This window comes from Xenopus laevis, chromosome 1S (genome assembly GCF_017654675.1).
Source record: "Xenopus laevis strain J_2021 chromosome 1S, Xenopus_laevis_v10.1, whole genome shotgun sequence".
Lineage (NCBI taxonomy): Eukaryota > Metazoa > Chordata > Amphibia > Anura > Pipidae > Xenopus > Xenopus laevis.
In genome coordinates, this window is record NC_054372.1 from 62200790 (window position 1) to 62272878 (window position 72089).

General features: G+C 39.8%; 2 protein-coding genes across 3 annotated transcripts in view; one reads left to right on the forward strand and one right to left on the reverse strand.

Moving 5' to 3' along the window:
* Positions 1-5832: 5832 nt before the first annotated feature.
* slc9b2.S (solute carrier family 9 member B2 S homeolog) lies at positions 5833-50119 on the forward strand. Of its 2 annotated transcripts, XM_041579670.1 has the most exons (13): positions 5833-6035; positions 23287-23501; positions 28977-29103; positions 29527-29707; positions 30645-30815; positions 31796-31938; positions 33270-33397; positions 36008-36183; positions 37384-37490; positions 41665-41814; positions 42572-42680; positions 48106-48242; positions 49643-50119. In XM_041579670.1, the coding sequence occupies exons 3-13, from the start codon at positions 28987-28989 to the stop codon at positions 49844-49846; spliced, it is 1623 nt and encodes a 540-aa protein (XP_041435604.1). In that variant the 5' UTR covers positions 5833-6035; positions 23287-23501; positions 28977-28986; the 3' UTR covers positions 49847-50119. The 2 variants fall into 2 exon arrangements, with proteins under 2 accessions (XP_041435604.1, XP_018098878.1); XM_018243389.2 differs by lacking the exon at positions 5833-6035 and having other exon boundaries at positions 23189-23501.
* Positions 50120-64773: 14654 nt separating this feature from the next.
* The window catches only part of cisd2.S (CDGSH iron sulfur domain 2 S homeolog), an 8821-nt gene continuing 1505 nt past the window's right edge, over positions 64774-72089 (reverse strand). The window contains 2 exon segments of the mRNA NM_001093664.1: positions 64774-67301; positions 67947-68161. Coding sequence (NP_001087133.1) covers positions 67212-67301; positions 67947-68161 — 305 coding nt within the window. The 3' untranslated portion in view covers positions 64774-67211.

Genomic DNA, 72089 nt, shown 5'->3' on the forward strand with positions numbered 1-72089 from the left:
AAACGTTTAGATGGATAAAAAGAGTACGAAGGAGAGGAGGAGAGAGTAAATTCAAAGGAGAATATATCATGTGACATTTCACTAAAAACTCAAACAAAAATATAGTTCACTTGTAATTAATGTTCACTGACTTGTATTACCCAATTTCAGGCTGTGTAGAGGTATATAAACCAGAATAAGGATACTAAAAACAAGAAAAAGCAGTAAAATCCCACACTACCTTACTGAAATTAATTGAGATCTAATTATATAAGTGCTTAGTGCTATTATAATCATATGCTTAGTTCTCAATCAATTTAGCACCAACATACAATTAATGGTATTTCAATCGATTGTGTTATATACAAGTAATTAAAATGATTAAAGTGCTTAACTGCTATAAATTAGGTGCTGTGACTTTCAATAAAATGTATCTACACACAATTGATGAATAATCTAAAAGTTTATGGTTCTTATATGGATTAAATAAGGTGCTAGTGCTGTAGTTCTAATTTTAAAGTGAGTTCATGGTATCAAACAATTAAAAATAAAGCGTCAGCAATTTATGAATATAACTTTGCTATAAAACCAACAAATCCTCAGTGCCTTAGAAATAAAAGAGAGTAAAAAGAGTGAATGCTGCGCTAGTAGCACTACAATTCTATAAAATTTCTCTGGATCCGAGATTAAATTTAAGTTTAAAAAAGGTAAGATTTCAATAAGTTTTTAAAAAAAAAAAAAAAAAAAAGGTTTGAAGGCTCGCCATCAAACGTTTTCATACGCTTTATCAAGGCAAATCCCATTTGTTGGTTTTATAGCAACGTTAGCTCTCCTTACAAGACAGTTAAATGTAGTAACGAGACCACAGTCCTCAGTGTTCTGCCTTTCTCCCACGTCTGGTGTCCCAGGGCTTAGAACAACGCAGCCAGTTTCTTCGGGACAACTCCAATTCTATAGTATTTTCTAATTTTTATTCATGAATTGCTGACGCTTTATTTTTAATTGTTTGATACCATGAACTCATTTCAAAATTATAACTACAGCACTCAGAAACGGAACTAGAGGGGGCGGGCCCTGGCGCAGGACGCGCAGCCGGCCCCCGCCCAAAACTGGCCGGGAATATGCGGCGCGCGGACTGCCGGGGGGCCCTGAGGCCCTGAGGCGTCAGCAATTCATGAATAAAAATTAGAAAATACTATAGAATTGGAGTTGTCCCGAAGAAACTGGCTGCGTTGTTCTAAGCCCTGGGACACCAGACGTGGGAGAAAGGCAGAACACTGAGGACTGTGGTCTCGTTACTACATTTAACTGTCTTGTAAGGAGAGCTAACGTTGCTATAAAACCAACAAATGGGATTTGCCTTGATAAAGCGTATGAAAACGTTTGATGGCGAGCCTTCAAACCTTTTTTTTTTTTTTTTTAAAAACTTATTGAAATCTTACCTTTTTTAAACTTAAATTTAATCTCGGATCCAGAGAAATTTTATAGAATTGTAGTGCTACTAGCGCAGCATTCACTCTTTTTACTCTCTTTTATTTCTAAGGCACTGAGAATTTGTTGGTTTTATAGCAAAGTTATATTCATAAATTGCTGACGCTTTATTTTTAATTGTTTGATACCATGAACTCACTTTAAAATTAGAACTACAGCACTAGCACCTTATTTAATCCATATAAGAACCATAAACTTTTAGATTATTCATCAATTGTGTGTAGATACATTTTATTGAAAGTCACAGCACCTAATTTATAGCAGTTAAGCACTTTAATCATTTTAATTACTTGTATATAACACAATCGATTGAAATACCATTAATTGTATGTTGGTGCTAAATTGATTGAGAACTAAGCATATGATTATAATAGCACTAAGCACTTATATAATTAGATCTCAATTAATTTCAATAAGGTAGTGTGGGGTTTTACTGCTTTTTCTTGTTTTTAATATCACTAAAAACTATTTCTTATGTAATGAAACTGTCTTGATTTACATACATGAATAAATAAGTGATGATACAACATCAATTTAATACATAATAAAACGTGCCATTTCAATTTTCTCTAAGTCATCTTGGGGGACACAGGGACAGTGGGGTATAGCTGGTACATCCAGGAGGGCAGGACACAACAGTAGGAAAAACTTAGCCCCTCCTCTACTGGCTATACCCCCAGCAGGCGGAGCTTAGATCAGTTTTTGTTGTGTCCTTTTTCAGAAACGAATTGCTCTCCTACCTGACGTCAAGACTTTTATGCAGGGAGTATCACATTTGGCTCCTCCAGTTCGAGCACCAGCTCCTCTATGGGATCTCACCCTAGTTCTACGAGCTCTCCAGGACCCTCCTTTCGAGCCATTAGGATCCGTACCGCTTCTCTGGCTTACCTGGAAAACTACCTTCCTTCTGGCCATTGCCACTGCAAGACGTGTTTCTGAGCTTGGCGCACTGTCATGCAAACCACCTTTCCTTGTTTTTCACCATGATAGGGCGGTTCTACGCACCATTCCATCTTTTTTGCCTAAAGTTGTATCTGATTTTCACTTAAACCAAGAGATTACTATACCGACCTTTTGTCCCTCACCTTCCAATCCTAAGGAGAGGGCTCTACATACCCTGGATCCTGTCAGAGCCCTAAAGTTTTACCTGCACAGAGTACAGGACTTTCGCAAAGTGGACTCCTTACTTGTCATTCCTTCAGGCCCCCACCAAGGAGGCGCGGCCACAAAATCATCCATTTCACGCTGGATCAAGCAAGCGATTCAACGAGCCTACGTGGCACGTGGAAGAACGCCACCATCTAGACTCACAGCCCACTCTACTAGGGGAATGAGTACGTCCTGGGCGTTCAGGAACCAAGCATCAGCAGAACAGCTGTGCAAGGCAGCTACGTGGACCTCTGTCCACTCCTTTTCAAAGTTTTACCATTTCGATACCAAGCCGCTGTGGTTACTTCCACCTAGGCCTCACTCTCCCTCCCGGAGATTTAAGGGGACAGCTTTGGTACGTCCCCACTGTCCCTGTGTCCCCCAAGATGACTTAGAGAAAAGAGGATTTTGTGTACTCACCGTTAAATCTTTTTCTCTTGGTCACTTGGGGGACACAGGGCTTCCCTCCCTGGACTGAGGCCCTCATTTTTCCGTTAGACATGTTTAATAGTAGGTTTTACGGTTAATTCAATTTTTCCTGTTGACTTTGGAACAAACTGATCTAAGCTCCGCCTGCTGGGGGTATAGCCAGTAGAGGAGGGGCTAAATTTTTCCTACTGTTGTGTCCTGCCCTCCTGGATGTACCAGCTATACCCCACTGTCCCTGTGTCCCCCAAGTGACCAAGAGAAAAAGATTTAACGGTGAGTACACAAAATCCCCTTTTTGTCCATAGGAAGTCGGCTCATAATAGAGTGTCCTTTAAAATCCAATCTTTAAAAAATTCTATAAAGAAAACGTGTAATTATTTTGCATCCACAAAATGTGTACAAGCTAACTACACTGTAAAAACCACAAGAATATTAACACTTATTTATTATAATATATAAACAGAGAAGGTTTTAAGATTAAAACTAAACATACATAATTCTCTGCACTCAATCCATTAACAATATATTTAAGACATCGAAACGTGCCTTCAGCTACTAAAAATACCTTAACCTTTAAACAAAACAGGGATTGTTTGTTCATATATTGCAATATATTTTTAAGCTGGCCAACACCCAAATAATATAAGAAAAAATTAGACCTTGCAGTATAGTATATTATATATGCATGGTTCTCAAGCTGTGTCAAGCATTCCCTATTTTGAACACTAAGGTGTCTTCACAATAACCAAGAATAGTGGAGAGCACAATGCCCAAGCATTATAGATCTGAATGGAGATCTACATGTACTTATTTAATTAAATGCAACTTAAGACAGATGTCTGTCTTAACATAGTATTTATTTTTACCTTTCTGTGCATGTTTTTTTACCTTTCTCTGCATATTTATTTTAACATATCTCTGCTCGGCAGTTGACCACACACACCAGAGGGGATTGGGGCAGATATTTTATTAAAGCTAAATGCTAATAAAAGTCAAGCAAACCATAGTATGTTACTGTTACAGCCCCTGTCTGTAAGTGGGAGTTGTATGTAAGTTGGGTGTATGTAACTCAATGACGCCCAGTACTGTTAAAATATGGACATCTATTAGTTCAGCATTCCATGGATGATTCCGACGCGCTGTACAAAAACGCAGGCGCCACGTCAGATGCGACGGAAATAAGGTAAGTAATGCTATTGTTGGATCGTGTTTCATTGTTGATGCGGCACAACTGTCAGATGCAGACGCAGCGTCTGCATCAGACAGTCATGTCGCGTTGCATCATCCCTGCAACACGATACAACAATAGCATTACTTATTGCATCCGACGTGACGCCTGTGTTTTTGAGTCCTGCCCTAAGAAGGGGATAATTAACAATAGAAGAGCTTTTAAATTTTCTGACAGTGAATGCAGACAGCAGGCCTACCCATAAGTCTTTGTAGGGAAACCTAATGCATTGTTTCTTATAAATCCACTCACAGTCTGCACCTGGTATATTAGGTTTTTAAAAGAGGCCAAAAATGGGCAAAATAAGTTTGTATTGTTGATTACACTTGAATACCTTGATTTGCCTTGTACCCTAGAGATGTTTAGGGTGGAATAGTGTGACTAGTCACGAGGCATGAGAGTTCCAACTTCACTAGACTAAGAATTATACACATGGTTGATACAGTATAAAAAACTGAGATCCGCCTTAAAGGAAAACTATACCCCCAAAATGAACACTTAAGCAACAGATAGTTCATATATTAAGTGGCATATTAAAGAATCTTACCAAACTGGTATATATATTTAAGTAAATATTGCCCTTTTATATCTCTTGCCTTGAGCCACCATTTTGTGATGGTCTCTGTGCTGTCTCAGAGATCACCTGACCAGAAACACTACCTAACTGTAACAGGAAGAAGTGTGGAAGCAAAAGACACAACTCTGTCTGTTAATTGGCTCATGTGACCTTACATGTATGGTTTGTTGGTATGTTTGTGAGTACAGTGAATCCTACGATCCCAGGGGGCGGCCCTTATTTTTTAAAATGGCAATTTTCTATTTATGATTAGCCAATGGCACATACTACTAGATAAGTATATTATTATGAAAATGGTTTATTTACATGAAGCAGGGTTTTACATATTAGCTGTTTTATGCAATATCTTTTTATAGAGACCTACATTGTTTGGGGGGTATAGTTTTCCTTTAAGCTGCAATGTTTTACTGGCTTGTTCCAGAGTATCCTTGGTAACTGATTATAAAAAGATAGAGATTCATGCTCCGCTTGTTCTTCAGGTGGGAACCATGGGACGCTTGAATGGAAAAGTGATTGTTCTGTCAGCTGCAGCACAAGGAATTGGAAGGGCACATTGTAAGTCTGTTGTGGAAACATTTTTGCTGCTGGATTGTTTATAGTTTCATATTAATGTTAGCATAAAGGTTCCTATGACTGAGAGATGCTTTGTACAGGCTTGGTAAAGCTAGTCTAGCGGCAAAAAAAAAGATCACACACTCAGGGATATGTAAAATATTTTTTTTTATTGCATGTAAAACTGCCTAATTTTGAGATTGCATAAATGAAACTATTTTCTAAATCTCTTGCACACAGCTCATTGATCTATGTTGCTATGTAACTGATGCAGCCTGTACTCTGCAGGGAAGTGCTAATTAAATGCACTGAGGAAACATGTTGCACATGGAATAATCACTTCACAACAGACAGGGTTCTGTTCCTGCCTACATTCAGTATCTATCCAGACAAGCATTCTACCATTTCTTGGATAATTTGGTTTCTCAATTAGACAGTTTTAGTGTAGGGTGACCAGTAAAACCAGAAAGCTTTAGATTGAATGTCCGTGTCTATCGGGGAAAAAAAGAGCGATAAAGATACTAAAAAAAGACATCCTTGTTTGATTTTTAAGGCATTTGCCAAGGAAGGAGCTCAGGTAATTGCGACAGACGTCAATGAAACAGCTGAAAGAACTGGAAGCTTACTAAGGTATGATTTCTGATAAAGAAATGTATCCAGTGGTCCAAATTACCATAGCAACCATACATTGATTTGAAAAAGGGACTGGAATATGAATAGCAGAGGCCAGAATAGAAAGATAAGTAATAAAAAGTAGCAATAACAATAAATGTGTAGCCTTACAGAACATGTGTTTCTCCATTTTATCTAAAGAATCCAAATTTTTAAAAATGATTTCCTTTTTCTCTGTAATGTAATAATAAAACAGTGCTTTGTACTTGATCCAAACTAAGATATAATTAATCCTTGCTAGAAGCAAAACCAGCCTATTGGGTTTATTTAATGTTTAAATGGTTTTCTAGTATTTTCAAGTATGAAGATCCAAATTACAGAAAGATCCCTTATCCGGAAAACCCCAGGTCCCGAGAATTCTGGATAACAGGTCCCATACCTGTATAAGCCAATGTTCTTTATGATACAGGTATTTTCTTAATTTACTTATAAAACCTTGACATCTGTACTTCTCCAGTATATGTGAGAGGAGTTTTACACCCTCGACCATCGTTCCCTTGCGGGTTCCTGGCCACTCCCACTCGGCAAAAGTGTTTTCCAGCATTTACATTCTACTCACAGCCATGGATGAATCACAATCATGGTGAACAACTACAATCTTTATTTCCTTCCATTTTAAAGACCATAACAATATGGCATAGGGTGCAGAGTAAGAGTAGAATGTAAAAACCTTGACATCTGCCTTAATTTTTTTTATCTGCTGCTGGTGGCAAAACTTTTGCCAATCGGTTTTACTTTTTCCAGCTATTGGGGAATAGTGTCCCAAACACAGTCTTAGGATTGACCAGGTATACATTTGCTTAGGGACAGTAACCAGCAATGGGATATAGTTTAGCCTTTCACTGGAGAGGATAAAAATGTACAGACATATAATAAGCAGATGCCACAAGTGTAAAGTAAAAAAAATCTCCATTTATTCGTTTACGTTAAAAAGGAATATGTGTTTCAGCCATTATGAGATGTTAATTTTTTAATGTAAACGGATAAATGGAGATTTTTTTACTTTACACTTGTGGCTCCGTAGATTTTCTAATGTGCCTGAAGCCCCCTTCTATGGTATTGCTGTTGGTTTATTCTGGGGCTGGTGCACCATTGGACCACCATTGAGTGTATCCAGTGTCGGCCTGGGACACCAGGGGCCCACTCTCAGTACTATTATAATTCCTCTCCTCACTCAACCTCTATTCTGCTAGTCGATTTTCTTTACATATTATAATCTATTATTAGTGATGGGCGAAATTCACGAAACGGCGAAAAATTCACGAAACGGCGCCGGCGTCTCGTTTTTGACACCGGCACCCGTTTTTGACCGCAAATTTTTGCCTCGAATTTTCGCGGGTGTTTCGTGAATTTATTCGCTGGCGGCGAATCACGCAAATTCGCGCCTGCCGAATAAATTCGCCCATCACTATCTATTATTCAATCTATTTAGATTGAAATAGGCCAAATGTTTTGAAGCAGGAGGGCCCACTTACACCTGGGCCCACCGGGAGTTTTCCTGGTATCCCCGTGGGTCAGTCCAATACTGAGTGTATCAACATTAGTTACTTGTGGCACCCTGAGCTACTCTGTATGTATGTGTATATATATATCTTTTTTTTTAGGGATGCACCGAATCCACTATTTTGGATTCAGAGTCCTTATTAAAAGATTTGGGCGAAAACCGAACCGAATCCGAACAAATTAGGGGTGGGAAGGGGAAAACATTTTTTACTTCCTTGTTTTGTGCAAATTTGGATTTGGTTCCTGCTGAAAAAGGCGTGGCCGTATCCCGAACCGAATCCTGGATTCGGTGTATCCCAAGTTCTTTTACTTCTGGCTTGTTCACAATATTTTCCGGAAATCCGAAAATATTATCAACACATCTTCCGTGGTATCAAAGGTATTTGTTTATTTGCCAATACAAACACACCATATATATTAATGAAGTGATTGTTAAGTGAGAAGAAGTTTCAGAAAGACAGTAAAAAAGAGGAAGGGAGAGAGAGAGAGATAAAGGGGCAGATTTATCAATGGTCGAAGTGAAAATTTGAATGAAAAAAAATTACAATTTCGAGCAATTTTTGGTGTACTAGGGAATAGTCCAAATTCGATTTGAATTTGAAAAAAAAATTGAAAATTCAAATATCAGAATTTATCGACCATTCGCCATCTAAAACCTGCAGAGTTGGTGGACTTTGAAAAGTCAAAGTTTTTTTTAGAAAAAACTTTGAATCAAATACAATGTTATTTCGATTTGTATGATTTGAATTCGAACGAAAACGGGCAATTTACCCGCACTTTTTTTTAAAAATAGATTTCAGTTGGTCTTTTTTTATTCTAATTTCAAAGTTAAAGAAATGATGGAAACGTCTTCTGAAAGTTTTAAAAAAGCAAAAAGAGTGCCTGAAGGTTTTACCTCAGGCAGAGTCAAATCTGAAACAGAAATAGGAGAATTATCTTCCTCTTCGGAACAATCTTCTTCTTCTGCAGTTAAACAGAAGGTAGAGGTTTTCTTATTTCCTATTGAGAAAATGCCTAGATTGCTCAAGGAAGTCAGAAAATTAGTATGTAAAAAAACTACTACTCCAGAGACTACAGACAAGACAAGTCTCCCTTTTTTTTTACGGAAAGAAAGAAGCAGGGGTGATCCTGGCCCCTCCGCCGCCTGAGGCAGCAGCAGTTGCTGCCCCCCCTTCCCCCGGAAATTCGCTCTTAAAGTACCAGGAGCAGCATTCTTGCTGCCCCTGGTAACTAGTGGGGCGCTGCCGCCTGAGGCAACAGCCTCAACTCGCCTCATTGGCGAAGCAACCCTGGAAAGAAGTTATGTTTTCCCATTCATGAATCTCTAAAACAGTTTTTCCTAACAGAGTGTGAAAACCCGGGAAATGAGATGAGGAAAAAACTTAAACAAATGTTCCCTTATGAACGGGCCGATGTAGCTGAATGGTAAGATCCTCCAAAGGTGGATACCTCTGTGTCCAGGTTGTCCAGACGAACGACTATTCCAGTGGAGGAGTCAGCATTAAAAGATTCCCTAGACAAAAGAGCAGAGTGTGCTCTGAGGAGATCTTATGTGGCGGGGGCAAATGTCTGTAAACCCTCTCTAGCAGCCATTTCAAGATCTCTAAAATACTGGTTGAATGCATTGATGCAGGGACCTCAAGAGATGATCTGTTGGATATGATGTATCCAATTAAACTAGACACGGATTATCTATGTGATGTGGCAGTAGAGTCATTTAAACTGGGAGCCAGAACCATGTCACTTTCAACATCTGGAAGGAGAGCGTTGTGGCTAAAAGCTTGGTCGGCAAATTTAGCGTCCAAGAATAAACTGATATCTATGCCATTTGAACCAGGCAAGCTGTTTGGTTCAGCATTAGACAAATTAATTGAGATTCTGGCAACTGGGAAAGGGAAGTCACTTCCGCAAGATAGACCAAAGACTCAAAGAAAACCATTTTTTCGTCCATTTACATGACGGAATTCACCACAAGCTTCAAGATCAAGAAGCTCTTTCAGACCAGGAAACAGAAGAGACTCTTTCCATAACAGACCATTCAATCCCAGATACAGCTCCAAGGAGGCAAGTCAGAAGAAAGACTCAGAGAAAAAGAAATCTCCAAATTTCTGACGCCAGAAGTCAGGAGGAAGTCGGAGGAAGACTGACTATCTTTCAGCACGTTTGGCAGAAGACGACCACAGATTTATGGGTTTTAAAAGTGATCCGAGAAGGTTACTCTATAAGATTTTAGAGAACCCCAGTGCAGAGGTTTTGTGTGAACAGAGATTATTCAGACAACGAAAAACAAAAAACACAGATCTCAGCAGTTTCTGGCTATGAAGGTGTTAGAACCAGTACCTCAGAAAGAGGACATGAGAGGGATTTACTTGACAATATTTTTAGTGCCCAAGCCAAACGGGACTTTCAGACTGGTGGTAAATCTAAGATTCTTAAATCTCTAAAACAGTTTTTCCTAACAGAGTGGGAAAACCCGGTAAATGAGATGAGGAAAAAATTCAAACAAATGTTCCCTTTTGAACGGGCCGATGTAGCTGAATGGTAAGATCCTCCAAAGGTGGATACCTCTGTGGCCAGGTTGTCCAGACGAACGACTATTCCAGTGGAGGAGTCAGCATTAAAAGATTCCCTAGACAAAAGAGCAGAGTGTGCTCTGAGGAGATCTTATGTGGCGGGGGCAAATGTCTGTAAACCCTCTCTAGCAGCCATTTCAAGATCTCTAAAATACTGGTTGAATGCATTGATGCAGGGACCTCAAGAGATGATCTGTTGGATATGATGTATCCAATTAAACTAGACACGGATTATCTATGTGATGTGGCAGTAGAGTCATTTAAACTGGGTGCCAGAACCATGTCACTTTCAACATCTGGGAGAGCTTTGTGGCTAAAAGCTTGTTCGGCAAATTTAGCGTCCAAGAATAAACTGATATCTATGCCATTTGAACCAGGCAAGCTGTTTGGTTCAGCATTAGACAAATTAATTGAGATTCTGGCAACTGGGAAAGGGAAGTCACTTCCACAAGATAGACCAGAGACTCAAAGAAAACCATTTTTTCGTCCATTTACATGACGGAATTCACCACAGGCTTCAAGATCAAGAAGCTCTTTCAGACCCGGAAACAGAAGAGACTCTTTCCATAACAGACCATTCAATCCCAGATACAACTCCAAGGAGGCAAGTCAGAAGAAAGACTTAGAAAAAAAAAAATCTCCAAATTTCTGACGCCAGAAGTGAGGAGGAAGTCGGAGGAAGACTGACTTTCTTTCAGCATGTTTGGCAGAAGACGACCACAGATTTATGGGTTTTAAAAGTGATCCGAGAAGGTTACTCTATAAGATTTTAGAGAACCCCAGTGCAGAGGTTTTGTGTGAACAGAGATTATTCAGACAACGAAAAACAAAAAACACAGATCTCAGCAGTTTCTGGCTATGAAGGTGTTAGAACCAGTACCTCAGAAAGAGGAGATGAGAGGGATTTACTCGACAATATTTTTAGTGCCCAAGCCAAACGGGACTTTCAGACTGGTGGTAAATCTAAGATTCTTAAATCAGTTCATAAGAAAAGAAAAGTTCCGGATGGAATCCATCAGATCGGCATTAAGCATTCTAAAAAAGGAGACTTAAAATGGTCACGATAGATGCCTATTTGCACGTTCATATTCATCCAGCCAGTCAGAAATATCTACGCATTGCAGTGTCTCAAAAGGGGATTATTCATCATTTCCAGTTCAAGGCACTTCCGTTCAGCATAACTTCAGCCCCTAGAGTATTTACAAAAGTAATTGTGGTGATGGCAGCAGCTCTGAGAGAGAAAGGCATTTTTGTCGTCCCATATTTGGACGATTGGCTACTAAAAGCAAAGTCAATAGAGCAAATGTCAAAACATTCAAATCTGCTAAGAGACCATGGTTGGATCATCAACTTAGAGAAATCTATGTTACAACCAAAAACATCTGTAAAATTCTTGGGCCTGCAGTTAGACACATTACAAATGAAGGTTTTTCTTCCACAGGAGAAGAGAGCATCTTTGATGACAGCAGTGAAGAATCTTATCAAAGTTCAGAAGCTGCCTATTCGGCAAACGATGAAGGTGCTTGGTCTGATGTCAGCCACATAGAAGCAGTTCCGTACATACGTCCCTTAAAAATGAAGATTTTACACAACTGGGATTGCTTACCTCAATCACTAGACAGAAGCACGAGAGTGTCAGTACAATTGAAGAAGTCTCTAAAATGGTGGATTAATTCCAGAAATCTCAGGAAAGGGATGCCCTTTCATCCCCCGGACTTTCAATTAATAACGACGGATGTGTCCGCATCAGGTTGGGGTGCTCACCTTTGAAACAAAATAGTCCAAGGAAAGTGGTCATTGTGGGAAAAGACTCTGTCCTCAAATTTCAAAGAACTAAGAGCAGTTCATCTAGCATTGAAGAAATTCAAGCATCTGGTGAAAAACCAAGAATTTTTTATTCAGTCAGACAATACGACATCGGTATTATTAATGGCGTGCAGACTCAAAAAGAAAGTGGAGAAGTTTTGCTCTCTGTCAAAAGCAGAAAACCCAAATTTCCTCGATACAATGTAAATTCCTTGGAGATTCAGAGTAGCATACCTGTTTCCACCGATAGCGATGATCCAGAGAGTTATAAGGAAGATCGAGGGGCACATTTACAAAGCTCGAGTGAAGGATTCGAATTAAAAAAACTTCGAATTTCGAAGTGTTTTTTTGGCTACTTCGACCATCAAATGGGCTACTTCGACCTTCGACTACGACTTCGACTACGAATTGAACGATTTCGAACTAAAAATCGTTCGACTATTCGACCATTCGATAATCGAAGTACTGTCTCTTTAAGAAAAACTTCGACCCCCTAGTTCGGCAGCTAAAAGCTACCGAACTCAATGTTAGCCTATGGCGAAGGTCCCCATAGGCTTGCCTGTGTTTTTTTGATCGAAGGATATTCCTTCGATCGTTGGATTAAAATCCTTCGAATCGTTCGATTCGAAGGATTTAATCGTTCGATCGAACAAATAATCCTTCGATCGTTGATCGTAGGATTAGCGCTAAATCGTTCGACTTCGATATTCGAAGTCGAACGATTTTAGTTCCTAGTCGAATATCGAGGGTTAATTAACCCTCGATATTCGACCCTTAGTAAATCTGCCCCCAAGTGTCAGTCATTCTAATAGCCCCCTTTTGGCAGAGGAGGGTATGGTTCACGGATCTAGTGATTCTGTCCAAAGGGAGGTAATGAATTTCCACAGAGACCAGATCTGCTAGTGCAGGGACAGGTGAATCTTCCAGATCCTTTCAGGTGGAATTTGGCAGCATGGAATTTGACAAGGAGATTTTGACAGAAAAAAGTGTAATAAAAACTCTGCTACATTCAAGAAAACAATCTACATCTAAAGTTTATAATAAAGTTTGGAAGAAATTTCTTCAGTGGTGTGCAGCAAAAAACATCCAGTACAAAGACTGTCCTGTTTCTGATATCCTGCAATTCCTACAAGATGGGTTTGAACAGGGGCTTAAACCAGAAACTTTAATGCTGGCCATAGATGTTGAGATTTTTAAAAGATCCGATCGTCATCGTGAGACCACGATTATCTCGGAATGATCGTACGAATTGTCCATCAACTAAGGACCAATTTGCCAGGAAAACAAAGGGTAGCTGCCTGCTTGGCCCTGCAAACATAGATAGATTGCACTGGGGCCAATAAAGATTTTTTAATCTGGCCGATCAATTTCCTGACAGATGTCGGCTGAAAAATCATAAGATGTACAATTGTTTGAATCCCACTAACTTCACAATAATTTTGAAGGTTTGGTCGGACTTCAGTAAAATCGGTCGTTCGGCAAGAAAAATCTTTGCGTCTGTGGGGAGCTTAAAAGTTAATCGTTCTGCTCTCTCAGCAATTTCATCTAGAGATTTGAACCTCTGCAAACAATCAGTCAAAAATATTTGGCATGGTCTTTCTAGTGGCCACTCTTCGGCTAGAAGAGTAGGAGACTTACAAGCTCTGGCAGCAACTCATCCATACACAATATTCTTCCCAGAGAAGGTGGTGCTTAGAACTTACCTTTCTTTAGGCCAAAAATTGAAGCCACAGAAAACATAAATGCTCAAATTGTACCATCTTTTTTTCCCCTCTCCGGCAGATGAAAAAGAGGAAGAGCTAAATAAACTGGATGTAAAAAGGTGCCTACAAATTTATAATGAGAGAACAAAATACAGTGGTGTGAAAAACTATTTGCCCCCTTCCTGATTTCTTATTCTTTTGCATGTTTGTCACACTTAAATGTTTCTGCTCATCAAAAACCGTTAACTATTAGTCAAAGATAACATAATTGAACACAAAATGCAGTTTTTAAATGAAGGTTTACGTTATTATGGGAGAGAAAAAACTCCAAATCTACATGGGCCTGTGTGAAAAAGTGATTGCCCCCCTTGTTAAAAAATAACTTAACTGTGGTTTATCACACCTGAGTTCAATTTCAAAGGTTATAAAGCCATTTCTAAAGCTTTGGGACTCCAGCGAACCACAGTGAGAACCATTATCCACAAATGGCAAAAACATGGAACAGTGGTGAACCTTCCCAGGAGTGGCCGGCCGACCAAAATTACCCCAAGAGCGCAGAGACAACTCATCCGAGAGGCCACAAAAGACCCCAGGACAACATCTAAAGAACTGCAGGCCTCACTTGCCTCAATTAAGGTCAGTGTTCACGACTCCACCATAAGAAAGAGACTGGTGCAAAAACGGCCTGCGTGGCAGATTTCCAAGGCGCAAACCACTTTTAAGCAAAAAGAACATTAAGGCTCGTCTCAATTTTGCTAAAAAACATCTCAATGATTGCCAAGACTTTTGGGAAAATACCTTGTGGACCGACGAGACAAAAGTTGAACTTTTTGGAAGGTGCGCGTCCCGTTACATCTGGCGTAAAAGTAACACAGCATTTCAGAAAAAGAACATCATACCAACAGTAAAATATGGTGGTGGTAGTGTGATGGTCTGGGCTTGTTTTGCTGCTTCAGGACCTGGAAGACTTGCTGTGATAGATGGAACCATGAATTCTACTGTCTACCAAAAAATCCTGAAGGAGAATGTCCGGCCATCTGTTCGTCAACTCAAGCTGAAGCGATCTTGGGTGCTGCAGCAGGACAATGACCCAAAACACACCAGCAAATCCACCTCTGAATGGCTGAAGAAAAACAAAATGAAGACTTTGGAGTGGCCTAGTCAAAGTCCTGACCTGAATCCTATTGAGATGTTGTGGCATGACCTTAAAAAGGCGGTTCATGCTAGAAAACCCTCAAATAAAGCTGAATTACAACAATTCTGCAAAGATGAGTGGGCCAAAATTCCTCCAGAGCGCTGTAAAAGACTCGTTGCAAGTTATTGCAAACGCTTGATTGCAGTTATTGCTGCTAAGGGTGGCCCAACCAGTTATTAGGTTCAGGGGGCAATTACTTTTTCACACAGGTTTGGATTTCTTTTCTCCCTAAATAATAAAAACCCATTTAAAACACTCATTTAAAAACTGCATTTTGTGTTTACTTGTGTTATCTTTGACTAATAGTTAAATGTGTTTGATGATCAGAAACATTTTGTGTGACAAACATGCAAAAGAATAAGAAATCAGGAAGGGGGCAAATAGTTTTTCACACCACTGTATTTCAGAAAATCTGAACATCTGTTTGTAATGTTTGCAGGAAAGTCTAAGGGAAAAAAAGCGGCAAAATCTACCATTTCATCTTGGGTGAAAGGTGCTATTTCCTTGGCATATACTTAATCGGGAAAAGATCCTTCTACTCAATTAAGAGCTCATTCAACTAGAGCTGTGGCAACATCGTGGGCTGAGAAGACATCTTTAAATATAGATGAGATTTGTAAGGCTGCCACATGGAGTAACGTTTCTACGTTCGCAAGATTCTGCCGATTGGCAGGGGCGCTCCACCATTGAGGCGAGTTGATCCACTCGCCTCAGGCGGCAGCGCCACCCTGGTTACCAGGGGAGGCAAAAATGCCGCTCCTGGTAACTAAGAGCCGAATTTCCGTTTTTCAACCTGGAAATTTGGCTCTTCTAGTGCGGAGAGCGCAATTGCGCTCTCTGCACTACCGTCGTGCAGCGCCCCGACAGAAGGCCGCCTCAGGCGGGTGATGTTGTGATGGCTGATTCAGTTAATGCCTTTAAGAATGGCTTGGATGATTTTTTGGACAGACATAATATCAAAGGCTATTGTGATACTAAGCTCTATAGTTAGTATAGGTATGGGTATATAGAATTTAATTGAAAGTAGGGATGGGTGTATGTATGGATGCTGGGTTTTCATTTGGAGGGGTTGAACTTGATGGACTTTGTTTTTTTTCAACCCAATTTAACTATGTAACTATGTAAAGGCGCCGATCGTCGCTACCGATTGGACTTAGCAGCCTTAAATGATGCAGCCTTTGGTAGCCAAGTTCTGGACGCAGTGCTAAAGAGTCCTAAAAATCCCATCCCTTAACTCTAGCTTGCTAAATCCCATTAAGTATGTGCTGCCTGAGGACTAAGGAAAGATAAAATTATACTTACCGAAATTTTCTTTTTTTGTAGTCCGAAAGGCAGCACAAGTGTTTCCTCCCAAAAATAAAGAGTGTTTAGCATGAGTTGTTGTGTGATTCTTGGGGACAGCTTGTATATAACACTAGGGAAGGGGTGGAGATGGAGGGCATATGTAGCAAAGAGTATTAATCAGATTGGTTGTCTTTTTCCTGTGCTAAAGGGATGGAGCGGGGCTTAACCCATTAAGTATGTGCTGCCTTTCAGACTACAGAAAAAGAAAATTTCGGTAAGTATAATTTTATCTATTTTATCTACAGGACATTAGTGCAGACTTTTTACAGACACTAATGTCTATAATATTTTAAAGCATTTTTATTTCCCGTTGAATTAATGCACTAGTCAAAATTGTCAATGACTGCTCATGTCTTGGATAAAAAATAGACCTGTATTACTGACTTTTTGGTTGTATGGTTGAAGCAGATTACAATTCAGAAGTTCTTTTTATTATCTTGTAAAGCCACTCTAAGTGCCAGTAATTTAAAAAACAATCTTGGAAATTGCACACAATTACAGGAAGCAAATATGAGATATGAAACTGCATTCAAGAGCATCCATTACAGGTTACTCATGACTCTTACCTATTATATAGTGAATTATGTACCCACTACTGTAAAAGATGAGGATATTATTAGTCACCAACTAGTTCCATGACCTGTAAAGCCTATAAAGGGGGTACATTATTTTTTATAATACACAAGTTTCAGTGAGACATGTAACAGAAATGACATCAGTAAACACCAATTTTAATTAATCACATTATAAAGCACTGTTTATAAGGATATCATTTACAGGATATTCATGGCTCCTTGGCTGTGCCTCGTCCTACTCCAGCTCTGCTCCTGCTCCCTCTTTGCTCTGGTCCTCAGGAGACTGTTCACTGACTGAAGGCTCTCTTTCCCAATTAATTCCTAAAGATAAACATTTTGTTTCTCCTGCAGAAAAGAACAAAGAAAAACAATATTTCCCATACATTTTACGACATTGTTATGGGTCTTTTATTTAACTATGTTAACACTTTTTCTTTCTGCTATTTAGGCTGTTTGTACAAAATTTGCATTTGTGTGTAGAATATGTAATATATTTTCAACTGATGTTTAGGTATGGAAACCGTTATCCTGAAACCTGTTATCCAGAAAGCTCTGAATTAAAGAGACCTGTCACCCAGACGTAAAAAGCTGTATAATAAAAGCCCTTTTCAAATTAAACACGAAACCCATATTCTTTTTTATTAAAACTTCCATACCTGTTATAAAAGGTAATTAACAATCTAAGCTGTCAATCATATATTGCCTGTCCCACCATTATAGGGGCGGGGCAGGTAATTACTTTCTCTTTCCATTCCGCACTCCCTATATGTCCCTGCTCTCCCCACATTCCCCTTCCCTCCTCACCATCGAATTGTGTAGCCAGTGCATGGACATGTCCATTTAGTCCCCTATTCTGGCAAAAAAACCAAGATTTTGTCATGATGCAAAGCTTTTCTTAATACCAGTGTTCACAAAATGGTGGATGCCTGCTTGCTGTGATTTTGTAATTACAAGACTGAAGGAATCAAATAATTCATGTATTGTAAGTAAAGTTTATTTTGCCTGACATATACAATAGAAATGGATTTGGCATCTCCCATAGACTCAATTTTAATATAATAATTCAAGTTTTTACAAATGATATCCTTTTTCTCTGTAATAATAAAACCTTGTACTTGATCCTAAATAAAATTTATCTTTATTAAGGGATCCTATTGGGTTTGTTTAATTTTAAATCGTTTTTTAGTAGATCTAACATAAGGAGATCCAAATTACGGAAAACCCCATCTGGAAAAGCCCATGCCCTATGCATTCCTGATAGCATTTCCTATACCTGTATATCAAGTTATTTGTAGTGTTTTTGCTACAACTTTTAGCTATATGTTCTAAAAGGGAAGGTCAGCATAACAGAATCTTTTGGGATCAATTCAGCACATAACATGTAACCAAAACAAGCATGTTAAATGATAAAATGCTCAATGCAGTACATTGTTTGGTAGCTAAATGCACAAAATGTCTTAAAATGGATCTATTGTAAAAATGAAAATTTAATATACAGGCATATGAAAAAATTTGGGAACAGAGATATTACATCAATACTTAGTTGAGCCTCCTTTTGCAAATGTAACAGCCTCTAGATGCCTCCTATAGCATTTGATGAGTGTCTGGATTCTGGATGGTGGTATTTGTGACCATTCATCCATACAAAATCTCTCCAGTTCAGTTAAATTTGATGGCTGCTGAGTATGGACAGCCTGCTTCAAATCATCCCATAGATTTTCCATGATATTCAAGTAGGGGGACTGTGACGGCCATTCCGTAACTTCAACTTTATGACTGATGCTTGAACATTATACTGAAGAATTTGTTGATATTGGGTTGAATTCATTCAACCCTTGACTTTAACATGGGCCCCAGTCCCTGATTTAGCCCCACAGCATGATGGAACCTCCAGAAAATTTGACAGTAGGTAGCAGGTGTTTTTCTTGGATCGAATATTACCCTAAAACTCGAATCAAATTTGACTAAACTTGAATCAAGTTTTTTCTCCTAAAAGACTTGAATGTCAGCATTAGGCTATTAACACTTTTAAATGGGTGACTCTACCATTGACTTTTTTTTTTTTTTTTTCCGGCATGGTTTTCGGTTGTGAATAGTCGAATTTCAGTTGTTTCCAGGGTCAAGGTGAAAAAATACAAAATTTTTTGGATTTTCCACCCGAAAATGCAGATTTTTTTCCGATTTTTGCCTGAAAAACTTTAGATTATTGCATGAAACCCAGCGCAGATCAGGATATCTTCAGGACTTATCCCATTTACTTATATACAACCTCAGCAGGTCTGAGATGCCAGATTTTCTGATTCTGACTTTTCATCCTCAAGGTATAACAAATCCCAAGGTATAACAAATCCCAAAAAATTATTTTTTTTCCCCCCCACTAAAAATTGAGATTTTATAGGAATTTTTCTAGTTTTTGGCATTTGGACTTTAATAAATAACCCCCTAAGTGCACTGTACACCTTCTACCAGATAAAGAATACAGTGCAAAGTGCACAGTACAGTGTTAGTGGCCAGCCCTGTTCTCATTTCCATTGTGAGTCCTCTGCCATTCTCCAACATGTGCATATGAATGGCACACGAGTTAGGGGATGGGTTGGCGGATAACTGCAGTTTTGGAGTACAGACACCTGCAGCAATTCAGCAACAGCGGAAGATGGCTATAGAGGTCATGTACAAATATAAGTTCAGTGCGTAAAACAAATGGCAATTTTTTTCCCCAAAATGCAAAATTTTTTTTTCTGTAAGTATGACTGGAGTAATTGCAGTTGAATGTGAAGAGTGTCCATCTACATTGTGTCAAAACACAAGTACATTGCAATGATTTTGACACAACTGGGGTGCAAGTTGTAGGGGTTGAATCACTTCCGGAATACTCATTCAAAGTGGCCGTAACTCTGTAGCTCCATTTCAGGCAACATACTGTGGAACCCTAGTTTTACCACCAACTGCAAGGTGGCAGTAGCTCCAGAGTTCCCCACCATCAATAGACACATTTGTGCTCCATTCATCAGACTGTGTCAACATGCATTCTCTGATTCCTCTGGTCTGTTCACAGAATCCTTCAATCGTAAATACTCTAATGGGGGAATGTAATATGTTTAGTTAGAGCTAAAAACATTTGCAAACACCTTTACGAACGTTAGTGGCCATGTCCAATTACTGACAAATTCCTTGCAATGCTTGTGAACGAATGGCTTTTGTTAAAGGGATACTGTGATGGGAAAAAAAAAAATTTCAAAATGAATCAGTTAATAGTTCTGCTCCAGCAGAATTCTGCACTGAAATCCATTTCTCAAAAGAGCAAACAGATTTTTTTATATTCAATTTTGAAATCTGACATTTTGTCAGTTTCCCAGCTGCCCCTGGTCATGTGACTTGTGCCTGCACTTTAGGAGAGAAATGCTTTTTGGCAGGCTGCTGTTTTTCCTTCTCAATGTAACTGAATGTGTCTCAGTGGGACATGGGTTTTTACTATTGAGTGCTGTTCTTAGATCTACCAGGTAGCTGTTATCTTGTGTTAGGGAGCTGTTATCTGGTTACCTTCCCATTGTTCTTTTGTTTGGCTGCTGGGGGGGGAAGGGAGAGGGTGATATCACTCCAACTTGCAGTACAGCAGTAAAGAGTGATTGAAGTTTATCAGAGCACAAGTCACATGACTTGGGGCAGCTGGGAAATTGACAAAATGTCTAGCCCCATGTCAGATTTCAAAATTGAATATAAAAAAATCTGTTTGCTCTTTTGAGAAATGGATTTCAGTGCAGAATTCTGCTGGAGCAACACTATTAACTGGTTCATTTTGAAAAAAAAATGTTTTTCCCATGACAGTATCCCTTTAAGTTCATTATAACTTAATTACTTTAAAGGAACAGTTCAGTGTAGAAATAAAAACTGGGTAATTAGATAGTAAAATAAAAAATGTTTCTGATATACAGTGGTGTGAAAAACTATTTGCCCCCTTCCTGATTTCTTATTCTTTTGCATGTTTGTCACACTTAAATGTTTCTGCTCATCAAAAACCGTTAACTATTAGTCAAAGATAACATAATTGAACACAAAATGCAGTTTTTAAATGAAGGTTTACGTTATTATGGGAGAGAAAAAACTCCAAATCTACATGGGCCTGTGTGAAAAAGTGATTGCCCCCCTTGTTAAAAAATAACTTAACTGTGGTTTATCACACCTGAGTTCAATTTCAAAGGTTATAAAGCCATTTCTAAAGCTTTGGGACTCCAGCGAACCACAGTGAGAACCATTATCCACAAATGGCAAAAACATGGAACAGTGGTGAACCTTCCCAGGAGTGGCCGGCCGACCAAAATTACCCCAAGAGCGCAGAGACAACTCATCCGAGAGGCCACAAAAGACCCCAGGACAACATCTAAAGAACTGCAGGCCTCACTTGCCTCAATTAAGGTCAGTGTTCACGACTCCACCATAAGAAAGAGACTGGTGCAAAAACGGCCTGCGTGGCAGATTTCCAAGGCGCAAACCACTTTTAAGCAAAAAGAACATTAAGGCTCGTCTCAATTTTGCTAAAAAACATCTCAATGATTGCCAAGACTTTTGGGAAAATACCTTGTGGACCGACGAGACAAAAGTTGAACTTTTTGGAAGGTGCGCGACCCGTTACATCTGGCGTAAAAGTAACACAGCATTTCAGAAAAAGAACATCATACCAACAGTAAAATATGGTGGTGGTAGTGTGATGGTCTGGGCTTGTTTTGCTGCTTCAGGACCTGGAAGACTTGCTGTGATAGATGGAACCATGAATTCTACTGTCTACCAAAAAATCCTGAAGGAGAATGTCCGGCCATCTGTTCGTCAACTCAAGCTGAAGCGATCTTGGGTGCTGCAGCAGGACAATGACCCAAAACACACCAGCAAATCCACCTCTGAATGGCTGAAGAAAAACAAAATGAAGACTTTGGAGTGGCCTAGTCAAAGTCCTGACCTGAATCCTATTGAGATGTTGTGGCATGACCTTAAAAAGGCGGTTCATGCTAGAAAACCCTCAAATAAAGCTGAATTACAACAATTCTGCAAAGATGAGTGGGCCAAAATTCCTCCAGAGCGCTGTAAAAGACTCGTTGCAAGTTATTGCAAACGCTTGATTGCAGTTATTGCTGCTAAGGGTGGCCCAACCAGTTATTAGGTTCAGGGGGCAATTACTTTTTCACACAGGTTTGGATTTCTTTTCTCCCTAAATAATAAAAACCCATTTAAAACACTCATTTAAAAACTGCATTTTGTGTTTACTTGTGTTATCTTTGACTAATAGTTAAATGTGTTTGATGATCAGAAACATTTTGTGTGACAAACATGCAAAAGAATAAGAAATCAGGAAGGGGGCAAATAGTTTTTCACACCACTGTAGTTACTTAGCAAAAAATGTAATGTATAAATGCTGGAGTGATTGTATGTGTAACAGAACAGAACACTACTTCCTCCTTTTCAGCTCTCTAACCATACCTCCCAACATTTTGGAAATAAAAAGAGGGACAAAAAAATTTTTTCCGCATGTAGCGCAGCAATTTTTTGGCCACACCCCTTTATGTGGCTACACCCCCTAATTACCATGTTTGTTTTACAAAATTTGGCAGGTTATGAAAGTTTGAAAATATTTCTCCTTATCTAAACTGTGTTTTTGTGTCTCAAAATTGTTTCTTTTTCTGGCTGTTCAGTGCAGAGAAAAGAGGGACTTTCCAGTACAAATGAGGGACTGCGGGTTGAGCTGTAAAAAGAGGGACTGTCCCTCCGAAAAAGGGACAGTTGGGAAGTATGCTCTAACTCTGAGTTAGTCAGCGACTTTAAGGGAGGCCACATGGGACGTAACTGTTCAGTGAGTTTGCAATTGATCCTTACAATGCAGCTTAGATTCAAAAGCATCAGTTTTGACCCATGTGGCCCCCCATCGATAAGGAAACCTTAGGCACCCATAAAGTCAAATGCTAAGTTCATTAGAGTGCTCCTTTTCAGAGAAAAAAATATTACCTTTGCAAAGTGCTAGACTTGAGTAAAATATTACCATTCACTGGGTGTCGTCTCTATTAACAGTAAAGATTGATTAAAATAACGTACATGAAAATGACTGATGGGAAATTGTGGTGACTTCAAGGGCAGTCATTGAGGGAAGTGACACTTAGAACAGCAGAAGGAAGTGGTGTAACTAGATGTTACTGGGCCCCGCAGCAAATACATTTTAGGCCCTAACATATCCAGAGATTGTGCTTTTTAACCAATATATGTTAAGATTGCTCACTTATTAGAGTCTTATGTGGCCCCATCAACCTCCTAGCTCCACCCCCGCAGCCGCAGGGTCTGCTTCCTCTGTAGTAACGCCCCTGCAGAGTGGTACCTTCCCCATTTTTTCCTCTAGGTTTTCCTCCCCCCTGGCTTATTGCTTCACTCCAGCCCCGCTCTCCGATCATTTATAAGCTATGGATAATAAGTGGGCGGTATTTGTGCTTTAGTAAACACGCCTCTCCTCTCTCCATTGGATACCGCTGACAGGCTCTTTCCCGGAGCTGGTCCCCGTGATATACGTAATGATGGTTCTGTGATGAAGCGTCTAATTGTGCGAGTGGAGACTCGGCCGCTCCTACTGGTCAGAGAGGAAACTGAGGCGGTAGGGGAAAAGCTGCGGCAGCGTTGGGGCTCGCCGGTTGTGTAAGGGATGATCTTCTTCCAGTCTGAGTGTCTTGCCGGCTGCTGAACTGATATCTATGGTAAGTAAGTGGGATGTGCCTGTGATGCACCCAGGGCGCTCGTGCTTTTGTTACTATGTTATAGTCAGGTCAGCAGCAGGCATGCTTATTATTATTATTGCAACACTTGCCTCTCTCTTTCATGTCGAGTAGATGGAGTCAGGGTTTATCTGCCTGTCTCACTATTTTATCTCTCTCACATTCTACATGAATGTTGATACACTACAACTCCCAGCAGCCCCATTGAAGAGGCTGCAGTTCTGGATCCGCTACCACATGCAAGGCCGCCATTAGAAATCACTGGGCCTACAACCTTGGGCCCCCCTGCAACTTAGGGATGCACCAAATCCACTATTTTGGATTTGGCCAAACCGCCGAATACTTCGCGAAACATTCGGCCGAATGCAGAACTGAATCCGAATCCTAATTTGCATATGCAAATTAGGGGGACATGAAAACATTTTTTACTATGAAAATTAGGATTCGGATTTGGTTCGGCCAGGCAGAAGGATTCGGCCGAATCCCGAACCAAATCCTGGATTCGGTGCATCCCTACTGCAACTTCAGGTTGTGCTTCCTCTGTAGTGACTCCCCCTGATTCAGATTTCAAAATAAATGTCTCATCTATTGTCACATCTATTTTGGTAGATGCTGTGTAGCCTGCTGATACAAATGGCATATTTATCAAAGAGGGAATCTGGAGTGCGCCAGAGTGAAATTTTGCCACTGTTCATTTCTGTGGGATTTTTCAACGGTTAAACTCTTTCACCCTTTGTTAAATATGCCCCCATGTAATGTACAGAGAGTGAGGCGGAATTTCTTGACTGTGGGCAAATTTCTTTTCACACTTCCATATTCAGTATATGTATATACATAAATGCCTCATGTATTCAAATGATAATCAATCTCCCATGTGTTTTAGGTAGTATTGTAAGAGTCATGGCACACAAGGGCATATCCATAGGCTTTAGGTGTTTTCAGTTCACATGCAACTTGAATTTGGCGGGGGGAATAAATGGGATGTAGTAAATATTTTGCAACTGAGGGACATTATAGTGAGTCACATGCAGGTCCAATACAACTGTAGTCTGATTACCATGTGAATTGGCTGCACAGTTCTTATGTTCCTGGTATGTCCACCCTCCAGCTTGGTACATAGCCCAAGTCTTCAATTGTGGCTGTTTATCGTGTACCTTTGTTTGTCAAGTTTAGCAATGCTTAAAGGGGTAATATAGACGTTTTTTTTGAGCAAAATAAATAGGGCATGCTGAAAATACATTCTACCCACGCTTTTCAATGTTTTTTTTTAAAAGGGAATTACCGGTATCACTAAAATGAAAATTTAATATAAGCTTGATCATATTAAAATATACTTTCTACATATAATCCATTAAATATTCGGTACTATTTCTGAAATAATCAAGTTTATCTTCACTATTCCTCTCTCAGCATCTGTTTCTCTTCATTCTTTCTTCAGGCAGATCTAATATATCTAATAGGGGGCTCCTTTTGCCTAGAAGATATATTAGGGCTCTATTAAAATCACCAGACATCATGTCTCTCTACATGCAGGATTTGTGCAGTTGTTTTGTTAGAGTTTGTTTGTACTGGAATTGGTTATTTGAGTGAGCTCTAATACATCTGCTAGGAAAAGAACCCCCCCATAAGATATATTGGATCTAACTGTCAATGAATATCTGACACCCAACTCCTGCATGAAGACAGAATGAAGAGAAACAGATGCTGAGAGAGGGATAGTGAAGATAAACTTGGATTATTTTAGAAACAATATAGAATTTTCAATTTATTGTATTTAGAAAGCTTCTTATTTCAGTATCCTGAAGCTTATATTAGATTTTAGAAAAGTTCCCCTTTAATTATAAATGTAATGTAACTTCTCCCCTGTAAACTGCTGACACGCCAGCGTCTGATTTGGCCCACTCCACTCCATATGTTTGTGCATGGATAGGACTGTAATTCTCCTGTCAGTGGGCATACACAACATACTTCAGGCAGAATATGCTCAAATGTACAATGACCGGCAGGCTGACGGGAGATGGCACTTGATGTGGTTGATGGTGGTGGATCAGAGAGGAACTGAGGAGACAACCACAAACACATTTTGAGATAGGATTTTAGGATATGGCTAGTGTCAAATATGCTTGAAAAATCCAATTCTTTTTCAGATGTAGCATTTTCTTTGTTGGGGACTACAATGCTGGCTATTTACAAAGTGGTGTAACTTTGTAAATGAGGAAGGTGGTTGTCCCCAAAATCCAGGGCTCTCAATTTCAGCTTTTCAAATAAATGTTGTAGGACAATAGCTCACCAGGAACTCTGAAACACATACTTATTTGTATCGTTAATATTGTACCTTGTTGTAGATAATGTATTAGCTAAAGGTGTGGTGTATTGTGTAAATACACACACAGATTTGCATGTAGTATTTATACAAGGGTTTTAGTATAACTAAGCACACATTGCCTTGAAAATACACAAATTGTATGCTAAGGTACTGTAGCTACTATTGCCTAATCTGATATCTCTTTTATCGGAAAAACACACACAGGTGGTGTGTTGGAAGCTGTGGTGCGTGGCAGACAGAGTTCTAATGGAACACTTATCAGGGGTGTAACTACTGGGCCCAGGAGGTATAGGGGGCCCCAGGAGGCCGTAATTAATGAGCGGTTTCCACATATATATTGTTAAAAAAGGACATTTTGATGGGGAATTGGACGGCTCTAAATCTAATTTGCTGTGGGGCCCAGTGACAACTAGTTGTGCCACTGAACACTATATACATAGGGGCACATTTGCTTTTTCTCGTAATGGAATGATTGATTCCAGTTGATCCAAAAAAGATCAGAAGTTTTGACTGGAAGGATTAATCCATATAAAATCATTGGATCAAATGTATACAAGTGTCATTATCAGTATGACGTAAAAAACTTGCACAGTTTCAAGAGTGGGCCCGGGTGCACACGCCCCAGACCAGAAAAGGGAGCAAACACCAGGAGACATCAAAAGAGGCTGCCACAAGCCTGGACCAACAAAGTAGTAGAGCCGAAGTCAGATTGTAAAAGGTTAAAAGCTTACATAGCCTATGATTCAGTGTCCTTGGTAGACACGAAACGCGTCAGGCCTTGGTTCTTAATTATGGAGAATAAAATGTAAGCTTTTAACCTTTTACAATCTGATTTTGGCTCTACTACTTTGTGGGTCCAGGCTTGTGCCAACCTCTTTGGATGTCTCCTGGTGTGGGCTACCTTTCCTAGCAGATTTATTATCATTAGAAGTAGAAGTAGTAGTATCATGTATTTGTAAAGATCCAAAATATTTTGCATTGGTGGCCCCATAGAATATTTAAAAAAAACAAAACATTGGTGGCCAGGGGTTCAATAAAATTGAAAAAAAAAACACATTGGTGTTCAGTGGAACTGACCTTAGGTTCTTCTTCAGCTTCTTCTGTTTCCTTCGGCTTCGGGTCTTTCCACGGCTTTGGGGATTCAGCTTTAGCTCCTTTCATAGCTTCAGATCTTTTTGCGGCTTTAGGACTTCAGCTCAGGGTCTTTGGCGTGGCTTCCGGTCTTTAGTGTGGCTTCGACAGTTCGTGGGGCATGATCTGCGCCGCTGTTAAAGGGGAACGAAACCTCCTTGGCGCTAACCCCCCACCCCCCTCCCGTGTATTCCCCCCCCTCCCTCCTCCCCCCTGGCCTACCCCTCCCGCTGGGCAAATGCCCCTAACTTGTTACTTACCCTTCTGCGCAGGTCCAGTCCAGGGAGTTCACAGACGACATCTTCTTCCACGCGATCTTCTTCCTGCTTTGACCGGTGCATGCGCAGTAGGATCGTTTCGCCGGTACGATCTACTGCGCATGCGCGTGACTTTTGGCGCATGCGCAGTAGATCCGTACCGGCGAAATGCTCCTACTGCGCATGCGCCAAAACGCCCGGTCAAAGGAGGAAGAAGATCGCGTGGAAGAAGATGTCGCCTGTGAACTCCCTGGACTGGACCTGCGCAGAAGGGTAAGTAACAAGTTAGGGGCATTTGCCCAGCGGGAGGGGTAGGCCAGGGGGGAGGAGGGAGGGGGGCAATACACGGGAGGGGGGGAGGGGGGTTGGCGCCGACGAGGTTTCCTTCCCCTTTAAAGGGGGCCCGGTTAATTTGAAAAGTGCAATACTGCTGGGTCCTCTTTAGTCCTGAGCCTGGTACAGCTGTCTCCCCTGTGCGGCCCTGTACATACATATAGACAGATAAAGTACAAGAGTTGAAGAGATCCCTGACCAAAAGAGCTAACAATCTAAAATAAGAATTTACAGTTTTAAAAGTGTGAGCTCTAACACATCTTCTATGCAAAGGGAGCACTCCTAAAGGTTATATTACATTCAATTTTCATTTTTAAATCAGACTCCTGACTCCTGCAAGAAGAGGAACAAGATGTTGAAAGGGGGAGAGTGAATAGCCTGATTATTTATTAAAATTTGTAATTGATTATATTTCAAATATTTCTGATTTCAGTATTACAAAGCTTATATTACATTTTTTTGATAGTTCCCCTTTAATGGTGTGCTTTTAGATTATGGTAGGCTAGACCAGGTGTCACATCTGTTACAGAACTTTATGTCCCAACAAATTTGTGCTGGGGGTAATAGAAGCAGTAGTTCTGTAGCATAACTTGAGTTACTTGTTCAAGTCTTAAACTAAAAACATGTTAAAAAAAGAAGCATGTCTGTCAGTAGAGTAACTTGGGCTTGTCGGGCTCCCCCGCAAAAAAACAAATTTGCAACTGATCCTCAGCATGCAGGTCAGATTCAAAAGCAAACAGTTATGAACCATGTGGCCCTCCCTCAAATCACTGATTGGTTACTGCCTGGTAACCAATCAGTGGAAACCAAGAGTGCTGAAAAGCAGGAAGTAGTTTTCTGGCTATTATGTTAGACATTCAGCCACTCCAGCCTTTATACATTACATTTGTGGCTAACTAACCATATTAGAAACATTTTTTATTTTGCACAGCCTCAGGGCCGGAACTAGGGGTAGGCAGAGTAGGCACGTGCCTAGGGCGCAAAGCTGAGGGGGCGCCAGGCACGTACCTGCTCTGTCGCCTACCCCGTGTCCGGTCCCGTCTGCTGCTGGTGGCGTGCGCATAAATGCTCTTCTGCGCATGCGCGCCAGCGTGAAATTTTGCGCATGCGCAGTCAAGCGCGCACAGAGCCGGCGCCGTGGCCCGCCAGGTTGCCTAGGGCGCCTGGCCGGGTTGGCCCGGCTCTGCACAGCCTATCTATTTACACAGTTTTTATTTTTATACTGAACAATTCCTTTAAAGGTACGAGAGGGGCTGGGAAGGGGGGACTACAATGGGATCACCAGTTCTGTTGTATAGGTAGTTACACCATTGATGTTTATCCTGTCTATTGTAAGTCATGTATGAGTGCTTTGGCAAGTCATTTGTCTCTAAAAGGGTTTGTGGTCATGAATAATGTGTTGCTCTGCAGATCGACGAGGATGGAAGAATCTGTATTTAGTATGGACAAAGCTGGACAAGGCAAAGATAATCCCATGGAGAATGCTGATTATATCAATATGGTAACTGAGAATGGGTTCAAAACAGAGCAAAATAAGGTAACTATGGAACTGCCCCTAGTTACATAGCTACAGAGGAATATATGAACGTTATAGTTTAGTATATAGTTTAAAGGGGTTCTAAACCCAACTAAAACTAAATCCCACTGCACCCCCTAGTTTTCTATAGAAGTTGCAGAAAAACACAATTATAGATGCAAGAAAAGAGAATTCTGCTGACCAAAAATGTTTTGCCCTTAAAAGGGTTGTTCACCCTTGAGTTAACTTTTTGATGTAGAGAGTGATATTCTGAGACAATATGCAGTTGGTTTTCATTTTGTATTCTTGCAATAGTAAAAAAAACCTTGTTATTCAGCAATAATCAAGAATATACTCGGCTATAAAATTCGATAGATGGGATTTTTATCACAATATGAAGTATGTCGTTAACATTGAGTAACATGTTTTATGTTTACTTTCTAGGAAATCCCTTTAGTGGCCTTGGAAGTACCAGATGGACTTGCCCCCATAGATGATTGTGCACTGCTGAACAGTGATGAACAACTGCCTAAAGTATCCCAAACTCAGTCCAACACCTGCATGAAGATCAGACGAGTATTTGCCTGTCCTCCACAAGGATGTTTCTCGTTGGCAATTACAAATGGTACTTCTACAATTAGAATTTATGTGAAAAATGAAATACTTCTTTGTGATTAATGAATGGAATAGCAGCTGTGACCTGGCTTTATATTAGAAACTGATAAAAAGAGTGGCCTTTTGAGATCCATAACATGGACTGGCTGCTAACTGGTAGTTAGTGTATGAACTTGTGTTTTTCAATATCTGATTACTTGAATATTGGTCTTAGTACAATTGCCACTTTGTTATTATAGTACACTTTTTTTTGGTGACATTATCAGTTCAGTTAATATATTTCTATAAAGAATAATGTCCCACTTCTGTAATATATAAAGATATTGGAGAATATTGAGGACTTCTGTGACCATATACACAAACCATTGAACTCCAAGATGACTTCTGTGGGTATTATAATAAAAGGCTTAACTTTTTTTATATGTCTAGTAAGCCCTAGCAGCCAATCAACCTGGTTTCAGAAAACCATACAGGTATAGGACCTGTTATCCGGATTGCTCAGCATCTGGAGTTTTCCGGATAATGGATATTTCTGTAATTTGGATCTTAATACCTAAAGTCTATTAACATTAAATAATTCCAGTAGGCTGGTGTTGCTTCCAATAAGGATTAATTACATCTTAGTTTGGATCGAGTACAAGCCAGTGTTTTATTATTACCAAGATAAAGGAAATCATTTTTAAAAATGTGAATTAATTGATTATAATGGAGTCTATGGGAGACAGCCTTTCTGTAATTCTGAGCTTTCTGGATAACAGGTCCCATACCTGTACATGACACTATATATTTTTAGGTGTGATACAGGACATCTGTTTTGCACTAAGGAAATAAAATATACACAAGTATAATATAATTAACTTCCTCAGTGCAAGCACAAAAAGGTCTATAAAAACATTGTTTTCCAAAACTAAACATTATGATGGCACTTTTTTTTGTCTTTTTAACAGCTATCATGGTGATACTAGTTTGGGCAGTTGTCTGGTCTGTAACTGGCCCCGAATGTCTGCCTGGAGGAAACCTTTTTGGAATTTTAGCTATTCTCTTCAGTGCTGTCCTTGGGGGCAAACTCATTAGTCTCATCAAGATACCAAGCCTTCCTCCTCTGCCTGCTCTCCTTGGTAAAAAAAAAAAAAAAAAGTCTCACTTTGTTTTAAGGTTCTTAAAGGTGGTAGTTAAGGTGGTAGTTAAGTGTCAAAACATCTGGAGAAATTTGGTTTCTTAAAGGACTAATAAATCAACCAATTTTCATGAGTACATTGGGATGGCGTCTGAATATTTATACATTTTAATGGTGTTTGAATATAATTCCATATTTTTCAATCTTTGAAATTCAAGGAATATATAGAACATAGCAAGCTGCTCCAGATATTTGTAATTAAAGGAAAACTATACCCCCCAAACAATGTAGGCCTCTATTAAAAGATACTGAGTAAAACAGCTCATGTGTAAAACCCTGCTTCATGTAAATGAACTATTATCATAATAATATACTTTTTTAGTAGTATGTGCCATTGGGTAATCATAAATACAAAAATTGCCATTTTAAAAAATAAGGGCCGCCCCCTGAGATCGTAAGATTCACTGTGCACATATACAAACCACATGTAAGGTCACATGAGCCAATTAACAGACAGAGTTCTGCCTTTTGCTTCCTCACTTCTTCCTGTTACAGTTAGTGTTGTAGTATTTCTGGTCAGGTGATCTCTGAGGCAACACAGATAGAGTCACGAAATGGTGGTTCAAGGCAAGAGATGTAAAAGGGCAATATTTATGTAAATATATATTCCAGTTTGGTACGATTCTTTAATATGTCATTCAATTTGATATAAACTATCTGTTGCTTAAGTATTCATTTTGAGGGTATAGTTTTCCTATAAATTATTGCAGATGATTGTTTGCAAGCACACCATTATGATGAATGTAACTGCCATTTAAAAAAAAGAAAATGATTGCATATTGGATTCTTCTCAGACTCACTGATTTCTCAGTATTTCTTAAACTTTAGTGGCATCAGGAATGCATCAAGGGTCTGTTTATGGATATCTCTTTCCAATAATTACAACTGACGTAAAATAGGTGTTAACTCTTTCCTATTTAGGGATGCTGCTAGCTGGTTTTCTTATACGAAATATCCCTGTCATCACTGACCAAGTCCAAATTCATCATAAGTGGTCTGCAGCTTTGAGAAATATGGCGTTAGCCATTATCTTGGTACGAGCTGGCCTTGGACTGGACTCAAAGGTATTACATAGTTAAACTTTTGTTAATGATTTCCAAACTTGATAAGGGATATGTACTTTTAATTTTGATTTCAAATAAAGATTTAGAGCAGGGAAAATAAGTATTGAACAAGTCAATGTTTTTCTCAGTAAATATATTTCTAATTGGGCTATTGACATGAAATGTACACCAGATGTCGGTAACAACCTAAGTAATCCACACATACAAAGAACTCAAAACAAATAAGTCAATAAATTAAGTTATGTGTAGTAAAGTGGAATGACGCAGGGAATACGTTTTGAACAAGCTTACTGACATTTATTTAATAATTCGTAGAAAAGCCTTTGTTGGTAATGCAAGCTTCAAGGTGCATCCTGTATGGAGAAACTAGTCGCATGCATTGCTCAGGTGCGATTTTGGCCCATTCTTCCACGCAAATTGTCTTCAAATGGTCATGGTTCCGGGTGCCTCTTCTATGAACTGTGATCTTCAATTCTTTCCATAGATTTTCAATTGTATTCGAGTTGGGTGATTGACTAGGTCATTCTATCAGCTATATTTTCTTTGAAACCAATTGAGAGTTTCTTTGGGATCTTGTCTTTTTGAAATGTCCACCCTCCTTTCATCTTTAGAATCCTGATAGATGGCACATCCAAAGAGTTCAATTTTGGTCTCATCTAACCAGACTGTATTCTTCCAGAATTTAATTGGCTTGTCTAAATGTTGTGCAGCAAACTTTAAACGTGCTTCAACATACTTTTTCTTCAGCAGTGGAGTCTTGTGTGGAGGTCTTTCTGAAGCTCTTCATAAATGATCCTTGGCTCTTGGACAACTCTTCTGATTATTCTTTTGACTCCTTGTCAGAAATTATGGCCCCAGTGGTGCTCAATGGAACATCCAGAAGCTCAGAAATACAACTGTAACCAATGCCATTAGTATGTTTTGCAACAATAAGGCTGCAAAGGTCTTAAGAGAGCTCTTTGCTTTTACCCATCATGAGATCATCATGTGTGATACCTTGGTATTGAGAAACCTTTTTATAGGCCATCAATTAGGACTAAACCAGCTGATTATTAGTATTTGTAACCAATAGGGGGCAGGATTTTAGGAGGTTTCTTGAGTTTCCGTGCCTTATTACACATAACTTAATTTAACTTGTTTTGAATTCTTTGTATGTGTTGATTACTTGGGTTGTTACTGACATCTGTTGTAAATTTCATGTCAGTAGCCCTATTAGAAATATAATTACTGAGAAAAATGTTGAAGTGTTCTGTACTTATTTTCACTGCTGTATCTTTAATGTAAAGCTTTCATTTTAATTGTACTAACATTTTGTCCCTTCTGTATTGCAGGCATTAAGAAAACTGAAAGCCGTCTGTTTGCGTCTTTCCTTTGGTCCCTGTGCTGTAGAAACTTGCACAGCAGCTGTTGTCTCCCATTTTATAATGGGTCTCCCCCTGATTTGGGGATTTATGCTTGGGTAACACATTTCATCAAACTTCATTCACTGTACCCTACAAGGTTCCGTGCTTACATAAATAATAAGCTTTTTCAAAAGCATAAACTTCTAATCTTTCAGTTTGGGATCCTATATATATAGTAGTACGAAGAATCGGCACTCACGATACTGAGGTCATCTATGCTTGGGTGCAGTCCTCGATAAGTAGAATCAGTGGAGATGTTAGAGATCGCACTCGCAGGTCTTAAGAGTAGTAAATAGATTTTTTTTTGTGGACAATCGCTGTCCACAAATAAAAATCTATTTATTACTCTTAAGACCTGCGAGTGCGATCTCTAACATCTCCAATATATTTGTATATCCTTACAAATGAAGGATCACCCACAGTAAATTGGGAGCCCAGATCATCCTGTAGTAATTTCAATATTTCCATTGTGTTTATTTATTAAAGGTGTTGTTCACCTTCAAACACTTTTTTCAGTTCAGTTGGTTTCAGATTGTTCACCAGAATTACTCTCTATTTGTGAAATTTTTATAGGTAAAGTTTAATTTTTTTTACCTTCTAAAGCAGCTCTGGGGAGAGGGGTTGCCGACTCTTTAAAGGGGATGTAAAGTAAAATTACTTTAACAGGTTTATTTTTAGGCAGTGGACCTATCTTCAATTTGTTTTTATTAAAAAAATCTGTATAGTTTTTATAAAAACCATGATCTTCTGTGCTCCAGCTCCCTTTCTCTCCACTGCATGAATTCCTCATGCTGGTGGCTACTTTACTTCAAAATGATAAGCGATACTTAGGGATAATTTATCTGTTCGTTCCTGACTAAAGCTAACTGCCATGACAATTCCACACGCTGCTTCCCTGGCACTTCAAAACTCTGATGGGGAGATTGTTGTGAAGTAAAGCAGCCGTCAGCTGGCCTGCGGAGCCAAGTAATTTATGCTGGCTGATGTCTGTGCGATTGGAGAGAAGGGTGAACTGGAGCGCAGAAAATAGCGATTTTTATGAAAAGGGTACAGAATTTTTTTTTATTGAAGATAGGTTTATTTTATAGTTCTGGATCACTAAGCTGCCAGACTGAAAAAGACTGGAACTTTAGACTTAGACTTTAAAATAGACTTTGTGAACAATCTTAAAACAACTGAACTGAAAAAAGTGTTTGGAAGGTGAACAACCCATTTACGTATTTGCTTTCCACTGTAAATGTATGAGTATAGCTAAAGAATCAATGCATTGTTGTAATAGTGCTTCTTAAAGAAACTTTTGATGTTCTATTGAACCAGGTTGCATACCTGTACTTTCCATCAAACAGCTCTAATCTGAGCACCTCTCCAGTATTAGTTTTATTAAACTTTATGAAAAGTAGTAACAGACAGCAATCATTACTACTTGGTAGCATTGATGGACACCTAATAAACTGGACCTTTAAGGAAGACTATAACGCTGTAAATGTATATTGCATAAAACAGCTCATGTAAAACCAAGGGCACACATAAGGTCACATGAGCCAATTAATGGACAAAGTTCTGTCCGTTACTCCCACTCTTCTTCCTTTTACAGTTAGAGATGCAGTATTTCTGTTCAAGTGATCTCTGAGGCAGCACACAAACCATCACAAAATGGTGGCTGAAGAGAAAATATGTAACTGGCGATATTTACATATTATATATATCCTATTATGTGGAATATTAAAGAATCTTACCAAACTGGAATAAACTATCTATTGATTACGTTTATATTCTGGGGGTTATCGTTTTCCTTTAAGTGCATGACTGATGCTACTACTACACTTAATACATGACTGTTGCTACTATTACACTTAGGGGCCCATTTACTAAGGGTCAAAGTGAATTTTCCAATTCAAAGACTTCGAATTTCGAAGTAATTTTTGTGTACTTCGACCATCGAATAGGCCAAAATTCGATTTGAATTAAAAATACTTCACAAATTCGACCATTCGAAAATTGAAGTACTGTCTCTTTAAAACTTCGACACTTCACCATCTTAAACCTCCTGAATTGCTCTTTAGCCTATGGGGAACCTCCTATAACCTATATGAGCCGTTGGCTAAGTTTTGAGAAGTCAAAGGTTTTTTTTTGTAAAATCATACGATCGTTTAGAAGGATTTCATAGTACGATCGTACGATTTAAATTTAGCGGAAAAACCTTCGACTATAGTACTACACCTATTCGATGGTTGAATTTTGAAGTTTTTTCACTTCGAAAATCGACCCTTGATAAATCTGCCCCTTAGTAAAAAATTAAAATGATATTAACTTTGGAAAACAGTACCAAAGTATGGCAAGATAACAGTTAAGGATGACAGGAGCATCAAACCTTATAAAGGTAAATAAATTTACCATAGTGTTAATATAAAAATGCATATTACTACTTTTTAGTCCCAACTTGGTAGCTATGCTTTATTTGTGTATATTGTTAATCATCCTTTATATATTAGTAATATACTGTGCAGCACTTTAATTACTGATGTTAGTTGACAGAGTGGTGTATAAAGCAGGTGGAAAAACATCATATGTGTCATTGGCCCTAGATTTCTTTATCGGAAAATTTTGCATTTTTAGTGATGTGTTTGATGAATTTTAACTATTCTAAATTTTCCTTTGATATTTAGTTTTGTCTTGGGAGCGGTATCCCCTGCTGTTGTTGTCCCTTCTATGTTAATATTACAAAAACAAGGATTTGGGGTAGATAAAGGTGTCCCAACCCTGCTCATGGCAGCCGGAAGCTTTGATGATGTCCTAGCAATCACTGGCTTCAATACTTGTTTGGGCATGGCTTTCTCCTCAGGTAAGTTCCTCACAATGGCTACTATTAGCACAAGCCCACTGCTTCCTAGCAGAATAAAATGGTCAATTGCATTATTTTCTGTGTTGGGCCTCTTTCATTAATTATTTTAAAGTTATAACCAAAAAGGTAAATGGCTAGAAAGGCTGTATTTTTATATTGAACTTACTATACCAACATGTTTTCAAATGTCCATAATATGGAGCTTTCTGGATAACTGGTTTCTGGATAAAGTATCCCATACATATATTGCATTTTCTTTCTACTTTGAGTATTTCAGTTTTTTTTGCATACAAACCCACAGATAGGATTGAGATCAAGTAAACTTTTGTAGAGGAATATATAAAACTGCCTATTGGTGCAATATTTTTCACAGTTGATGCGTTTCTTAACTTTGTCCTTGAGTTTCATTAAAGATTGATACATTGTTGCTAACATTTAAAAGATACTACTGAGAAATGTATCAACTCATGTAGCCACTAAATTTATCCAATTGTAACAGTTCAGAATGTTCCTGAATCACTGAGCTGCCAGACCGAAACACCAGACAAGAACTTTAAACTTAAATTTTGGAAAAAACAATAAAAAAATGGAAAACAATTGAAAAAAGCATTTATTTCTGATGAGTAATTTGAAAGCAACTGAACTGAAAAAAAAAAGTGTTTGGAAGGTGAACGACCCCTTTAATTTGGATCTCGATACCTTAAATTTGCTAAAAATCCTGTAAACATTAAACAATCCCAATAGGATTGTTTTGCCACCAATATGAATTCTTGCATCTTAGTTACCATAAAGTTCATAGTATTGTTTCATGATTTATGGAGAAATCTGTTTTATAAATCCTAATTATTTGCTTAAAATTTACTTTATGGGCTTTCCCATAAGATGGAGCTTTCTGGATAACTGGTTTCTGGATAAAGTATCCCATACATATATTGCATTTTCTTTCTACTTTGAGCATTTCAATTTTTTGCATATAAAACCACAGATAGGATTGAGATCAAGTAAACTTTTGTAGAGGAATATATAAAACTGCCTATTGGTACAACAGTTGGTAGAGGGTCCATTGCACAGTGAGGAAAAAAAAGGTGCTACTTATCTCTGCACAACACAGTGTTAAAGCCTTCTGTACTTGTAATATAATTTGTGTTAATGCATTACAAAGCTATTTAACTGATCTTTGTTCTCACTTTCTATGCTTAGGCTCCACCATTAACACCATTGTGAGGGGTGTATTGGAAGTGGTGGTTGGCATAGCAGCTGGGCTTCTTTTTGGATTTTTTCTTCATTATTTCCCAAGCAAGGACCAGGTAAGAAGCAATTACTATAGATAGATTCTACATGGCTGCACAAGAGGCAACCATAGTAGCAGTCTGTGAAACTTTTTACTTGGGTTTTTATTTTTGGGGTGTGTGTTTTATTTAATTAGTTCCTTTCTGCCTCATCCTCACTGTAATAGAAAATGTGTACAGTATTGATAACTGGGTTTTTTTTTTCTAAATGATTTTGCTAGCGTAACAACAAGATAGCAGTTAATTTAAAAAAAAAAACGAAAAAACTCCAGACTAGTAATTTGTCGGTCGGAAATATTCCAACCCAAACCTATCTCTTCTCTACCCAAGGTCTGACCTGGCCTTAGGTTGAAAAGGGAATTTTCTGCATGAACCTGACCTGAGCCCATCCCCGCCTCTTAGGGTCCGGCCACACTGGCAGATTCGGAGAGATTAGTCGCCAGGCAACAAGTCTCCTCTTCTTTGCCTTCCGCCAGCCAAAATGTAAATTGCCTGGGGGCAGGCACACGGAGCGATTCATTTTCTGAAGTCAGCCGAAGTTTCCTCGTGAGACAATTTCAGGCGGCTTCAGAAAACAAATTGTTCAGTGTGCTTGCCCCCAGGCGATTTACATTTTAGCCGGCGGAAGGCAGATCGGGGAGATAACTCACCGCGAAGAAGAGGAGATTTGTCGCCTGGCGACTAATCTCCCAGAATCTGCTCGTGTGGCCAAAACCTTAGTTGACATGAAAGATTATTTCACAAGGACAACAGTTTTACCACTAACAAGGAAGGAGTCCAGGCCCAGCACACAAAGTCATGTGAGCTGTGGCTGTGAAGTTTAACCTGCACTTTGTGCAGGACAGTTTTTGGCCAGAACCCTCAGGTTTCAGACCAGGCCGCACATCTTGACTACAGACTAATAGCAATGTTACTACTGGTTGCAACACCTAATTTATAAAAAATTAAAAAGTAAATGCAAGATGACATACATTCTAGGTTTTCCATATTTATTATTATTCAGGGTCTCAAGGTTTAATATGATTTACTGGAGACTGCACGTTGCTAGGCAAAGCATTGCTGCACCTGCTGAGGAAAGGAGAGAACCTTGCAGCAGGCAACACTTTACAAGGTGGAGCAAAAAGCCAAAATTCCTTTTTATTTTTAACTGAAATGTTTTCTCTTCTAGTGCAGTGAGTGCTATTTTGGTCTCTGCACCAGGGATGTGAGCACGGAAAAGTAAACACAAGGGTTGGCTGCCACAGACAATATAGCATTAGAAATGTCCCTGAGGCAATGCATGATTACATTTGTACCACATTTTTACAAATCCTCTCCTAGCATTAAACAGTGCCTAGGGTGGCAGTAGTAGAGCAGGGTGGTCATGGGAGGTAGGTATTTCTGAAGCAGCGGAATGTACTAATGTAGTGGTGCTTGAAACTTTGTGAACCCTTTAAAGTTTTCTGTATTTTTATATTAATGCAGGGCTGCCATCTGAAATCACAGGGCCCCTGTACAACACATTTTTCTGGGTCCCCCAGGCTCCAAACCAGACCCCTCCTACCCCATAGTAAAAAAGCCACACAGACATGAACATTTTTGGCAAAAGGATTATAAAGCCTGCCACCACTTCATGGTAGACTCTTTAAGCAGGTACCTACTGTAACCTAAATTGCACTTCATTTTATAATTTGCCTGCATTTCTAATGTGCAAATAGGAGTAAGTTGGTTTAATTAATCGTCAAATACACTAGTGGTCTTAGTCCCCTACACAAATAATAAATAAAAAAACATTGGTGGCCAGTCCCCATAACAGTTTAAAAAACAATAATTGGTGGCCAGCCCACCCCCCACAAGTTCAACCTTTTAGTTGAAGCCTCTCCAATTTGCCTCAGTTAAAAAAAAAAAAAGTTAATTGGTGGCCAAGACTCCTCCTACAAGTTAAAAAAAAAAACATTGGTGGCCAGCCCCCCCCCCTGCCCGCAAGTTAAAAAAAAAAAAAAAAACAATGGTGGCCTGGGTTCCCCCAGTGCTGTCAGGAAAATACAGACTTCGAAGGGCGTGTGAGAGCTTAGGTGCCTCTTTAAGTACTGCCAATTGAAAAGGTCCTAAGGAAGTCAAAGTCCTGGTACAGCTGCACAGGGTTTGGATGGGTCAAGTTTGAACTTCTCCTCCAGCCTATCCAATTCCCATGCAGCTTTACCAGCACTTAGACTTCAGTGACTTCAGTAAAGAAAAGCTGCTAGCATGAAGATGATGCCGGCGTGTGAGCGCCTGTCCTCCTTTCCTTCAGCTCTCTGACAGCAGGGTGGCATTGCTGAACAAGTTAATGTGGAACGGCCAGGCCTCCCTAACCCACAAAAACCCACAGGGCCCGGGACAACTGTCCCCCCCCTGTATGAATGTGACCTAAAACTTCATCTGATTTTCAAATAAGTCCTAAAAGTACATAAAGAAAACCTAGGTAAATAAATGAAACAAAAATGATTATATTTGGTTGTGTATTTATTGAAAAAAAATATCCAATAACATTTCTAGATGTGGCAAAAGTAAGTGAAGCCTTGGGAAAATCGGTCTGGTGTTTTCAGTCAATAACATGGCAATCAGGTGTAAGTGAGAGACCCTGTTTTATTTAAAGAACGGGGATCCAGCAAAGCCTGATCACACATAATACACATTTGTGGATAAGTATCATGGCTCGAGCAAAGGAGGTGTCTGAGGACCTCCTAAAAAGCGTTTTTGATGCCCGTAAAGCTGGAAAAGATTACAAGACTATCTCTAAAGAGTTTGGACTCCACCAATCAATAGTCAGACAGATTGTGTACATATAAAGGAAATTCAAGTCCCGTTGTTAACCTACCCAGTAGTGGTCGAACATCAAAGATAACTCCCAACTGCAAGACGTCTAATAGTCAGAGAGGTTACAAAGCAACCCAGTGTTCACCATCAGGAGAACACTGATCAGCAATGGTGTGTATGGCAGGGTAGCAAGGAGAAAGCTACTGCTCTCCCTGAGAAATATTGCGGACTGTCTACAGTTTGCTAAAGATCATGTGGACAAACCAGAAGGATACTGGAAGAATGTTTTATGGACTGGTGAAGCCAAAATATAACTTTTTGGCATAAATGAGGAGCATTACGCTTGGAGGGGAACAAAATACCGCATTCCAACATAAGAACCTTATCCCATATGTGAAACATGGCGGTGGGTGTGTTCTGGTTTGGGACTGTTTTGCTGCATCTGGGTTCCATCATTGATGGAACAGTAAATTTTGAACTATACCACAGAATACCAAAGGAAAATATCAAGACATCTCTCTGTGAACTGAATCTCGAGACAATGGGTCATACAGCAAGAAAACAATCCTAAACACACAAGTTGTTCTACCAAATAATTGTTAAGGAAGATTATCGTGAATGTTCTGGAATGATCAAAGTCCTGACCTTAATCCAATTGAAATGTTGTGGAAAGAACTAAAGTGAGCGGTTCATGTGAGGAAACCCACATCCAAGAGCTGAAGCTGTTCTGTATTGAGGAATGGGCTAAAATTCTTCCAAATCGATGTGCAGGACTGACCAACAGTTACTGCAAAGTTCAGTTGCAGTTATAGCTGCACAAGGGGGTCACACCAAATACTGAGCGAAAGTAAGTGAATCTACTTTTAGGACTTGTTTGAACATCAGAAGATGTTTTAGGTCACATAATTTTATATAAATATAGAATATTGTAAAGGGTGCACAAACATTCAAGCACCACTTTATATCCACGGCAGTGACTATTCACTTTATAAACAATATTTTACACAGTAATATGAACTGCAGAGAGCTAACTTTATTATTGCATTACTTTTTTTGCAGCAGGAGTATATAGTATCAGTGTGGAATTCTAAATATTCATGTGATAAGAGGACATGTCATATTTACATTTCCATTGTCAAGATAATTTATTGGAAAATGATTTCCTACTACAGAAGAGTTTCATGACCATATAAAAACACGAGGCCGACAGAAATGACATCAGAACTCACCGTTTATAACTGATGACATCAGAACTCTCCGTTTATAAGGATATAATTTACAAGATCTTCATGGCTTTTGTGTATTATAATATAATAATAGATAATACAATGGGGGCCTATGGAGACCTGTTGGGAGAATTGCATCAGTGCGGATGAATCTGTTATTTTGTTGTTTTGATTTTTTTTTCTCCTAGGAAAATCTAAAAAGCAAGAGATCTTATCTTGTTTTGGCGCTGTCAGTATTTGCTGTCTTTGGCAGCTTGTATTTTGGCTTCCCAGGGTCAGGAGGACTGTGCACACTTGTTATGGCTTTTCTTGCTGGAATTGGGTGGTCGACTGATAAGGTAAATGGAAACAGAAATGTTGTAATATGAAAATGGTTGTTGAGGACAAGGGACATTGCATGTATCCAGCCTAACTAGACAATACACTGGCTACTCATAGAATCTGCAATAAATCCTTTGTATGTCTTTGACTTGTGTGGAATTCTAGAAATTAAGGTGTTGTAAATAAAATTACAAAAATAAAAACCCTGCACATCTTTAGTGCAATAAATCATTAGGTGGCTGCCACAGCCACCTGTACCCCTAAGATCCCAAGTAGCCACTGAGTCTGCTCATTATTGGTTCACCCTGAGTTACTTGCATGGCTTATTGATGGGTAGTTATTACATTTTAAAACCCCATTCTTTAAGTATGTGACAGAGAGCAGGTCCGGACTGAGATTTAAAATAGGCCCTGGCAATTTAGGTACACAGAGGCCCAATCAGCCCACATAGAGGCCCAAACAGCCCCCACCAGCTCACTAAATACTGACGTTCTATGGGACCTTATAGCAGCTCCTCTGGCTTTTGCCAGAACCCACAGATTGCCAGTCTGGGCCTGGTAGAGAGGTATATCTATACATGCAACAGATGCTATACCCGCACATTGTAATGACTACATACAAACAAACCCTGCAGTGTAGGGCCTGCAGTGGCTGGAGGAAGGTACAGTAGATAATGGTATTATGAATCATGTATTTTCTTGTATCAAGCTCAGAACAGCAATTCTAAGCTACTCAAAAAATATATGGAAATCTCACGGTTTGCTTTATTTGCAGACTGTGGTTGAAGACGTTATATCTGTCTTTTGGGATATCTTCCAGCCATTGCTTTTTGGTTTGATTGGAGCAGAAATATCTGTTGCATCACTGAAACCTGCGACTGTTGGTAAGTCAAAGTCAGGAGGCATATTGCACTGAAGTAATGTTCTTTGAAGTTCCATAACCTAAGAAACCATGCATGCCAATCCACATTGGAGATCGCATTATTACATAACTGTAAGAAACCTGAGTTTAAGGCTGTCACCTTTAAAGGAACAGTAACCACATAAAATGAAAGTGCACTCTTAAAACTTTTAGAACCACTACTATAGTTTTTTATAAATAAGCTGCTGTGTAGCCACAGCAGATAAATTATGAAGAATACAATGGGCAATAATACAATACATTACATTTTAAACTCTCCATTGGTCAGCAGTTTTTGTCCTTTACAGTTTTAGATTGTTTCAGCATTCCTATAATGTCTCTTTCGGATTCTGATGTTCAGGGACCCAGAAAACAAAAAAAAATCAATTTTTAAGCTGCAATTTTATTATGTTCATTGAGGGTTATGTAAATGTCATGGTAAGGCACTATATTGTCTTAGCTACGTGGGGGGATGTTCACATAATGTTATATGAAAATATTACATAGTGCAAGCTTATTTCTTTTACTATTCCATCCTTAAAGGAAAACTAAAGCCTAACAAAAGTAGGATAAAAATGTTGTACGTGATGTTTTGGGCTTCTGTATCAGCCCAAGGAAACGACAGCCCTTTAGCAGTAAAGATCTGTCTCTCCAAAGATGCCCCAGTATCTCCCCATCTTCTTTTCTGCTGATTCACTGCACATGCTCTGTGCTGCTGTCACTCACTGAGCTTAGGTTCCGACTCACAATATACAGTACACATAGAATATAAATGTCACAATATATGGATGATTAGTACGCAATATGGATAATTACTACATGTCAGCATAGAAACCAGCAACTAGCATCAGAATGTAATAATCAGCCCTGTAGCATCAGTTTATATTACAGACCAACCATTTTCTGCTGGATAATTTGCCACAACCCCTAAGCTTAGCTTCTCAACAGCTGCTCAGAGCCCACTGAGCATGTGAGTGTCGCAGACGTTTTCCAAGATGGTGACCCCCCTGTGAAGTTTGAAATTGTGTATCATTGCTGCTATTCAGAGGCTAAAACTTTAGTCTTGTGCAATAAGTTAAATATGTAAAATATACAATTTTAACCATATTGATTTTTAGGGTTTAGTTCTCCTTTAACCATGCCCATTTATGGTCTTTGCACAGTGGCAACTTCCTGTTTTAAGCCCTCTAGAACATATAGCATATATATGATAAAAAGCAGAAGCTCCATGTTTAATGTATTCATTAATTCAGATTAAGAACAGGATTGTAAATGCTGGACACGGATGGTTAATAAAACTTAAAAAGGGAACACTTCTAAATGAACACAATGTTCAGCTCTACAGAAATAAATCAGTTCAGCTCTGTCATCCCTTGCCATGTTCTTCTATTGCTTGGCTGCATTAAAAAGTGCCTTATGGCATAAAACACATAAAACACAGGAATTTTGTGGACATTTGTATGGTAAACTTTTTTTCACTTTTTATACTTAAACCAGTACTTTGAAGGTTTTTGCAAATCCCATTCCAATTTATATTTTCTATAGTTACATTACATAAATTGCACCCAGCCAATTCCCTTTTGTCCCCACCTTTCCATACTTGACTGCTTCCTCCATTATTTCTGTACAAATGCTTTTATTCTTCTTAAAGGGATTCTGTCATGATTTTTATGGTGTAGTATTTATTTCTAAATTACACTGTTTACACTGCAAATAATTCACTCTACCATATAACATTTCATTCCTAACCCAACAAGTGTATTTTATGTTTAGTTGTAATATTGGTGTGTAGGCAGCCATCTCAGGTAATCTTGCCTGGTCGTGTGCTTTCAGAAAGAGCCAACACTTCAGGATGGAACTGCTTTCTCACTGGCTATTGTTTCTCCTACTCTGAAGGTGTCTCAGTGGGACATGGATTTTTACTATTGAGTACTGTAACAGGGAGCTGGTATATGGTTACCTTCCCATTGTTCTGCTGAAGGGCTGCTGAGGGGGGGGGAGAAGGGAGGGGGTGATTTCTGTCCAATTTGCAGTGCAGCAGTAAAGAGTGACTGAAGTTTATCAGAGCACAAGTCGCATGACTGGGGGCAACTGGGAAACTGATACAGTATATGTCTAGCCCCATGTCCGATTCCAAAATTAAATATAAAAAACACTGTTTGCTCTTTTGAAAAACAGATTTCAGTGTAGAAGTCTGCTCGAGCAGCATTATTACTGATGCCATTTGAAAAAAAAAAAAAACATGTTTTCCCATGACAGTATCCCTTTAAAGTGGACCTGTCACCCACACATAAAAAGCTGTATAATGAAGTCCTTTGCAAATTAAACATGAATCCCACTTTCTTTTTTTCATTGAAACATCTGTACCTGTTATAAAGGTGTATTAATATCTAAGCCAGGAGTGCCCACACTTTACTAATGCAGGGTCTACTTTTAGTGATTATGATCTGCATCCATAAAAACATTGTTAGCATTCTGTTTCATGGAAAATATTACTTAGATACTGATTCATGGGAAAACAGGAGAGTAACTTTGACTTGAGATCTACTGATCACCAGCTAAAGGTCTAATGGTAGATCCCAATCTACCTTTGGGCACCCCTGATCTAAGCTGTCAATCATAAATTGCCTGCCCTTCCTCTATGCCTGAGGCATTGAGCAGGGCAGTCAATTACTTTCACTTTCCATTCTGCACTCCTTTGATGTCACTGCCCTCCTCACTTTTTATTGCCCCCTTTACAATTAATAAATCAACTGAATAAATATTAAAATTTGTTCGGCCAAATTAAGCACAAAAATGAATCCAAATCAAATAGAAGCACTCGTATCGATAACAAAATTCATTGATATTATTAAATCAGTGTATAGTCCATCCCAATTCGTCAAGCAGACAGATGATCTTAAACTCCAATCAGTCTTAAAAAATGACTGTTTTGGTATTTTCCTTAATTAAACAGTTTTGTGCAAGTAGTGCTCAAAATAGTTTATATTCCCAGGTGCCTTAGTGATAATGGAGTCACTTGTGAGACTGGGTCCTTTAGTAAACAGTCTAGGTTAGGTATCGACTCGGGGGATCCCCCACTTCTGGAATGTGCTCTCACCAAAGTCAATATGGATTGTGTAGTAGCAGATCTCCAGCGAACACATCCCTGGTCTCTCTCACCGTCTGCTCCTCATTTCTTTCGGCCAGGGCCGGCGTTAGGCCTATTGGACCAATTGGGCCCAATAGGGCCCCGCACCTCTGGGGGCCCCGCACCACAGGGCAGCACAGATAATATTTCCCTCAGCACATGATGCTGCCTGGTCTGCCCCCAACTTTGAGAGCCCACCCCCAACTCTGATAAGCCAGCCTATCCCCCAACTCTCATAGGCCCAGCTTTCCTCCAACCTTGATAGGCCCTGCCTGCCCCCAATCCAACCAAGCCTGCTCCCAAGCTGAATCGGCCCAGCCTGCCCAAAACTTATTGGCCCAGTCCACTCTCCTATTTCCTCCCTCTCTCTCTTACCCTGTGTGCCCCTATTATGTACCCCTATTTCATACCTTGTCTGCCCCTTTCCTTTCTATTTTGTGCCTGTATGCCCTTATGTATGCCCAGTCTTATGGAAGGTTTGAATTACTTCAAACGTTCACTTGCTAGAATAAAATGAGTGCTCTATAATGACCACTGGGACATGTTTGGCTTTTGGGCTTGATCAAGCAGATATTAACAGGAAGTCACATTCCTAACTTTCCTGTATACCCCCCATGCTTACAGGCGAGGTTCACCTTTTGGACAATAGTGCTAATTCAACACTGCTTCATTTGCATATCTTTGATCCAATTGGCTGAATTTTGCCAGCCAACGGATTTGAAGATAAGCAAATGAAGCAGGAGAGAGAAGTCATGCGCAGTGCAGATTCGCTCCTGAACTTCCTTATTTGGCAGCCTGTATCTCACAGAGTGGTGCCGATCCCATAACAGAGGAGAGAGTTGAGATTGTTTTAAAGAATTAAATCTCTCAGAATTAAAACTCTCATTTTTGTATTTAGGCAGTGCTATGTGTATGACATGAGACAAGTAAATACCTTCTGATTTGCAAAGGCTTCACGTTGCTTGTAATTGCTCATTGGCTCCTCTTAGCCCATCTCACCCTATATATATTTTTCAATGCTCACCAGTTCTAGTTTATAAAAGGCATACAGTTTTCCCTATGTATTGCAATTTACATGTACATTAGATCAAATAAATAACGTGTTGACTGACAATTGCATAATATTTTTAAAATATTTCTTAGAATCCATAGTATTTACATTTAGTAACCAGATCACATCTTGAAACAGCGACCACAAGGGAACATACTTTTAAATTAGAAAATTTTTTGTACTTTTCCTCTTCACTTTTCATTTGACTTGGAGCTATCATATCTTTCAGCGTAGGAGCTTTCTTAAAAATAATATTTGGTTTCTTATCTAAAACTTTATCTTCCAGAAGAATGTGCCAGTGTTTCTTAATGATATTAAACATTTTCCAACATGCCCCACTATATATTTAGTTACAACACAAGGGCCTCTATTACACCTAGTAGTTCTTTTCTTAGGAACTAATAGAGCTTTCTTGTTTAGGATTCTCTCCTTCTCTTATGGGCAGATTCCCTAAAGGGCGAAGTGACTAACGATAGCAAAAAATTTTCTATGTCCCAAAAATCGCTGGCGTCTTTTCCTTTTTTCAGGGTGATAGCCTGCGAAGACAGTAAAAATGTTTTTGGGTACCCGGCTTCCCCCCTACATTTCCTAACATAAGGCACATAAACTATACACTGTGCTCATGTGTAGGGCAATATAACAACTTTATTTTATTAAGGTTCCCTGGCCTTGTGTAATGTAATGTATTTGCTGCAACATATACGTCCATTCAACTTTCACCTCCCGCTGTATGCAAATCAGCCAACGCTAGCGCAACTTCGCTTTGCTTGGCAAAGTAACACTAGCACAAGTTCGGGGCGCTCGACGCAACTTCGCATTTGAGCGAATTAGTGTTGTCATGGCGAATTTACGCCTGGCGAAGTGTTGCAAAGTGGGCGAAACGGTCGCTGCTTAGGGAATTTGCCCCATTATCGGTTTCCAGTTTTTCCTGCACACAAGGAGGAGCTCAGTTTTTTTCTGAATAGGACACGTATTGTTCCCAATTTTTATCACGTCCCAAAAGACCCTGTAAATCCCCCTTGTCATCCCATTACCTTCCATAAGACTGATGAGTTTGCAGTGATCAGGTGGGCTATTATAGTGATGGCAAACTGGTGTGGTATGGGAGCGGGGTCTCTTCAGGGGCACTGTCTTTCATATAAGCTTTTGTAACGCTCCAATTGTATCTTCATATTGTGTTGTTCACACTGTATTACTTACTAACTGTCCTCTCTAAATAATTTTCAGGGTTGTGTATCGCCACTCTGCTCATTGCCTTGATAATCCGAATATGCATCTCATTCTTAATGGTTTGCTTTGGTGGTTTTAACCTGAAGGAGAAGATCTTTATTTCTTTGGCATGGATGCCCAAAGCCACAGTACAGGTAATGTTTAGCTAAAATTACAACACGAAAGATACAATGCATAAACGATGTCCACTAGGAGATACTAACATAGTTGTTAGACACTATTTTTTCAAATACAAAAAAGGCCTATTTGAATGAATGCAGCCTTCTCTCCCGTCCTATTAAACTATTACGTTTTTGTAGAATACTGTAGGGCTGGGTGGTTCTGCAAATAAAACATGGTGTCCTATTGTCTTCTAAAAGGAGCATTTTAATACAGCGTGTAATGTGGGGGGAGTGCCAGGCAATGCATCTAGCAAAAACATCCTGGGAGAACACTGGCATGTATGCATGTTGGTACAAAAACAAATTTGTGTGGTACAGTTAAAAACAAAAGTTTGGCCACCCCTTTCCAAAGTATACATTTAGCTAATTAGTAAAATTAGCTAATTAGTAAAAATGCTAGAAGCATTCTGCAAGCTTTTTATAACATTCATTTGTTTTGTTGGCATCAGTGAGCTTCAGTTTTTCGTTCTTACTTGGTTTTCAATTGACCCCCAAAGTTTGGGGTGTCGGAAATCTTTTTAAACTCCGCAATGGACTCCTAATAGCAATTGAAGCCTAATGAGGGTATTTACTACTTTTCACAAACTTAACTAAAGAACTATTTCACTTTATGCTGTAGTTGTAGTTATAAAAGTTTCCATCATTTCTATGGTGGGCCGTTATGGGCAATTCAAGGTTCGGCCAGGGTCTAAATGTAAGGGGTGGATGCTTAAAGGAACCGTTCAGTGTAAAAATAAAAACTGGTTAAATAGGCTGTGCAAAATAAAAAATGTTTCTAATATAGTTAGTTAGCCAAAAATGTAATCTATGAAGGCTGGAGTGACTGGGTGTCCAACATAATAGCCAGAACACTACTTCCTGCCTTTAAGAGGGGCCACATGGGACATAACGGATCAGTGAGTCTGCAATTGATCCTCAGCATTCAGCTCAGATTCAAAAGCAACAGTTATGACCCATGTGCCCCCACCCTCAAGTCTCTGATTGGTTACTGCCTGGTAATCATTAACTGGAAACCAGCTGAAAAGCAGGAAGTAGTGTTCTGGCTATTATGTTTGACATCCAGTCACTCCAGCCTTTATACATTACATTTTTGTCTAACTAACTATATTAGAAACATTTTTATTCTGCAGTCTATTTACCCAGTTTTTATTTTTATCCTGAATAATTCCTTTAACTCCTTTAGGAGCATGGCTTTGTCCATTTAACAGCACTTATTTCACTTTGCATACTAGCAGAGAGACAAAAAAGGAGATACAAATGTCATATATTCAATCTTCGAACAAAAGTTGTTTCTCTAGTAATATGACAGTGCAAGTGTAGTTAACTTACTAAAGTCGCCTAATTGTTTATTTATTTGTGGTGTTCTTCTGCAGGCTGCTATAGGTTCTGTTGCCCTGGATACAGCAAGAACACAAGGAAATACACAGTTTGAAGACTATGGGATGGATGTGCTAACTGTTGCTTTCCTGGGAATTCTGATCACAGCACCAATAGGAGCTCTTGTTATAGGCCTAACTGGGCCAAAACTGCTCGAGAAATCAAAAAATGGGACTGTTACAGAAGAAGGTTCTCTATAAAAACATCTCCACTCATGCTGGCCATGGCACACCGACTATTTTTTTTACCTGCTATGGAGATTTTTTTAACTACAAGTCTAATCAGAAGCAAAAATATTTTCTGCACAAAAGTTGCAACAATTCTAATGTCTAGGGTATTTAATAACAAAGCTTTGCAGGAAGAAAACAGAACCAAAGAATTGTGGGTGACAATACAGAAGTGGAAAGTATGTCACTTCTGCATTATTTTATTCAATCACAGTGATGTCACACTTGTGCAGGAGGGTGGGCTTTCATAAGCAATGCAACGTTTGTCCAGGGTTGTAAAAGACATGGGGGCAAATTCACTAAAGTGTGAAGCGCCTAACGCTAGCGCAAATTCGCCAGCGTGACGTCATTTTGTTACTTCACCGATTTACTAACGGGTGCTGGCGTAAATTCGCTAGCAAAGTGGACCTACTCTAGCGCTACTTCGCACACTTACGCCAGACGAAGTTTCGCTATGCCAAAGGGACGTAACTACACTAATTCACTAACTTGCACATTTTACTGAACGTTACCTCTTGCGCCAGACTTGCCTTCACCACCTCAGACCAGGCGAAGTGCAATAGAGTAGATAGTGATTGCTTCAAAAAAAAGCTTACATTTTTTCTAAGTCCCAAAAAACCGCTGGCGTCTTTTCCTTTTTTAAGGGTGATAGGCTGAAAAAGATCATAAGTTTTTTTGGGGGTACCCTCCTTCCCCCTTCATTTCCTAACATATGGCACCTAAACTATACAGTGGGCTCATGTATAGGGCAATATAACAACTTAATTTTATTTTATGAAGCTTTCCCAGGCTTGTGTAGTGTAATGTATTTGCTGCTACATATACGTCCATTGAACTTTAACTTGGCGCCGTATGCAAATTAGGCATCGCTAGCGTAACTTCGCTTTCCTTGACGAATTAATGCTACAGTTTGCCTCCCTGAGCGTAACTTCGGATTTTAGTGAATTAGCGGCACCCTGGCGAAGTGTGGTGAAGCCTGCGCTATCGCAACTCCGCAGGTTAGTGAATTTGCCCCATGGATTCTTGTCCTGTAGGTTGTGGTTCTGTAATGCACTGAATGCCACAGGTTGCCTATTCTAGGACATAGTTTTTTTTTCTTTCATCTAGCAAATACCTTGTTACTTGTTTCTAAAGTATTTGTTCAAAATATTTAAGTGACAGGCAGGGGCATTGAAATAAAACAGAATGCACCTCGTCATATTTCTAAATTTAACCCCATTACATTAACCCCCAGACACCTTCGGAACCACATCGTTGATCATTTAGAAAATTTGACTGTGCTATTGTATGACAACAAAATATACAGAGATACTTAGTCACGCCTATGTCACTTCCAGTTCTCTTCTTGGATAGCTGTGACCTAAATTTCTGGGTTTATGCTTGGCTCACAGATCATGGGGATCTCTGCAAAAAACTGGATGCAATGCAACCAAAGGGAGACTTTACATATCCTTTTTTATTTTATAGAGGACGCAATGGTGCACACCCGTTAACCTTGGTGAAACCCGGGTGCCATTAAGAAAAAGGTATAGCTATGTAGAAAATGGCACTCACAGAATTTGTTTAGAAAACGACAAAATGGTTCTTTATTTGGCTCCACGTTTCGAGCCTGCACAGGGCTCTTCGTCAGGAGAATATATAGAGCGATCCGGAAACCAGATATCCAGAAAGTTCCGAATTACGGAATGGTTGTCTCCCATAGACTCCATTTATTTAACTGAGTTTCTAGTAGAATTTAGGTATAAAGATCCAAATTACAGAAAGATCCGTTATCTGGAGTCCTGAGCATTCTGGATAACAGAATAATGGCAGTGGCCAATAAGCTCTGTGGGTTATACAGTATGGTTTTAATGCAAATGAATGTGCACTTTTGTAGACTGAAACAATTCTCATGTATTTATTAAAACAAATGTTTATTTTTTTAAACTGATGTATATTTGTAGAGCTCCGAGATATACAATGTAAAAATTGTAAAAACTGATTATTGGCAATCATACCTTTTTTTTGTTTTTTTGATGAAATTGAGAGAAAAAATAAAAAACAAATGTAAGAAAATGAAATTGTTATAACATAGTAACATAATAACATAGTAAGGTTGAAAAAAGATACACGTCCATTATGTTCTACGTTTTATTTTTTATTTTTTTTTAATCTGCCTAACTGCTAGTTGATCCAGAGTAAGGCAAAAAAAATTTATGGAGCGCTCCCTAAGGCTAATTTATGAATATAGGCACTAACTTGCACAACTGCAGTTGCCAATAAGGGATTTGCTTTCATTTTGCAACTTGGAGTAATTTTATTTATTATTAACATGTAGTTTTAGAGCGCCAACATATTGTGCATCGCTGTACAAAAGTACTTGATGATTGGTTGCTATTTACAATGCACTTAAAGGGCATGTAAAGTCTAAAATAGAAAAAGGCTAGAAATGCTGTATTTTGTATACTAAATATAAACATGAAATTACTGCACCGCAATCCTAATCAAACAAATAATTTATGCTTTCAAAGTTGGCTACAGGGGGTCACCATCTTGTAACTTTGTTAAACATCTTTGCAAGACTAAGACTGTGCACATGCTCGGTGTGGTCTGGGCTGCTTAGGGATAGTCATAAACAAAGCTGCTTGAATTCTGCATGGCTGGTAAGTAAGGCGGGGGCTCCCCCTGCTGTTCATAAGTATGATTGTTTCCCTGCTCAGCAGTTAGGGACCATCTGACAATTCCTATCCACAGCAGTAAATGAAGGGAGAATTTCACTGCATACAGTCAGGTTTCTTATAAAACCGGTACACATTTTATAATTAATGTATATTGGAGATAGGTTTCTTTTTCATTAAAGAAAGTAAAAATTGGATTTAATTTTTTTGCTTTTACATGCCCTTTAAGAAATTTAGCAACTGCATTTATAAATACTTATCCCTGTGTTATATCAAGGAGATGTAGTACTGTTGGCTTATAGCCAGACTTTTCCATAGGCAGTAACAGAACAGCATAACTAACTCAGGATGTGCCACTGATAAAATGCTTATATTTGACGCAAACAGGGCAGCCATCAGGGGGAGAGTTGTAGGGGGCCCGAGGCTAAGGGGGGCCCGCGATGCCACACTTACTTGATTAACCGCCCCCCCTGCTTTCTGAGATTGGTCAGCTATTAGATAGCTGAGGTTTGATCTTCCCCTCCAGCTCATCCAATCACCATGCAGCTTTACCGGGACGTGAAATTTTGTGAACAATAAGGGAAGAAGATGCAGCCACCTGTGCTCCCCTCCTCCCTTCTGTAGTTGGCAGCTCACTTACAGCAGGTGGGCTACGCTAATGAAGTAAGTGCAACAGGGCCGGGCCCCCTTGAAGGTAACCCTTTGTGGTCCCTGTTGTGTGGGGGGTCCTAGCCACCAATATTTTTTAATGGGGGGCCCTGACCACAAATGTTTTTTATGGTGGGCCCTGACCACAATTTTTTTTATGGGGGGGCCTTGACCACAAATGTGGGGGCCCTGATTACAAATGATTTTTGTAATGGGGGGGCCCTGTCCACAAATGATTTTTTTTAATGGGGGGCCCTGACCACAATTTTTTTTATGGGGGGCCCTGACCACAAATGTTTTTTTTTTTAATGGTGGGCCCTGACCACAATTTTTTTTATGGGGGGCCCTGACCACAAATGTTTTTTTATTTTTTATAAACATGTGGGAACCCTAGCCACCAATGTTTTTTTTTTACTGTGTGGTGGGGGGTGGACCTGTAGGTGGGGCTTGCGGTGGGCCCAGGAAATTTTGTCGTATAGGGCCCTGCGATTTCTGATGGCGGCCCTGGACGTAAATGCAATTATCATGCAGTACTATTTAGAGTGCAGCAATGATCAGCTATACAAGATTCATTAGATGGCATTTGGGCCCAAATTATAAACATATAATTAGTACTATTATGTTCTAGTATCAGGATATAATCTTCAATCAATCATTAAAAAGCCACATGAAAACTCAACATTTGTGTTTGATCCAACAGACCAAGTACTGGTAAGAAATAGTTTGGCCTACACTGGACCCTAACCTGCTCTAGCCCAAATAGCTGTTAACTTGCTGATAAGGGGAAGGAATCCTGTCACTGGTAACACGGAGGGTGAGGGACATGAGCTCAGGTGAGAGGGACAAAAAACGCAGGCGTCAAGCCGGATGGTGTCGCAACGTTGATCCAACGCGAAACGACTGTCTGATGCAGAGGCTGTGCGATGTGTCTGCACCCGACAGTGGTGTTGCATCGGATCAACTCTGCAACTTTATCCGACATTTGTATATCTTACCTTATTTCCGTTGCATCCGACTTGATGCCTGCGTTTTTGCGCAGCTCGTCGGATCGCAACGAAAACACCCGTGTAGTCCTAACCAAAAACAGATTATGTCGATGTTGTAAACGCATGAACTAAAGACTCCATCCGACTTTACATTCTAGCCTAGGGGCATCAGATTTTGTAGCATCTGACAATAGCTTGTGCTGTTGCGTAGCGTGGTGTTGCATGGAGGATCAGATAAAATCTGACCCACAAAATCTCTTGACCCTAAGGGTAAGACTTCACAAATGATTTCCGCGTGATCCGACGCGCTGCAAAAAACGCAGGCATCAAATTGGATGCAACGGAAATAATGTAAGTGAATGCATTGTCTGATGGTGTCGCAGCGTTGATCCGATGCGACACGACTGTCGGATGCAGACGCAGCGTGCAGCGCCTGCATCCGGCAGTCATCTCACGTCAGATCAATGCTGAGACACCATCCATCATTTCCATTACTTACCTTGTTTCTGTCGCATCCGACGTGACGCCTTCGTTTTTGCGCAGCGCGTCGAATCACGTGTAAATCATCTGTGAAGTCTTACCCCATGGCCAGAACTACATGGGCGATTTACATGCGTTCTGACACGAGGCGACGAATTGCTGGCGTCAAGTTGGATGCGCCGAAAATAAGGTAAGTTATAGAAATGGGTTTTGCCACAGCATGCATCTGACATGCTGCGGCAACACCCAACTCTGCCCTAAATCTTAGAAGCTGCTGCATCTGTGTAAGCAGCAAAGCACTGCTGTCCGCAAGGCATTACAAGTACCAATGTTTTGCTACTGAGCATGACAATAGTATCCGCTATGGAGTCAATTGAAGCCAATATGTTTGGGCCTGCGTGTAACTGAGATGCCAGGGCCTATTTTGAATCCCATTTCTGACCTGGTTACATTTTACTTAATAAACCTAGTTTTTAAATATTCATTTGGTGCTAGTTCCCCTTTAGTGCAATTACCACAGTTTTTAGTAATTTAGTGGATGGGGCCAAATGACCTAAAATGTAAGGTTAACAGCTTATGTGGAAAATCAGGGACACTATTAGGGTGGTGGTACACGGTCCAATTCAGGGATATAAGGTACAACTACACGGACGATTTCCCCCAGCGATTGTGCCGGATCCGACGTGCAGCGCCAAAGCGCAAGTGTCAGGGCAGATGCGATGGAAAACAAGGTAAGCAACAGCAACGTCGGATGGGACTCGACTGTTGGATGCAGATGCTGCGTCTGCATCCGACAGGCGCGTCGGATTAACTCTGCGACACCATCCAACATTTGTATTTGTTTCCTTTTTTTCCGTCGCATCTGACTTAATGCCTGAGTTTTGGCGCAGCGCGTCGGATCCGGCACAAACGCAGGGAAATCGTCCATGTAGTTGTACCCATAAGTTACCCAGTGACAAATCTCTTTTTTGGGCGACTAATCTCCCCGAAATGCCTTCATCTTCCGAAGTCGCCCGAAGAAGCCTCACAAAAGGAAACTTTGGGGGGCTTCAGAAAGCCGAAGCAATCAGAGTGCCATCCCGCCGGCGATTTACATTCTAGCCAGCGGGAAGGCATTTCGGGGAGATTAGTCGTCCGAAGCAGAAGGAGACTTGTCGATGGCCGATTATTCTCACCACATCTACAACCAGGAAATCCAGCAACAGAAAAAATTACATACATTATGAGACTGTGTCTAATAATAGTACATTGTCACGCATAACTGAAATGGGTTACAAAGAAGAATAGAAGAGGGGAAGGGGCGCATGCTTCACTAGTAGCGTACTTTAATATCCTTTCTTGAAATCATACAATACAAATACACTTGCATTCAGAGCACGAGTTGCTTGTATTCCCTTTCACCTTTGAATAAGAACCAAGTCATCCACTGGGCAGAGTAGTCCCTCAATTGTTTCTCAGTACGTGCGGAGCGTTCCTCAAATTGTTGAATCTCATCTACTTTCACTAGCCAGTCCCTGATCGTGGGCACATGTTGTGTCTTCCAACGTCCAGGGATTAACAGTTTAGCAGCATTCAACAAATGAGGAAGTGCTGAATTGGTAAAATTTATTCTATCTTCGGGGGACATGTGGAATAGTAAAGAATATGAGGGGTCATTAAGGTCCCTCCCATTAGCTATGTGTGAGCATAATTGGAGAACACGTTTCCAGTATTGGTCAATCATAGGACAAGTCCAAAAAATATGTAACAAAGTGCCCTCCCCGTCTCGACATCTCCAGCATGTGCGTGTTGCATTCGGAAAAAGTTTATGTAGCCTAGAAGGTGTATAGTACCAATTTGTTAGGATTTTATAATTTAACTCTTGTATTCTGCTACATCTAGAGCTTCTCAACAAGGTGCGTATCATATCTAAAGTTTCATTTTCTGATAACATAATGTTGAGTTCTCTGGTCCATGTTTTTATAAATTTCAACTCTTCTATCTTACCTGCCCCTAAAAGACCTTTATATATTGACGAGAGACTATGCTTGGGAGGAGAAGAGCTGGTACATAACTTTTCGAAATCAGTCAATGGTCTAATAAAAGCTTTATCTCCTCCCAAAGAGTTGTAGAAATGATCGAGTTGGCCATATTGAAGATGCATGAGAGGGGTGAAAGTCTGTCGCTGCACAAGTATGTCTTTAGATATCATTTTACCTCCATCTAGCAAATGTATAAATTGTAGATGGTCATCCACCAGCCAGTGTTTATATTGGCCCTTATCCATTGCCGGAGGAAAGGCCGGGTTATTTGTTATAGGAATTAAAGGGGATGGGTACTGGGTTATATTTAGCGATGTTGGGAGGCTATCCCAGGTCTCTAAAGTGTTGTTCAAGAGGGGGTGTTTCTTGGTCAAGAGTGCTGAATGCATTTCCAAGTGGTAATTCATAAAAGCACTTCAGGAGATTGGAGGCGATTTGACACAACCACCTAATCTGCTAATAATAACTTTCAAACTACCCTTTGCTGAAGTTACTTCCCTATATAATGAATTACTTAAACATAAATCTGAGATACGGTTATCAAAAAGGGGAAGGGAGGGGCTTGTTTACCCAGAGCTCATTGTCTTACATGAAGCTATCTTTCCTGATTCCAGATAGAGAAACAAGAAGGCACTTATTATAAAAAAAAATATCAGTAGTATTAAAAGAAATACGGATTAGGGAACATTTTCTAAATAAGCCTTATTTATTTGTTATATGCTATGGGGGGAGGGAGTACTGCCCCCTTAAGTAAGTGCTCCTATTAATCACAATATTATTTAAATTCTTATTTGAGAACTTAATAATAATACTGAAGTTTACTGTTCATTAAAACAAGTAAAGGAAACTTTCTCACACTGTATAAGCAACTCTTACCACATGTATGTTTTAGCAACTCCTTTTACTGCACATTCACATGGGTTGTTAAGAGGAACTAAATGCATGAAAGATGTGCAAAATGCAGTATTATTCCTCTAGAACCTACAGTCTGTGTGGCTCTTGATTTATGCAAAGTCAATTCAGGGGATAAAGGTATATGGCACTGGCCTAGTCACACGACACTAGTGAATCCAAATAGAAAAGAATGCCAATACCTGGGTTGAATAAATTTGGGATCACCCCGTTTGCTGCAATGGTGCTATACAACACTTTTCAAATGATAAATTTGGGATCACCCCGTTTGCTGCAACCACAGGTATTGGCATTCTTTTCTATTTGGCTCTTGCTTTATACAGAGAAGCTTTATGGCTGTGTAAGGCTACTGTACCAGGAGCAATTCTGAGGCAGCGATTCTAAACAGGTGCAATGTTCTCGCCTTGTCTTATGGCAAAACCAGCACTATTCTCTACCTCTAGTATCAGTTAGTATGGGCGATGCAGAAACCCTCATGTTGTACAGCACTGTAGAACATGTTGGCATTTAAAAACACAGTATGAATGATTATCATCATCATGGGGAGTGGTAGTTTGACCACAGAATTTACATAAGAGATTATTAAATCTTACAACATACATGCAAATCTAGCAGGATACACAGAAGCCAAAATGGTGGGATATGTTGTTTACATTTTCTAGAGGATGATCTCTAATTATAAGGCATTGATTGGATTACAAGTCATAACTAACTGAAAAGGTTCAATGGAACCATTGTGCTTGGATGTTGGTGACTGTATTACCCTTGAGGGTTTAAAATGTCAGAGAATTTCCCTACCACTCAGATGAACTTTAAAAGCCACGTTAATGAGTGATGAAATGTTGCTTTTGACTTATCTCGACTAGATACTGTATATTATGACCTGGATAAATGAAAACCATCAGAGACATTGGGGCAAATTTACTAGAGGGTGAATTTTCACCTCGAAAGACTCCACACAATTTCGTCAGACGTTAATTCGCAGAGCATACGATTATCAAAATATGAAGTTACATCTCAGCAGATAAAAAAATGAAAATTCGTCAGCACTGGCATTTCTAAGCAAGGTTTCACTAGCGTTACTTTCTTCCTCGCAAAACTTCATACATATAGGTCATATATATGACTTTATTAGTGATGTTGGTGAAATTGCTTGTAGTGGCCACTTATTATTACACATGTCCAAGGAGGAAAAATAAAGAGATCCTCTAATGTCTTAGACATGAGCCCACCCCAAAACATATGTGGAATGAGCTTCAAATGGTAAAAAAATATATATATTTAACAGTTACAACTTTTAAACACAATCCCACATTAAAAATATGAAAAAACGCCAGTGTTTTTTCCTTTTTTATGAATTTACGGCATACAGGATATGATGTCATGGACATACGATTGAGGAGGATGTAGCTTCATAAATTCACCAGGTATAACTTGCTGAAGCAGTCTCTGGCGAAAAGGATAACGTTGTGGAAACTTTGATGAATTTGCAGAGAAACGATCATTCGCCTGAGCAGAAATTCACCTGACGAAAGGGCGCAAAACTTCATTAGTGCTAATCTCTTTCGCTTGAGAATTGTCCTCTACACCTTTTAGTAAATTGACAATATCCCTCCGAATTGCCGTTTTCGCTAGAGACAGGCGACGTCACCATTTAGTTAATCTGCGCCAATGATGGAAGTTCAGGGAATGTGGGCCTTGTGCAGTCTGAACATCTGCCCCAGTGCTGGTTTTGCAGCATTTATTAAAAAAAAAATCGCCAATGCACAGACAGCAATAAAGTTTCAGGAATTATCCAAACTTTAAGATAAAAACCCTATGCTTGTGTGGCCCTCTATACAGCATACAAATCCAGGTTTGAACTGCAAAAACAGGGATTGTGCAAGATTCTCTAATAGGGATGCGCCAAATCCACTATTTTGGATTCGGCCAAACCCACAAATCCTTCGCGAAAGATTCAGCTGAATACCGAACCCTCATTTGCATGCGCAAATTAGGGGTGGTAGGGAAAACATTTTTTACTTCCTAGTTTTGTGACCAAAAGTCATGCAATTTCCCTCCCTGTCCCTAATTTGCATATGCAAATTAGGATTCGGGTTTGGTTCAGCCGAATCCTGCTGAAAACGGCTGAATCCTGGATTCGGTGCATCCCTATTCTCTAGGATCAAAAATTATAAGCAAGAGACATAAAACAGCTACTCCTCAAAAACAAAGATGGTGAACACACAACTGGTCAAACAAAAACCTCCACAATTAATTTTGGGTAGTCATAGGGGTAAAGTCTATTGCCCAAAAATGCTCAAATGTACATTTCTGAGCCCCTATCACAAGCTGCTACTGGAGGGTCAGGGTTTTTAGATACATCTCTGTTACATGTACTGTACATTTAGCCTATTTGGGGTATGCTACAAAACCTTACTAAACAGCAACTGAGGATTTACTGATATTAAAGGCATATACATTTTGCTCCGGTTTACTCTGACTAATCCCCAACATCAAAGACTGGATATGCGGCCAGAACAGAAGTAAAATAGGGTTCACTCCATGCATGAATAAAAAGAGGACACGTGTTTTAGAGGAAAAAAACAATTTTCACCCCTTCATAAGTTTAAACAATATTCTACCTTATGACAAATTAAGCAATATATTTTGACAGTGTACCGTTAACGTAGTACACAAGATGAGGGCACCCCTTTTAAATTATTAGAATTGCGTTTTTGAGTATCAAGTAGATACAAAAGACGGAGCACAGTTGAATCCGGTGAAAAATTTATAGTATAATCACGATTTATTCAAAACATTACAATCTTCAGAATTACAGCAGATTTTAATGTTTTGAATAAATTGTGATTATACTACAAATTTTTCACCGGATTCGACTGCTCGGTCTTTTGTATCTACTTGAGATTTGAATGCGCTGCATGGGATGGCGGTGGACGTGCAGCACGTGGAAGCTGTTTAAGGTCCGGTAAGTGCTCCCACTAAAATTTTCCTACGGGACATTTTGAGTATCACCCATAATTGCCAACACAGGTGCCACTACATAATATGGTTATGTTCTGGACAATTCTGTACTTCCTACTTTTAGGCAGTTTATTATTCCAGAGCAATAATGCCCCATGCAAAAAGTGGTGGGTTTCTGAAATAGGAATGGAAGAACTTGACTGGCCTACACAGAGCCCTTATCTCAAGCTAAACTAACAACTGTGGGATGAATTGGAATGCCAACTGGAACTCTGGGCCCGACCCCATTATCGTCAGTTCCCAACCTCTTACAGTAGAAGCAAATTCCACTAACAATGTTCCAACTTCTAGTGGAAGGCCTCCTCAGAGGAGGGTAAAAGCCTTATAAGCAGCATTGTGGACAAGGTCTCAAAGGACCCACCAAAGAAGCCAAAAATGTGTCTCTACTCTCACAGGTATAGACCGGTTGAGTGCAAAAAAGTTTTTAGACCCTAGGCTGGAGAACACCAGTTTCTCCTTTGGTAGGCCAGTCTGACCCTGAACTTCATATTTATACCCTTGGTTTTGACCATATATTGTATTCTGTATTTCCCACCTTCTGTACACAGGATACAACAAATGGACTTCCTTTGCTGTGAGAGCATCAAGTTTGGGAGAAGAAAGGACAGGTTTTTAGGAAATTGAGGAACATTTATATAAAAGTGTGTAACAATCTCCTTGGTTATCACAATACAAACAAATGAACCACTGCAATTTAATTGCTATTATGGATGTGCAGTACAGACATGCGACCTGTTATCCAGAATTCTGAGGACCTGCGGTTTTCTGGATAATGGATATTTCCATAATTTGGATCTTCGTACCTTAAATCTACTAGAAATTCATTAAATAAACCTCAATAGGCTGGTTCTGCTTCCAATAAGGATTAATTATATCTTAGTTTGGATCAAGTACAAGCTACAGTTTCATGATTATACACAAAAAGGAAATAGTTTAATACAGGTATAGGATCCCTTATCTGGAAACCCAATATCCAGAAAGCAACGAATTACAGAATGGCTGTCTCCCATAGACTCCATTTTATCCAAATTTTTAAAAATGATTCCCTTTTTCTCTGTAATAATAAAACAGTAGCTTGTACTTGATCTAAACTAAGATATACAGTACTTGATCATTATTGGAAGCAAAACCAGCCTATTGCGTTTATTTAATGTTTAAATGAATTTCTAGTAGACTTATGGCATGAAGACCCAAATTACGGAAAGATCTGTTATCCGGAATAGGGATGTAGCGAACGTCGGAAAAAAAGTTCGCGAACATATTCGCGAACTTGCGCAAAAATGCGAGCGGTTCGCGAACGGTTCGCGAACCCCATAGACTTCAATGGGAAGGCGAACTTTAACATCTAGAAAAGACATTTCTGGCCAGAAAAATGATTTTAAAGTTGTTTAAAGGGTGCAACGACCTGGACAGTGGCATGCCAGAGGGGGATCAAGGGCAAAAATGTATCTGAAAAATCTGCCTGTGTGTGCTTGGAAGAGATAGTGTAGGGGGAGAGCTGTTAGTGATTTCAGGGACAGATGATAGTAAGTTTGCTGGCTAGTAATCTGCTTGATACTGCTCTGTATTGGAGGGACAGAAGTCTGCAGGGATTTGAGGGACATTTTAGCTTAGGTAGCTTTGCTGGCTAGTAATCTACTGTTCTCTTTAAACAACTGCCATACGTTGACCTTGTAGGCATTGTTTGCCCAGTTTTTTTGGACGCAGCCACTGAAGCACAGTTGCCAGAAAAAATATGCCATATAAATGCTGAAAATAGTCATTTTTCGCCATACGTTGACCTTGTAGACATTGTTTGCCCAGTTTTTTTGGACGCAGCCACTGAAGCACAGTTGCCAGAAAAAATATGCCATATAAATGCTGAAAATAGTAATTTTTCGCCATACGTTGACCTTGTAGACATTGTTTGCCCAGTTTTTTTGGTTGCAGCCACTGAAGCACAGTTGCCAGAAAAAATATGTCACGTAAATGCTGAAAATAGTCATTTTTTGCCATATACGTTGAGTCAACGTATGGCAAAAAATGACTATTTTCAGCATTTATATGGCATATTTTTTCTGGCCTCTGTGCTTCAGTGGCTGTGGCCAAAAAAACTGGGCAAATAATGCCTACAAGGCCAACGTATACACTACTACAGCGGTGGATACGGATTACGTAAAATATATGAATGCTGCTTGAAAAAAGTGACTCCGGTGTTTTTTCTGGAGACGGTAATATTATGGATATTTAGACAGAATGGGAACAAGGTCACACAGCTCGATGGCGGGTTGAAGAAAACAGTGTGCAAATAATGCCTACAAGGCCAACGTATACACTACTACAGCGGTGGATACGGATTACGTAAAATATATGAATGCTGCTTGAAAAAAGTGACTCCGGTGTTTTTTCTGGAGACGGTAATATTATGGATATTTAGACAGAATGGGAACAAGGTCACACAGCTCGATGGCGGGTTGAAGAAAACAGTGTGCAAATAATGCCTACAAGGCCAACGTATACACTACTACAGCGGTGGATACGGATTACGTAAAATATATTATGGCTGCTTGAAAAAAGTGACTCCGGTGTTTTTTCTGGAGACGGTAATATTATGGATATTTAGACAGAATGGGAACAAGGTCACACAGCTCGATGGCGGGTTGAAGAAAACAGTGTGCAAATAATGCCTACAAGGCCAACGTATACACTACTACAGCGGTGGATACGGATTACGTAAAATATATTATGGCTGCTTGAAAAAAGTGACTCCGGTGTTTTTTCTGGAGACGGTAATATTATGGATATTTAGACAGAATGGGAACAAGGTCACACAGCTCGATGGCGGGTTGAAGAAAACAGTGTGCAAATAATGCCTACAAGGCCAACGTATACACTACTACAGCGGTGGATACGGATTACGTAAAATATATTATGGCTGCTTGAAAAAAGTGACTCCGGTGTTTTTTCTGGAGACGGTAATATTATGGATATTTAGACAGAATGGGAACAAGGTCACACAGCTCGATGGCGGGTTGAAGAAAACAGTGTGCAAATAATGCCTACAAGGCCAACGTATACACTACTACAGCGGTGGATACGGATTACGTAAAATATATGAATGCTGCTTGAAAAAAGTGACTCCGGTGTTTTTTCTGGAGACGGTAATATTATGGATATTTAGACAGAATGGGAACAAGGTCACACAGCTCGATGGCGGGTTGAAGAAAACAGTGTGCAAATAATGCCTACAGGGCAAATAATGCCTAAAAGGTCAACTTATACACTACTACAGCGGTAGTAAAATAAAAAAAAGTAAAATAAAAAAAAAATGAATATTAAAAAAAAAAATTAAAGTTGGTGCTGCTGAACTACTAGGAGCAGCAGATTAGCACACCAGTCCCACTCCCCAACACTGCTAGACTAATAGCACTGGGCTCTTATAGTAGTAGTAGTAGTAGTAGTAGTAAAACAACAAAAAAATAAATAAAAGCAGTCCTTACAAGGACTACTGTTATTGCAGCAGTCAGCAGATGAGATCAGAAGCAGGACAGCTGCCCACTGCAGCTACATACAGAGCACTGCAGTAGAAGGTAGATTACTAGCCAGCAAAGCTACCTAAGCTAAAATGTCCCTCAAACCCCTGCAGACTTCTGTCCCTCCAATAACAGAGCAGTATCAAAACGATTACTAGCCAGCAAACTTTCAACTGTCCCTGAAATCACTAACAGGCAGCAGCTCTCTCCCTACACTATCTCTTCAGCACACACAGGCAGAGTGAAAAAACGCTGCAGGGCTTCGGTTTTTATAGGGAAGGGGAGTGGTCCAGGGGAGAGCTTCCTGATTGGCTGCCATGTACCTGCTGGTCTGGGGTGAGAGGGCAAAAAAAAGCGCCAACAATGGCGAACCCAAAATGGCGAACGTCGCGCGACGTTCGCGAACTTCCGGCGAGCGCGAACACCCGATGTTCGCGCGAACAAGTTCGCCGGCGAACAGTTCGCGACATCTCTAATCCGGAAAACCCCAGGTCCCGAGCATTGTGGATAACAGGTCCGAAACCTGTATTTGGATAAAATGAAGTCTAAAATGAAGTCTATGAGAGGCAGCCTTTCCATAATTCAGAGCTTTCTGGATAACGGATCCCATACCTGTACCAAGATTTTCTGCAGAAATCAATAACATCCCCACTCATTAAACTCTTTTATTTTGGCTTTATAAAAAAAATAAAGGTCAGTGGCGCCTACAATACATCACTGCATACAAATCATTCAATGCAGGCACGGAGCATGACACTCAAACATTTACCAATTTATTGGGAGATGCAATTTCCCAGCACGTGTACTAGTGTTATATTTTACACTGAATAAATGTCAGGAATAAATGTTGCCTCTTTTAGGTCAATATGCTCCACACAACTATTAAAGAAACAAAATCTTTACTAGGAAAAACATGTTGTGGTTACATATAGACTTTTAGTCAAAATTGGTAGTATAGGCAAGGGTCACATTGGGCAGTCGCTAGAGCACCTATTCACTTTAAAAAGGATCAACAGATGCTATGATGGGATGAGTGGTGGGACGGAAGAACTATTGCTATTGTTGCTTAATAATGAAGTTATGTGTACTCAATATAGCTTGCAGACTATAATACACTATTAATATTTGGCCTTTTTTATTTATTTTATATTTTTTGCCCCTGATGAAGACCTTTTCGGTCGAAACACGTAGGGCCTATGCTTTCGGGCCATTTTTGTAATTTTGCCTTTTGATGTAATAAATAATTTTTTTCATATACTTTGAGTGTGCAATCTTCGCATTTCTTATACTTTGGCGACTCCTGGGGAGTCCCGTAAGTACTGTACCTCACAGTTATGTTCTGGGTGTGCGCCTTCTAATTTCTTTTCCTAATATTTTGAAGGTGACCAAAGAGTACAACATTACAATGATTAGTGGGGCAAGTAGAATAGGAGATATGGGTCCTATCCTGGTGCAGCTCTAACCGAAGGGTGTACTATTGCATTTAAAGAAAAACTAAAAGAAAAACTAAACCACCCCAAAATGAAACCCCCCTTCCACTACCCTAGATAGTCCCCCTCCCTGCTTTCTCCCCGCATATTACATTGTTCTAAAAAGTGTCCCTGAATATCATGCACACTTATTTATGCAGAGTATCCCAGCGGAGTTCATGGGCACCATCTTTCGGATACTCAGTCTTCTTCTGTAAGGGACCTTCGACATCGAGGTATTTGACGCATGCGCAGTTGGAGCAGTCCGGTATTCGTTCTAACTGCGCATGCAACAAAAAGTAAATTGCAGAAGGGAAGGAATAGGATCCAAAGAAGACCAAAGATCCAGAAGATGGCGCCCATGAGCTCCAATACGTAAACACTTTTGGGAATAATTTACTAATAATTTGCGGTGAGGAAGTAGGGGGGCTATCTAGGGTAGTAGATGGGACTTTTCTTATTGGGAGGGGTAAGTTCTCCTTTAAAACAAAAAAGGAAACAATACAAACCTGGTGGTGGGTGCCAGGGAGTGAGGCAGTCCCAAAGGACAGAACAGCAGATATCATTGGTGGGCTTAAATAGGGGTCGGCATATGAGCAGCCAAGCTTGCCATCACCCATGTGCAGTACTGGGGCATCTCAGTTTCCCTCCTATGGACTTTTTGCAGCGCATACAAATGTGCAACAGCTGCTCATGTGCCTGCTCTTACAGACAACTACTAAAGTGATTTTTGGTAAAGCACAATTTAATTATTTCAATACAAAGTAGTTCTTGTGAAAGAACGATGTTAAGACTTGTTAACTAGCTGTACATTAATACCAGTGGTCCACTGCAGTCACTATATAAAGTGTATATACTAAATGGCAAAGACACGGGGGTGTAATACAGTGTGTAACAGCACATCTACATACAGACAACAGAAATCCTTTTAAAGACTAATAGAACTGTAACTAAACTGTTGTTTTACTGGAGAAATGATTTACAATATATTATTAGGAAGGTAACGATGCTGAAATAAACAAGCCTTCTTTAAAAAGGCATAATGCCATAGCAGTGACGTCTCTCGTAATGGCAGCAATTTCATGCAAATAATCAAATTACAGCCAAGTGAAAACAGGTCACTGTAATTTTGCTATTAAGTTGAGATGTGACAGAATTGTCTAAGGAAGGCACATTAACCTGGGCTAGGAACAGGGGTGATCCACCAATGAGGTGAGTTGAGACACTCGCCTCAGGCAAAAATGCTGTTCCTGGTAACTAAGAGCCAAATTTCTGTTTTCAACCTGGAAATTCGGCTCTTTTAGTGCAGAGGGCACAATTGCGATCTCTGCATTAGCGATGTGGACCACCCCCTCCGGCGTTGAAAAGGTGAGTGCCGTGGGGAGGGGTGGGGGTGGCAAAAGGAAGGTGCCTCAGGCGGCAAAATGCCCAGGATCGCCCCTGGCTTGGAAGATGTGCATACGGCAGAACAGTCTGAAGCAAGTCACACAGATTTAGTGAAGGGGTATTACAGAATACTGCAGTTTGTTGAAGTCCATTCAGTAAGTCAGGCTCCTGCCAGAAACTAACCACTAGGAACCAGTCTCCAATCATATTTTGCACAGTGGAGTATCAGGCAGCTGAGGTAAATTATACTTCTTTCTTTTTGAGAATCAATGGACCCACGTTGTCCCCCGTGAGCTCGTTGTGCTTGTTATGAGATCCATCACAAACAGGAAACTGGAAGGAGAAAAAAGAGCATTCATTCAAAATTATATTATTCTCTCTCTCTCTCGATGTAGATCCACAGCCTGTTGCAATAAAGACTTTTGTTTTATTCTATCCGGAGTGCCGCCTGATCCATTTCGAATTGATTTATGCTACAGTTGGGACGCTGGTGGCTGAGCACCTGGGATCTTTTGTGGAGCTGTACTGAGAAATTCATTGCGAGGGGTGAGTCTGGAGCGGCTAGCTGTGTTGAGTGAAAACATCTTGCGTGCTGTAGCTCTTAAGGTGGCCAAACACGGAAAGATCTCTCCCCGATATGCCGACCTTGAGGTGGGCGATATTGGGCTCATCCAATCGTGGGACTTACAACGTCTGGCCGACTTTTGGGCAGATATCGATCGGGGAAGCCCGTCGGAGCGCCCCATACACGGGCCAATAAGCTGCCGACTGTTGACTTATTTTGGCCCGTGTATGGCCAGCTTTAGAGTGAAAGAGCCGTATGCACATGGTGGTACTTATACTGCCCCTAGAAGTACCACCATGTACTAGTAATCTGATAGGGACCAGGTGCTTTCATTAATGCATACTAAAAAAAACTTCTGGATATGTTTTTTTAGAGAAAACATTACAAAGAGTCAAATGATACACTGTACTTACAGTCTTAGAGCGCCAACACCGACAATAGGCAGCCTTGGCTAAGTGCAGATCCTCTATGTTTATCTCATTTACAACCTTTGGATTCTCCTTCTGGATCTTGAGATTAATTAAACTGTCTTTTTGCTGCTTCTTCTTGGGTAGGAATGGTCGAATAGCAAGGTATCCAAGCAGTGCTAGGACACCAAGGAATGGTAACAATCTCAGCCATTCTAAAACTGTAGGAAAAACAAAACACACAGATCTATTGCAGATCTATTTAAAAAAATGTGTGCAGAAAAAAAACACAACTAAGGACAATAATTTTTTTATCATCTTAAAGGGATTCTGTCATGATTTTTATGGTGTACTTTTTATTTCTAAATTACACGGTTTAAACTGCAAATAATGTGTATTTTTTTGTTGTAATATTGGTGTGTAGGCAGCCATCTCAGGTCATTTTGCCTGGTCATGTGCTTTCAGAAAGAGCCAGCACTTTAGGATGCAACTGCTTTCTGGCAGGCTATTGTTTCTCCTACTCAATGTAACTAAATGAGTCACAGTGGGACCTGGATTTTTTACTATTGATTGATGTTTTTATATCTACCAGGGAGCGCTTATCTGGTTACCTTCCCATTGTTCTGCTGATGGGCTGCTGGGTGGGGGCAGGGTGATATCGCTCCAACTTGCAATACAGCAGGAAAGATTGACTGAAGTATATTAGAGCACAAATAGGGTCACCATCTGGCTGGTATTTTACCGGCCCGGCCGGTAAAAAAATGGTTGATCCCAATGTTATTATTAGGGAATAAAAGAAATATATAGGAAGGACAGTATTTTTTTCCAAAAAAGGTGGCAACCCTAAGCACAAGTCACACAACGGGGGCACCTGAGAAACGTACAATATGTCTAGCCCCATGTCAGATTTCAAAATTAAATATAAAAAAAATCTGTTTACTCTTTTGAAAACTGGATTTCAATGCAGAAGTCTGCTGGGGCAGCACTATTAACTGATGCATTTTGAAAAGAAAATGTTTTCCCATGACAGTATCCCTTTAGGGTTAAGCAACAGTACACTCCTCCTTTTTCATTTTTATTACATCTACACCCAAGACATGATTGCAGTCACAGATTTGTGGTGAGGCCACAAAGGCCTGGCCCAAGGGTGTCAAAATTTTAGGGGCGGCATGCAGTCCAGCCACATTCTGTGTACAAGCTGCATGTCCCAACTCTGTGTGTTCTAGTGGGGGGTGGCCCGTGTGTGCGATTGGAGGGCAGGCGCTAGGACCATGTCGCCTAAGGGCGCCAAATCTGGGACTGCTTGATATAGGTTACTATAACTGGAGCAGTGTTTACCCGTTATAAAGTTACCTCAAATGGCTTTTAAGCATAACAACTGGCCCTATATTAACACATGATAATAAAGAAAGCAGCTAGGATTTAAAAGTTAAACGTTTACGAGTGTTAAGAGAGTGTCGTAAGAATCCGAATTACCCACACAAACTCCTCGCAGATTGTACCCTGGCTGGACTGAACCTGCCACGAGTGCTGGGAAGCTAAAGTAGCTATGATTGCCAGACAGACACAGAACCCAGCAATTGGTTTTGCTATTCAGTTAAAACCGCTTATACATAAATACTTCCTTTTTTAGTTTTGCTCTACAGTGAAAACAGAAGTCATACATCCTTCCTGTTTGTTATCACATATAAAATACAGTTGGCAGAAAACTTTCTGCCAATAAATACATCACATTCGTGACAAAGACTTAGAAAATGCATTTTGGTTTGAGCTGTAAATAACTGAACTTATATAAATGTGTATCACACCATTTTGGGTGATATTGTGCATGAATATTGGTGTAATTAAAAGTGAAAATTAGTAATTAGAGAAATTAAAGTGATAGCGATAACATTAAAAACTGATCTCCAGGTAGGGTTGCCACCTTTTCTGGAGAAAAATACCGGCCTTCCTATATTCTTGCAGTTTTTTCCTATTAATAACATTGGCATCAAGCTTCATTTTTACTGGTCAAGCCGGTAAAATACCAGCAAGGTGGCAACCCTATCTCCAGGTCTTTAGTGGCATCAAGCTTCATTTTTACTGGTCAAGCCGGTAAAATACCGGCAAGGTGGCAACCCTATCTCCAGGTCTTTAGTGCACCAAGATCTATTCTGTCCATGCAAACAAATCAGACACCGACTTGTTCCCCCCATAGCTACTTACACCTGCCATTGTATGTGTTTATACACTTGTCTGCAAACCCAAACATAGCCACAATACAATACAGACCATGCATTAAAAAAATGTAATGCTTAAAGGGATATTGTCATGGGAAAAATGTTTTTTTCTAAATGAATCAGTTAATAGTGCTGCTCCAGCAGAATTCTGCACTGAAATCCATTTCTTAAAAGAGCAAACAGATTTTTTTATATTCAATTTTGAAGTCTGACATGGGGCTAGACATATTGTCAATTTCCCAGCTGCCCCAAGTCATGTGACTTGTGCTCTGATAAACTTCAATCACTCTTTACTGCTGTACTGCAAGTTGGAGTGATATCACCCCCCCTCCCTTTTCCCCCTCAGCAGCCAAACAAAAGAACAATGGGAAGGTAACCAGATAGCAGCTCCCTAACACAAGATAACAGCTGCCTGGTAGATCTAAGAACGGCACTCAATCAAAAAACCCATGTCCCACTGAGACACATTCAGTTACATTGAGAAGGAAAAACAGCAGCCTGCCAGAAAGCATTTCTCTCCTAAAGTGCAGGCACAAGTCACATGACCAGGGGCAGCTGGGAAATTGAAAAAATGTCTAGCCCCATGTCAGATTTCAAAATTTAATATAAAAAAATCTGTTTGCTCTTTTGAGAAATGGATTTCAGTGCAGAATTCTGCTGGAGTAGCACTATTAACTGATGCGTTTTGAAGAAAAGATGTTTTCGAAGACAGGATCCCTTTAAATGGTATTATTTACCTTTGCAAGAGTTAACTTTTAGTATGATGCAGAGCAGGAGTCCCCTACCTTTTAAACCGATGAGACACATTCATCAGTAGAAAGAGTCGGGAAACAAGAAATGTGTCCCTGGGTATTCCAAATAAGCGCTGTAATTGGTTATTTTGTAGTCCCTATATGGACTGAAAGCCTACAAGAGGGTCTGTTTGGCAGTACACTTGATTTGTATGCAACAAAAACTTGCCTCCAAGACAGGAATTCAAAAATAAGCACCTGCTTTGAAGCCACTGGAAGCAACATCCAAGGGGGTTGGAGAGCAACATTTTGCTCATGAGCCACTGGTTGGGGATCACTGATGTAGAGAGTGATATTATGAGACAGTTTCTAATTGGTTTTCATCTTGTATTATTTGTGGTTTTTGAGTTATCTTTTTATTCAGCAGCAGTTTTCCCGTTTGCAATATCGGCAATCTAGTTGCTAGGGTTCAATTACCATAGCAACCAAGCACTGATTTGAATAAGAGATTGTAATTTAAATAAAAAAGGGCCTTCATTGAAACATGAGTAATAAAAGTGTAGTGTGTAGCCTTACAGAGCCTTTGTTTTTAGATGGGGTCAGTGACCACCATTTGAAAGCTGGAAAGAGTCTGAAGAAAAAGGCCAATAATGAAAAGACGATAACCAATAAATAATGAAGACCAATCGAAAAGTTGATTCGGATTGGTCATTCTAACTAAGAAACTTTTTCTTGTTCATCTTTCTGAAAGGAGAAACAAACCTGTACTAGAAAAAAACCCTACCCCCTAAATTTTTCGGATATTTTTGTGACTTACGGCACATGACCAGAAATTTACTCCAACTGCGCATGTGCTGAAACTCCGCTCAGATTCCAAATGGTCTCTTAAGGGCCAATACTTTTTGTGCAGTTAAAGGAACAGTAACACCAAACTAAATGAATGACAATATGATGTACTATTGCCCTGTGCTGGTAAAACTGATGTGTTTGCTTTAGAAACACAACTATAGTTTATACAGACACACTGCTGTGTAGCCATGAGGGCAGCCATTCAAGCATGGGAGTTGCAGAAGAAAACAGATAAGGTCAGAGGAATCCCATTGTATTATACAGAGTTTATCTGTTTCTGCTGTGTATTCTGTGTCCGTTTCCAGTTTGAGTGTCTACACAGCAGCTCATAGGAGGATGGCACAGTGGCC

Excerpts from the sequence above, each read along its gene's own strand:
- slc9b2.S (XM_041579670.1), top strand. The coding sequence starts at position 28,987 with ATGGAAGAATCTGTATTTAGTATGGACAAAGCTGGACAAGGCAAAGAT. Across the intron at positions 33,398-36,007 it reads ATTTGGGGATTTATGCTTGG|TTTTGTCTTGGGAGCGGTAT; the intron begins GTAACACATTTC and ends TTTGATATTTAG. Across the intron at positions 42,681-48,105 it reads ACTGAAACCTGCGACTGTTG|GGTTGTGTATCGCCACTCTG; the intron begins GTAAGTCAAAGT and ends AATAATTTTCAG.